The 65,168-nt window shown below is 38.3% G+C and overlaps 1 protein-coding gene across 1 annotated transcript; it reads right to left on the bottom strand.

The window, feature by feature from the left end:
- Window positions 1–17,666: 17,666 nt before the first annotated feature.
- Window positions 17,667–54,371, bottom strand: LOC113478723 (E3 ubiquitin-protein ligase Midline-1). Its single transcript, XM_026846146.1, has 8 exons — window positions 54,339–54,371; window positions 52,002–52,109; window positions 48,797–48,945; window positions 44,318–44,445; window positions 35,707–35,850; window positions 26,869–27,030; window positions 24,437–24,644; window positions 17,667–22,923 (listed from the first exon to the last, which is right to left on the bottom strand). Exons 1-8 carry the CDS (start codon window positions 54,369–54,371, stop codon window positions 22,575–22,577), a joined length of 1,281 nt encoding a protein of 426 aa, XP_026701947.1. The 3' UTR covers window positions 17,667–22,574.
- Between the last annotated feature and the right edge of the window lie 10,797 nt (window positions 54,372–65,168).

The raw sequence follows: 65,168 nt of genomic DNA on the forward strand, positions 1-65,168 counted from the left end.
TCCATCTGACTCTGCTTTGACCAGAATAGTTGGATGAGATGATCTCCAGAGATCCCTTTCAAACTTCACTACTCTATGATATGCCTATTTAAGTCAAAAGATGCTATTTTTTTAGAAATGTGGTCATTCAGAAAATGTTTGTATTAAACCTTTATGCCACATGATATTAATTTTGCACTAGAGAGATGTGAGTAGAGTGGAAACTAACAAAAAGAATTATTTTCACCTGTATTTCATCCAGTACTGAAAAGGTCTGTGATATACTCTTAGGCATGTTGTCAGATGCAAAGTAACTCAGAAGGGAAAATGATGACATTTACAACATAGTTATTAGAATTCCCAGGTAAAGCTGTGAAGAGCCATTGGGGTAACAATGAAAGGTAGCCATTGCTGACAGTAGATAGATTTAGATTTGATACCCTGTAGAGAAAAATGCCTCTTGGTCCTGAGCACAAGGCGGAATTCTTACTTCTGTGTGCCCTGTGGCATGTCTCACTGGAAGAATGCATGGTTGCTTCACAGTCGTTTCAATCAAGGTCTCGAACTTGCTGAAAATGTCCTTTCAAAATAGCAAAAAGGTGTAAAAGTTCAAGGAAATCTTAACAAAGCTTTGGAGCTAAATGGGTAGTTTTAAATCCTCATGATGTCAACAATTTACTCTGTAATTACAACTGATATGATAATAAAGATAAATGATAGTCAGTTAAAATTATCTAGAAGGATAATTGTCTCCTTAAATCAAAGACAACCATTTGAATATGGCAAAATCCTAGCATGTTCTTTAGCAGTCCTGTCATTTGTGCTGATTTCCCAACAATGTACCAGCCTAATTTGGTTTTGGTTTGTTTTTAGGTGTGAGTATAAAAAGGATTGATCCAGACTCTGACCATTCATGCTGAGGCTGAATGATTTTATACCGCTTTCCGTGGGACACCCAGGGAAGCTGAGCAGACACCAGCCCTTTTCTTTTTCAGTGGGTTAATACTTCTAGGCCAAGGTGCCCACGTGAACAGGCATAAGGTTCACCCTGCTAGAAAGGCTCTTCTCCCTCCCAGCAGTGCCTGTCTCACAATCAGCTCTGCATCACCCTGGGAAACATGGATTTGTAGGCCAACTCTTTAGCATCTCTCCAGCTCTTTAGCCTCACACCGGCTGCAAGACCCCACGCAGGGATGCTGCAGTCTTGCCACTCTTGGTACTGCCTTGCGATATAAACCATCACAAAATAGGGATTCCTTGGGGTTACATTCTTTCCTGAATGTGACTCTAGCTTTCCTGGAACACTGATGTCTTTCTGTGCACATTCAGTGTCTGGCTGCTTAGTTAAGGGACTAGCTAAGTAATTTTTCTCTTCAGAAAAGCTGATTTTGGTGAAGAGTGCAGTCACTAGGGATACCATGTAGAAGATGAGGAAGCTCTGTGCATGACTCATCTGTGTGAAGGCTGGCTGTCTTTGTGTGTGTGAAAGTGTCTGTCTATTTGTATATCTTTGTCTGCCTGTATCTATTATCTGTATTTTCATTTCTGCTCAGATATAGTGTGATCAGTAACCAGTAAAGGCCAGTTAGAGTTGACATTCAAAGACTGGAAGTCTTTGATTTAAACCTGAGACCAGCTCCTTGCAAAGAACTCGCATCTTACTTCACAGAAGAAATAAACTAAATGAGACAGGAACTCACAGGGGCAGAAAACTTTCAGTTGGTCTGGTAGGTATTAACCACCTCACTACTCCAGCATAATGAAACTCCATCAAACACAATGAAACTCTAGAAGCCCCTAGGATTATGTGAGTTGCCTCCTATAAAGCAGATTTTTACTCTCCCTGGTTGCTGAAAGCCAGTGGAAAAACTGCTGTCTACTGCTAATGGAAATTATCAACACCTTCTTCAAAGGAGCTAGCTTGTCAAGCTCCCTGAAAACAGCCATCATTTGAAAAAGAATAAGGAAGTTAGAAAAGCCACATCACCCATTTCCCTATCTCCAGCCTGGGAAAACTTCTGAGAGGAAGAGAATGAAAAGCATGTAACATCTGCCATCATGTTTTGCAATTGGGGTGAACTGGTCCTCAGGGTACTATAATATTACTTAAGACAATGAATACCAATCAAATCCTAAAGTTCCTATTTTTTTTTGTCTCTCTGCAGCTCCAGAACTGCAGAGCATGAGTTACAGTCACCACTGGAGTAACCATTACTGTGGTTTTAATTATTCCTCCTTAACAAAAGTCAGTGACATATGGTAGGCAATAGTCTTTCTAGCCCAAATGTTTTGGGTTTTTTTTTTTTTTTGTTTGGTTTTCTTTTATATATTTTCAAAATATAAATATTTGGGATTGTGATGGGATTTTACGTGATGTCAGGCCCACAGAAGGCTGATAATTCTCTGGCACAGCAACCTATCTTATAAGATTGATTTTCTCCTAGGAGGAATCAACACCGGGAGGAAAACTCGCTGACTCAGACTATCCATGCCAGATTTAAATAATGCTACTTCAGTATAGTATACTTCACATTTGCTAGTAGCCATGGTTGTGATTATGCTCATAGCCATAGTTACCACACATATGGGAACAATTACAAAGTTTTGAAGCGTGGTCAAGATGACCTTGATTAGCGATAAGAGATTCATCAAGAATAGATCTTGATCTCCAAACCCTAGAAAATAAGTAGAAGACCCTGGACCTTAAAAAGAATATCTGGAGTTGTGTTGAGGATGAATTATTTGGCAACCTGGCAAAATGACTAATTGATTAACTTGGCAATGAAACTAACTTTTGAGTGTCCTGAAAGTGAACTACCTTCATTATAATATTAAAACCACACACATGGGTCAAAAAGACCCCTGCCCAGGTTAAGACCCTTCCCCTGAGCATGCATAGTAGTAGAAGCATTATGTAAACCATACTATAATTGTATGTTAATCACCAATCAATCAGCATCTAAGAGGTGTGTTTGGAAAAGTACTAACCTCAGATTTTTGTGTATAAAAGAAGCACAAAACCCTGCTTTTGGTGAGTTTGATTTGTGGAAAAGACCACTGAGCACCCAGGCCTGAATAAATACAATATCTCACCTGAGTTTGTTAAGATTGGTTTATTACACGCTGGGCATGAATCTACTTTTCAGATAATACTACCTGGAAGAAAATAATGAACCAGCTGAAATACCATACTCTATTTCCATATTTTCTTCTATTTACCAGACTGGGTTGAAGTGGATGCATCTGACTATTGTCCAGACTATTAATGCTAGCAGTGAAAAATGCCTTATTTTATTCACCAGCAGTGAAATTAATCTTATCGAGTTTAAGATGATTCAAAATAAAGTTGTGATTTTAGATAATCATCTAGATTCCTTCTGTATTCTGTGGAGATTTCTAGACACTTATGAAAGGCAATTCATCCCACCCTAGGTATTCAGTAGTGGGTGGAATAATCACTCTTTGGAGGTGTCTGTCCTTCTCCCTTGGCTATAGCAGGAAGCTAAGTGCTAGTTTAAGCTAAATGATTAGCATTTAATTGGTAGTCAAGATTAATCCCAATTAATTTTAAAACTTCCCTGGCTATAACATGCTTAATGCCTTCCTGTGAATTCTGTAACATACATTACTGTTGCCTAGAGGTGGAAATGAGGCTTGTTTCAAGCTCTGGAACACAGAGGAAGACTTCTGCCTGGTGCAAAGCTGCTGGAGCCACATTAACCCTTTATCTCAACTTTCTCCTGGGTTCCGGTTTGTGGCCAGAGCTGGTTCGAAACTTGTATTCTACTTTTCAGTGGTAACAATGAGCTGGGTCTTACAGAAAGACAAAGATATCCTAAGCAAAGGCCCTAAGAGACATGAGAATTATTTTCTTTTTGCTGGGGTTCTGTTACTTAGAGCGTTCATATTGAGACAGGTGGTGATTTTCCTGCTTTTTTCAGGGCATAAGACTGAACCACTGTCTTTGTGTGTGTGAATGTGTCCACCTGTCTGTCATTTAATGCCATGACCTATGCTGCAGGATAAAGATTAAAAATGATGCTAGATTGAGACAGAATTTTTGAAATGATGAACAAGTTAGATGTCTGATGAAGAATGTCATGAGAATGGGTGCAAATCACTCTAGCTTCTGCCTCTAGCTTTTTTCTTCCTCCCACTCTTGCATTTTCAGCTCATGCAGAATTCTCAGTGTATTTTAATAATTTTTGCCTCTCAAATTCTGCTTTCAGTGAGAATCTGCTTTGATCATGATAATCAAATTAATTTTTCAGTAGAGGAACATTAAATTGCACTTGTGTCTGGATCACAATTCTTCCTAGTTTTTTTTGTGTAAATCTGGTGCTTCTTACCATCATTGTGCAGCACTGAGAGAAGTGAATCACTGACCCTTCTTAGGGGAGAGTCATATAACACAGCTTCGGGTTTCTGTTACTGAGTTTTATAACAGTAGTAATGTAAGAATTTATTGCTGACCTGATAAGCAGGAACAAAATCTTGATGCTTAATAAAGCTATTAAACACTCTGGATTTTTCCCACATAAAAGATCAAACTTACAACATTACCCACATTTCGCTGGCACTACTAGTCAGTATTTAATGCCATTGTACAGAATCATATGGTTTGTCTATAGATTTTATATCCCTGAAAGATAATGTGTCTGGAAAGGTTTTTTATTGCAATTCAATACATCCTAGGTATTACTACCATCAAAGATTAAACATCACTCTATCAACAGCGCTTGTTAGGGAAAAATACCTGGTGTATACACAGCAAAGGTTATTATATTTCTCTTTCACCGTAGAGGTTTTTAAGTCTTTAACAATGGACTGGCTTTTTATAGCTGAGATTAAAGCTTAGAATATGACAAAAAGAGGTGCACTTCTGTTTATTGAATTATCTGATGATTCAAATAGGAGGGGAAAAAGATAATTTTTCCCCCAAAGGTTTATTTTTTTTTCCCCAAAAATCATATGTATAATGCCAACTTTTAAAAACATTGTTATTCTAAGAAATTTTCCACCTCCATTGTTTCATGTATACTTATTTCTCAAAAAGGGATTTTGGGTTTGTTTGTTCAAATCTTGAATTGTGTGTTTTCATGTGCAGCTGAAAATAGATCAATTAAAAGTGGAATTAAGCTAAGAGTTATTTTTAAATTTTATTACAAGCCCTGGCACACTCACACACATGCCTAGTGTCTTCCAAAGGGCTTGTTCTTACTTCCTCTTATTCACTGCGGGCTTGTGTGTGATGGGTGAGCCCCCAGCCCAGGGGCTGGCCTCCAAGGCCACCCTCCACAGAAAACAGAGAAGCAGCCAGTCTTACTCTCTGGGCTTCAAGCTAGCAATCCAGCTATGTAAATATCTGTCTGCATGAATCATTCTTTTATTTAGACAAACTATTTAGGGTATGTAATATATAGTGTGAATATATACACATTTATTTACTGAATCTATGCCCTGATTTACAAGTAGACTGGGATAAAAATGTTCCTTAAATGGCTTAAGACCCTCCTGCTCCTGCAAGCACCTTCTCTTCCTACTAGACATAACTCATCCTGCTTGACTCTTCCCCTGGAAGCTAAACATGAGGCTTGCTAATGAGCACTTTGCAGGGTACAAAGTGCTGACCTGACACGGAAAAAAAGAAGAGAAGCCTTCTATAATTTAAACAGCTTCATAATGAAAATGACGAGATTTTTAGTAAGCGGAACACATTTAAGACTGCTTGTCATATTATAGCTGTTCAATGATCAGGAATCAAAGCATTCACATGCCTTGTCAGTTTTTAACATTAAATTAAAATTGATCCTGAAACAAACATTGAATTGTTTTTTTAACTTTTTAAATGCTTTTTTTTTTTTTTTAAGCGCAAAAGACATCTCCAAAACAGATGGGAGGATGGATTATATTCACCGATATAATTCTGGAAAAAATGTGGGGCTACAGTTTTGTGGCTTTTTAAAAAGAAACGTATTTGGGAAAAGGTTATTAAGTTTTGTTGCCAGGACACCTAAAAAATGTTTTTGTTTCAAATCCATTTTATGGAGACTTAGCTTGCATTTCCCTTACATCAACGGATGAGATGTTAATTGGTCGAAGTATGGATGCACATATGGATAGAGAAGACCCACACTCTGGGAACACATCTGTAAGCCTGCCTCAGTTGGAAAGTATATGGCTCTGCTAGCATGGGAGTTATGTTGCAACAAAGCAATTAGCTTCTTACACTGCCTCCTAACATTATATGTTAACTTGGGAAAGTCCAATGTTATCACAGCTCTACAGCTTCCAGACCACAACTGTCTTGTATACGGTCAGCTTAAAAACTGGGCATTTGCCAAAGTGGACGTACCTAAAAGAGAACATAATTATATGTATAATGGGTCCTTGCCACACAGATGGTCTCCCTGCTAATGCTGAAGGAAATATTCTGCCATCATTAATTTTGATCCCCACACGTGTATGGCCCCGAACTGTGAGATCCATCAGAGTGCACAAGGGTCAACAGGAACCCTGGGGCTGGGCCTGACACCCTGGCAGTGGAACTGCTGCAGAGCCAAGGGGGATGCTGCAGAAGATGAGTCTCCCCCCAGGGTTCTCCAGGCTGTAAATCCTGTCCCCAGACAGACAGGGATCTGGCAGCTGCATTCTGAGCGCACATGTGGCCTATGTTAGGGGTGCAGAAAGGACACTTTGCTTTTCTCAGGCAGAGCTCCTGGTCCCCCAGCAAACACAAATCCATCTACCCCTCCGCATCATGCTCAGAGGAGAGCAGCATGGAGGCAGCACCAAACTTCTGTGCAACTCCAGTTGTTGCAGTAAGAGAGATCTGGCCTTAAATGAATAAATCACATGACATAGATGGAGGAATTCGTGCCTTCTGCTGTATACTTCTGTAAGTATAATAAAGGGTTCCTGTTAGCTACTTCTCTGCATGTAAAAAAAACTTCAACGGACTTTATCTTTTTCCTTATGCATATTCTTTTCTGATACTAAGATTTTCCATTTGCACCACAGTGCTATACTGATTCCCACGATATGAGGGGTTTTTTTTCATATGTTCTCTTTTCTTCCTGGATTAAGCTAGTGATTTATTGTATCCACTAAGAACTTTTCTAACTCAGACCAGTATGTGAATCCCCTTTCTTTGTTTCCTGACATTTTTCAAAACTTGAGAGAACACCAGTAATTCACATGCAAGTAGCGGTGCTAGGAATGATTTCTGACTCACTGTAATTACTGGTGCAAGGGCAGTTAAATAGAGCTACTGATAAGTCTACTATGAGGAGGCTATAGTAAAGAGAAAATATTTTCCTCCTCCTTCTCATTATACATAAAAATAACTGTATTCTAGAAGGGAAGGAAATAAAAAAATATTGTTTTGTTTTGGTTTTTTTTTTCCCTTTCAGCCTGAGCCTCAAGATGATACACTCAAGAGGGCCTACCAAAACCAGGGGATCAAAGTTCAGCAGTAACATAAAACTGAATGAGATGAGATTCCACTAGAGAGTAAAATGACAAAATTCAGGCCAATTAATTTAGGTCAACCAAGGAATGACCCAGTTGTTAACTATGGGCCATTTTATGTGTCTAGAGTATCTTGCCTGGTGCTCTAGAAGAGCCATGTCTCCTATATATCCTGTGGCACATCTGCCAGCCCCCATAGATATCTCCCATGACCTCTGAGTTTTCTCAAATGGCACTAGATGCCTATGCTTAGGCACCAGTTACTTACAGTTTGGCATTTAGGTGCCTTAGTTTTGGACCAACCATCTCATAGAATATCTGTTTCCTCTTTCATCTGCTCTGAAATTATTATTTTGTTTGTTTGGTTTATATTACATATAAAGCTGGAGAAAACGTTCAGTAGTGTTTGGAAAAAATCACATAATTTTTTTTCAGAATAATAGTCATCATTGTCGGCTCTTTATGGGCCTGATCATGTAAAATAAATTGGTAAGCACGTAGAAAATAGCTTCAAAATGAGTAGAAGTTAACATGCATTTATTTGTCAAGAACAAATATATCTGACAAATCTTATTTTCTTCTACAGTAGGGTAACCAGATCAGGGATGAGACAAGAGGCAGTACTTGTCACATAGTTAGTACTCAGTGAAGCTTCTGGCACTGCCTCCTGTGACAATCTTGGAAACAAACAAGGGAAATGTTATCAGTCTGAAATTACCACAGGTAAGTATAAGAGTCGTTAGAAAAACTCTGTTCATAGAGTAGCTATCATTAAAGTATTCATTGTCACAAGAGTGGCACTGATGGGTATTCCTCAGAGGAAGTGAGGGTCTGTCACAGGCTGAACACTTCTTGGTTATGTCCCAGACACCACAAAGAGGTGGAACAGAGGATATATTTATTACATTTGCAGCTGATGCAAAGCCAGACTGTAAATTCATTGCAGCACAGAACTAAAACCAAACACGATCCTGACAAGGTGAAGACAGACTGGAGGTAGCTCTCCTGAAGAGCCTACAGTGATTGCAATGACTCTGACAGGTATGTTACCCAACACTGCCATAGTGTCATGAGAAAGGCAAACACTGTATTGGGGTTTGAAGACTTGAAAGATGATTGTTCTTATACTTCTGCTCTGAACAGCTGCTAAAGTCTTGCACTGAATTTTGTCTCCAGTTTTGGGCACTGCCTTTGTGGTAAAAGCAATGTAGATCAATTGAAAAGAATCCACAAGGAAGCAATGCAAATGATGACAAATCTCAAAAAACATGATTTATGGGGAAAGACTCAATCAACTAGGGACTTCAAACCTAAAACAAGAGAAAAAAAAAATAGGGTATGTGGTATCAGTTTTCAAGCACAGCAAGCAAAATGTTGCCTAACTGCCATATTTAGATGTTTAGGGCTCTTGGTGTCAGAATTAGCTTCAGTTGAGCTTATTCAGTAGACCCATGTGTGCTCCAGTTAGACCTCTTTGCTGGTGTTCATATGCCACAACCCCATAATGGGGTTCAACACTTAGGCCTGGCCTAGCCCTGCTTGGGAAAGCTGATAGGACACTAGTACGGGACTGCGATAGTTGCAGGCACACTGAAGTCACAGAGAGTTTCCATTAACTAAAGTGATTATAAAGCATGCTAATTCAAGGAACAATTAACCATGTCATGCCTTTTCCAGAAGAAATGTGTAGAGTTTATAAATCTTGTATCTTAGTTGGCTCATGTACTTTATATTTTTTGCATTTTTTGGTAAAAAAAGGTGACTAAATAGGTGTGATTCTCCTAGCATGAGCTCGATGAGCCGTTCTGAGAAAATTTAGATATGGTATCTCTGAGGCAAGGCTGCAGGAATGTGATGGAAAGCTGTCCTTCAGCCAAAAGTTTAAATTAAACATTTTTTCATGCTGCTGACTGGAATTTGTGACTCAGAGATAATCCCCAAACTATGTTGATTCAGAGAGAGAGGGAAAAAAATCCTCTGAACTTTGTTTTATTCATCTTGCCCACAGCTCATTAATCCCAGTAAAACCCCTCTTTGTTCTCTCCGTTACCTGTGCATCTCTCCAAATTTAGCTTTGCTGTTATTACCCTTGACTTCAATAGTTCTACATCACACAATAATTTTGCTCCAGAACTGTATCGGTTCCTATGAAATTACGTGGATGAGAAATCTTGTGTGAGCAGGGATGAGTGACTTGGTTTCAGGGAGTCACCTTGATCTAATGTGAAGTTGTGAGTCTGGGAGCCCTTCTTTTCCCCTTGCCATGAAGGCTGCTATCCTTGGTCATAAGAAGTCAGGCAAATGCACCCATGTGTTGACCTGATGTTTTTCCTCACTACAGCTTTCACTCTTTCCCTCAAAGCTATCACTAGGATAAATTTCTGGAAAGCTGCCTCCAGCTGCATATGCCCTGTGATCTCCCTTCAATGGAAATTCTTTAGCAAGGCAGTGATTCATGAACAAATTACTAGTCTGTTGACCATTATCTTAAATTGAGATTAGATAAGGTTTAACTGTCACTCTTACTTTGGTTAAGCTCGATTCTCCCCAAACTAAAATCATTACTGAAAGTCACAGGTTTACTTTAGCAGAAATTAAGAGGTAGAGTTAACATTCTTTATTACAAAAATCAAGACACATTCATACAATCCAAAACTTGCTAATAAATTGTTATTTCTTTTCATATCCACAGTTTCCTTAGCCTGGTAAAAGAAAATCACTGACAGATGGCCAAAGCACCATCTTTTATAACTCAAATCATCTAGATTACACATTCAATTATATATATTCCACAATACATCTGCAGTATCTTACTCCAATAACTAAACATCAGTTCATTTACATTTACATAAATTCCATATTTTAACACCATTCAGAGCACAATAACCTTACAAAGATTTTATCAAAATCCTTTTGGGTTACAGTGACTGTAGTTACATTTCATTAACATCCTTGATAGTGAGACCTCACCAATGCCTTGGCAAAACTTCCTCATCATCCAGCATCAAACGTCCTTACCACCCTTCAGACACATTCTATTCCAGCAATTCAGCACAAAACCATCCATCATTGCTTTTAACTGAGTAATCACTGCCTGCTTCTGTGTAAAAGACAAACCAGCCCTACTTCTGCCACATCAGCCCAACAAGCTGCCAAACCTAGAGGCCTCAAAGGGACACGGTAGCCTCCTAGTTACATCATTTACCAAAAACCTTGGTAGGGTCAACTAGAGCTAGAAAAAAGTGACTCCACATTCCCACCATCCTATTGGCAGGGGTCAGGGTTTATAAAGACATTAATGCCATGCTTATATTAATTGGGAAATACCTAAGGACATAAGGCCCTGCTTGCATGTGAATCAGGATTGTAGGCTGACCAAGTTTTAGGCAGCAGAAATGAAGGAACATTGTGTTCAAACAGGGAAAATTAACAGCAGTAATGAAGTTTCCACAACCAGTGAAAATGTTACAGTTTAAACGCTGTCTCCATTTCAATAATCACTGATGTTACAAATTACAGAAGTAAGGAAAAAGACTCTGGTTTTACAAAAGTTTTTCAAGCTGTGTTGTTTCCTGCTGTTGGATATTTCAGTTATCTTTTTCTTTTTAATTCATAGAAAAGGAAATGTTCCCAGTACCTCCTTTCTTGACTTGTATTTCAGTTCCTTTATTTTCTGTTGCTGCTTCTGACTCCGAGACCCTTAAACAGGATGCGCCACTGTAGTTTCACAAGCTATTCTCATACTCTCTGCAAACAGATATCCTCAGACTGGTCCCTCCAAAGAACACCAAACTATCTCAGTACTTCCATATTCCACTTTTCACGGGGACTTGAACTCCATTAAATCCCTTCTTGCCAAGCCTTTTTTTCCAAAATATTTGCCTAGTTTGGACGATTTTCTGTCAGTATTCCTTAGTTATCCTTCCTGGAGTGCTAATCCTTTTCCCATCAGAAAGTGCTTCCTGCAGAAACTCTCACCTTTTTATTTGAGCAATTCTTGTTCTATCAGCCTGAATAGTGCCAACAATCTTCACTGTAACATTTCTCCAGCTTGAGTAATTTCCTTCCCTTTTAAGAAGAACAAGCAGTTAACAATACTTTGCATGTGAAAGGTTTTTTCAACTGTGCACTCTATTAACCTGAAGGATGAATCATACCTCACCACAGCATCATTAGATAAATACTCATGTTATTAGAAAAAGATAAAAAGAAACCTCTGAAAGTAACCTATACAGTATAGAGGTGAGTCTAAAATAAAACCCTGAAAAAAGGAATATTTACATCCATCCACAAAATATATTTCTCTCTCCATTAAGATTTTCTGGACAGTAGCCATCCAAAACAATCTGCCATGAATATCAAAAGGACTCTCATTCTTCAGAGAACCAGCCCTATTTGCTTTGCAGAAGATGCAAGTAAATTACATGGTAAAATAAATACTTTTGACCTCAGCATCTGACTTAAAGAGACAGCATTTCTCAGATATCTCTTATGCATCCTTTTAACTAATAATTGATGGCTACTTTTCCATTAGAAGAGAATTATGCTGAGGAGCTCTTCATTCCATAATCAAGACCTGCTTGGCAGAGGCACTGTGAGTTTAATACTTGTGCTCAGTCTATCATACAGACATATGCTTACTATTGTGAGGAATTAATGATGCAGCCATGTCAACTGTTATCTAGCTGTTCTAGCTTTGATACAATCTTATGGTTATATGTCGAATTCAGGAAATGCCAGAGGAGATCTGACTGTGATATCTATTAAAAAAAAAACCTTTAAGAATAATGCTAGGACAATGCTAACTATTAATGCACAGCATTTTGCAGTGTTGGATAAACAACCCTGTTTGGTGTCTAAAATACTTCTGCACACGATCACTGCAATAGAATGCATACAAGCACGTATAATCTCCAGTGCGGTTTGTTCTGGGGTAAAATAGATGCATTTTCATTCACTGACTTTGCCTGGATGCCATTTTACTGAAGCATTGCTACAAAAAACTTCCTTTGAAAAAGCAAGGGCTCAGTGGCTACAATAGTCTTTCTTTGGATAAGATGTCTACATTTAATATGACTTTGACTTAGAATATTTCACCTTGATCATATTTAAGAGATGAAATCTGTGCTTAACCAAGGCCAGTGAAAAATTGCCTGCTTATTTCAGCACAGCAAGGATTTTAAGTCAGAAGTTGTCTATACATTTCTGTATTATATCCAAAGAAATGGATTTACTCTTTACTTACCACTATAAAAATGTTGATATCTTATTTGCTAAATATATAGAGTGAGAGTGGATTGATCTGCCTTTAGGTACCTAAAGTCAGGTATCAAGCACACCCTAGCTGCCTGTGATTCCTCATATGACCAATGGTGAAAGATCAGTCATGAGTGGATTCTTCCTGTTCCAAGTTAGGTTGCTAGAATACCTGGGATGATTATCTGGAGATGCTATTTGCTTCCTGTTCATTATAGAGGATGCTTAGAATATATGCTTAAACCTAGTCAACTAATATTTGGGCATTTAGATTGAAGTGTGATTAATCTCACCCACAAAGCTTTATCTCAGAAACAGCAAGGTTCCTTTTTTCCTCTTGCTGGTCCCTGAAATAACCTTCTTGATTTCTATAGACTTAACTGTCCATAAACAGATTGACTGCATTTATTCTCGAACCAATATTGACTTTTATTTAAAACTGTTACTTTCTTGGTGCTACCCACCCTAGTCATATGTTTACAGACACAACAATCTTATCTCCATTCAGCCATCAATTGCTAGACTTAATAAACCGCATATATGTTTCCCCTTCTAACCTAGGATCTCCCTTGGCTTTCCCTTCTGATCATCCTTTTTCTGACCCTGTGTTACTCACTCAGTATCACCTTTCTTGACTATAGTACACCAAAATTTTGCAGTCTTCCAGATGAGCTTCTACTAGCCTCATTGAACTGTGGAAGCAACACTATAGTTTTGCCAGAGGTGCATTCCCCAGTTACTTTATTTCTTTCTTCAACTTCTATCTTTCATTATCAGAGTTCCAGTCATGATAGCTCTTCCACTTTGCTTCTGTTACTACTATAATATCTGATTAACAATACATCAGATATGTCAGTTGTAACAAATAGCAATTTGGCACACGCAAGTTTTGTTGCCTCTTTTTGCATTGTTTTCATTTTGACAATGAAGATCAGTGGTATGAGCTTTCATGCAGTGAAATTTTACGATTTTTTCTTCCCATTTGTCAAACTTATAGGGAGAGTGGGGAGAAAAACATGGGACAATGATTTTCTGCTCTTGAAAATGAACTGTGAGGCCTGTCTGCCCACAAGCATTGCCAAACCTGAGGCATAAGGAGGCAGCTTTCCATGCCTTCATGGAAACATGGAAAAATGCATCCCAGCCTTCTTATACAGACCTTTTTATGAGGATGAATGCCACTTAACATTTTCCCTTTCAGCCTTTTGGACATGCCTTTAGAAGATGTGTAATCTTCACACCCTGTGCTATAGCTGATTTCCCTTGCATTTCCCCAGCAGAAGCTGGGGAAACTACTGGAGAAATGTCTAAACCTTGCTAGTGGAGCTAGTTTAAACTCTCTTTCTGTGGTGTCAGGTTGCTGCCTAAAGCTCCATAGCATAATTCTGTTGCCACACAAAATGTGGTGGCAAGGGCCAGACTGTAGCCTCACTGTTCCTGCCATGAGAAAAGTCAGAGAAGGATTGGAGCTGAAGACCTTTGGGAGCTGGCTTGCCTCTCCTACTTCTGGGGAAGCAGGAAAAATTGAGACAGTAAGAGCGCTTTTAGTGAAAGTTGTACTCACACACAACAACCCACCCCACAGCATGATTTGCAGAGCTTTTGAATTCCACAGACAGCTAAAAGGTTGTCAGGACCTAGGGCTACAAGCACTTCTGTGTGCATGAGAACCAGCAAAAGTGCAGGTGCTTTATATCAAGTCCATTAAAATATTTTCCTGTCCCTGTACTAAATAGCAGCTTTGTAGCTGGACAGAATGATAACTGTTCCCACATCTACATAAAACCGATCACTTTTTTTTTTTTTTTTTCCCAGTGTTACATGTTTCTTCTTGCACAGTTAAAAATACATGAAAGCATTCATAACTTGATGGTAATTCAGCCTTGAAACTGGCTAATAGCTTATTCAGGCTCCAAGGCTGGTGAGAACTCTGTACTTGTTCCCACTAAATTTATTCATCCTGAGAGATTTCCAAGGAACACTAATACAAAGCACTGACTTCATAAGAACAGAAAGACAAAGTGTTCCTATTTCATCTTCTCCATGGAGGGATGCAGGAAGGCATCATCAAGATTCTAATAAGAAAAGATGGTTTGGGTACAATTGTTTGAATTATTAATTGTGAATAAATAACTTCCTTTTCCTGTTGTTCTTTTTGTGTGTATCATTTCAAGATTTATCCTAATTTCCTCTACTGGACTTGCCTTTGTAAGAATGGGGCACTTCCTTAATAACACCTCTTGTTTGTCTAAATATATGCAATGCAAGAATGCTATGACTCAACTGTTACAAAAAAAACTAGTATCAACTATTAATTTAACAGTAAAGAATATTGGTTTTCAATTGTTTCAGCACCTGTGCTACATTCTACTGACAATTACTCATGCACATGCCAATGCTGAATTCAGTTGTGTTTTTCTCTCTTCATCTACATTAATAATTTCAATTAGGATTGGTGGAAGCTATGTTTATGAGCAGCATTATGCTGTTCTGAACTCAATTTGCAACTGTATTTATTCTCTAGATCCTACATTGTGCCTCACCTCTACCCTCTGCCATAAGCTACATACATAGTATCAGCAATGGTTTTGAAGTAGTTTGACAAAACCTGTCAGTTAAAAAACCCCCTAACAGATGTTCAGTGAGCATGTGGATGTTAAACGGGTGGACTAAAAGGATATGTTCTGTATTATGCAACAAATCTCCATTTGTTAATTTCCAGTTCTGGGTTGAGTATACCACTGGTTGTAATCACTAGTTGAGATTCACCAGAGAGGTCTTCCACCTCTGCCCACACCCACAAATCTGGTTAAACCTATTTCATCCTGTTTGGCCATCACTACTACTTGCACAGACCAGATGACAGAAATATAGATCAAATTGCCCCTGCCAGTGGGAGGTGTTCTCACTGTGCTAGCAACACCATCACACCTGCCATAGGGAGGACTTCTTCCAAATTCCATAAGGAATTAGACCCTATGCTTCTCAAAAGAGAAACATACTTCTAGGCTGGGAACTACTGCTAGAGAGGACACACAATATTTTAAAATGAAAAAAAACCCAAAACAATGAGCTGACATTAATGAGGTTGAATATATATATATATCTATATATATATATATATCTCGCTATTAAAGGGAACTTGTTTCAGGGTTATCCTAAAATAACTACTATTCCTCTACTTGTGCTCCTTAATCAGATCTCATAACACTGTTTTAAATAGAGAGCAATACTATTAAGCCCAGAAGGATGAAACCAAATAATTCAGCAATTGTAGGAGTGACAGGCTTATCTGCATTCCTTCTTTAATTTCTATTTCAAAAATATTCTCAACTTTCAAGCTGCCATACTGCATTAGTATTTTGACTTCTCATTCTGTGTTCTGTGAGCCTCCTGAAAATGGTAATTTTTCAAGTAAATAAAAAATAAATCCAACTTTTAAAAGCACACATTTCTTGCTACTCTAATATTTAAAATCTGAACATGAGACTGAAAGCAGAAAAGAAAGGTGAGGAAATGGAAGAATAACAGAGAAATAAAGAAAATGAGGGAGAAATAAAAAATTGTTAATGAAAACTTTCCCATCCTCTTGTGTGGCAGCTGGCTGTCATCTTTTAAATGTTTCAGTAATCTAAACAGCTATAGCTCTTTTTCCTTGCTCAATGACTAACATTATGTAAAACACAAAGCCTCCATTTGCTGTCTTTCAAAGGCATGACTATAAGCTATTCTATAAAATCATGGATTTTCAGGTAAACACCTAACTACTATGTGTCTGTGTATGAAAAAGAAATGAAGTGATATTCCTTGAGAGGAAATATCTCCATACATTCAAATAATTGTATCAGTTAGGACAAACAATTGGAGGAAGTAGACTTTTCAGCTTCTTTAGTTGTTACTTAATTTTAAATGGAAGTCCAAGAACAATAGTCTTATGTTGCAGCATTATATCATAATTTATGTATCTGCTGTTCTCATGATTTTTATAAAAGTAATACAGCACCTGCTAAGAGAATTGTTCCCACCCTGCTTGGAGGAAACAGTAAAGCATTGCCTGAACAATTCACCCAAGAAGAATGTTATTGAATCATACATTTTAAAAGAACTCTACATTTTAAAACACACCTGTGCTGGCTTTGGGAAACAGCTCATGAGAAACTGCATTTGCTAGCAGCAAATGTGCTTTCTCCAAAGACATGATTTAATAGGAACGCTGAGCTCCTGGTTCACTTGGGTTTGACCCTTCGGAAACTGAAGATTCATGGGCTTGCACCTACCTCTATGTAAATCAGGACTATATTCTTTGAAGTCAACAGATGTAAAAATCTGGGTGAATAAGGATAATCAAGGCCCAGGGCTTTCATCCCTGCCCCTCCGCTTTTATTCAGGTTAGGATTTCAAACATATAATTGCAATATTTCTTTCCTGTCATTTGGGAATGTGGATTGGGGCTGAGCTGTCACAAAAGGAAGAATATGTGCAAACTTGCTTTGCAAAGCTACAGCATGGCACCAGGGCAGGTAGTGGTGGCAGATTTCCAGATGTCCTGTCATTCTCCATGATCTCACAGCACTGCTCCAGAACTCCCTCTTTTGCTAACTCCAACCCTCTCTCAGGTACCAGTAATCATGACAATGTTGATCACATTGTAGCAGAAGACTTCGTGCCTTCCTAATACATTGTCATGCTTCTAAATGAGAACTGCCCCAATATTGATGGTATTTAAGCCCCTATCTTTCATATATCATCTCTGTGAAACATATGAACCTCTCACCTTGAACTGGTGGCACCATTTGTGCTCGAGTTCCTTACTCAAAGCAGGATGAATCCCAAGTGGGAAAGTTATATACTTGGTCAATGTCTTAAACATCAGTCCACGCATTGGAGGTGATGTTGCAAAGGTTATGGTTGCAGCTGATGTGTTCAGCCACCTGCCAGAGGCACATGACACAGTAGTGTTTGTTGAAATAAATAACATGATGAAAGACGAATTACTTGCATTCTTACTAGCAGGGTCTGCACTTGAATCAGAAAACCAATTTTTAAAAATTAAAGAAACAGAATATTTCACTCCAAGAGTGGAGTTAATGCAGAAGTCTACCTCAGAATAAAACACTTGCACTTGTACTGCTCAACTCTCAAGACAAATGACAAATCAGTCTATCCTGGCACAGAGATTTATGTACACAGATACCTTATGCCTCACAGTCCAAACCAAGAGTCTCATCCACATTGAAGCATTATTAAAATCATTGCTCTTTAGTCTCTTCATTTTTTAATATGAAAATCAAGTGTTAAATCACAGGTTAAAATGTAAAGAGAGTTTCTTTCACTTCAGAAAGCTCAATTAAAACAAACAGCTAGCATAATCTAGAACACTCACCATCAGTACTTGGGAGTGGGCTTTCCTCCATGTGCAGAATTAAGGCTGAAGTTCAGAACACTGAACTAATTTCTAAACAAGCAACCAAACCAGTAACACAGAAAAATACTGCATATTACATTCCTATATCTTAATACACACTTCCACTACTAGAACGATCAGTATGTGAAAAGACATTAGAGATAGTGTTACAAGAACATGGCCAGTACATTACTACATAAGCAACCTGTGCGTGTTTTTAATTTATCACTGGCTTCCCAAAGCTGCCCCACCGATGGCCTTCAGGCCAGGTGTGCCCTGGCCAGCTCCTGAAATGGCATAGTGTGTACTTTCTGTGTGGGTCCAACACTTCTTTACTCCTAACCCAGAAATGAAGACAGTGTTTCCAATTAAAACGAACAGCCTCAGTTTTGGTGATACAGATAAAGAGCCACTAGCAATTCTCACCTTGTTTGTTGCATCAGTTTATCTGGAATTTGTGCTGCTGTAACTAAAAGGAGAATCTGGGAACTAATAGACATTTGCTTTATCAGAAAAATTAAGAAAAATATTTATACAGTGTTTGATGTCAAATAATAGTTTAATGAAATCTCCCACAGTAAACAGTTCTTCATAGCATTATAAATGCTGTCCATCTCAAAATGAACTGGCTAAAGAGCTGACACTTTAATTTGTGCTGTCAATAGCATCCTGTTGCATTTTCCAAAATGGAAAGAATATAGTCTTTGCAATTAAGATGCAGGATTAAAACTGATGATGCACACTGCTCTTTAGTGACTTACTATTGCTAATATCATGAAGAACATACATGTGTTTTCACCTGTACTTGCACAGATTGCCATCTTTTCACAGTGTACACACATCTGAGGATTTTTATGCTTCCTACCCTTGGGACCCACTGCTCAGTGGGGGTCTCTTTGCTGAGCCATTGAGAAATGGGATACCCAAACCAGACAAAGAATAAACTCATGGCAGAAAATGCAGCAAAGTTTTTGCTCTCTGAAAGCCAACAGTGGGAAACTACAATGGGCCCGAGACAGTCTACCAAATGATTTATGACATACATGCCATTCTTGAATTATTTTTCCCCCATTAAACATGTATTAATATATGCGAGCCTAACACATGGAAAAACTTATCTGTTCTCAGGGAGAAAAAAGTCTCCCACTGTTCCATTACCTCAAGTTTAACTACTCTGAGCTGATGCTACTGTCTTCTAAAGATATTGTGCTATAGTTTGCTCTAACTCTGCTGAATCCCACCTTGGGTTTTAAGTACACCTTTGAAACAATCATTATATCAACACAGACTTTATCTACTACATTCATTGCTTGCATCACAGCAAATTCCTCAAAAATCTGCCTTTGTTAAACACAGCATTATACAATGCTACCTCATTCCTAGTCACAAAACTTTCAAACGTCAGGGAAAATCCCTCACCTAAGACTGCACGCTACATTAAAGTACCATGTTTTATTTTTACATGAGGATTACCCTTCCCCCAGATTTCAACTGATTACTATGGACCATGCAAAATGCCACAGACCACAGAAGCTACATTTTCAAATCGATGTTTTTATTGGTTAATGAGGCATTGAATCAAGTTCTGTAAAATAAACAGATTTTGTTTGTTAAAAAATGTCCAGAAGACGACCATTCATAGCAAACTTGTTTCCTCACAGTCATACAGAATATGAAATTGTTCAAGAAACAAGCAAAAAAGGAACACCTGACTAATTACTGTCAGTTTGTGTATGTATATATGTATGTATGCTTATACACAAATTACACACTATGTTTGTGCATATACTGTTGTGTGTGTACTCATACATATGTGTACATAGATACACAAACATATATGCATAAAGAGTACAGACTGAATTAATAGTCCACTGGAGAAATGTGACTTGGCTCCAAATGAAGTATTCTGAGTTAAAATAAAAATGATACAGCAAGATCTGTAGATAACAACCATTCTTTTTCCATTGGCCAAAACCATGATCTGTCTTTAGACTCACGGTCTACCTTTACAATGAAAATATGTGAGATCATTTGGGATCTTTCCAAATTCATGGTATTACTTCCATCCAGTTCAATCTCTGCCAACATTGTATGGCCAAACACTGAACAGTGTTTTCAACTTGTCCACTACTGAAATCAGCTTCTAGATTTAATATTTCTGGCAAAAGAGAAGATACACAGCCTTGCTACGTGTACTTTGGTAGTACACCCCTTTTGTTTTAGGCAGAAACTTGGCAATAATCCTAGATTAAAACTACTTTCCTCCTGCATCTCTTTATCACTGCTTTACATCAGTCATCTCCTGTCAACTCATTATAATAATTCTTGTGCCATCGTGGCTACCTCCCCAACATCCCAGGCCAGATTGTCTGGGCAGTGTAGATCAGACTGTATCAGTAACATTGTGCTCAATTATGAAATGTAATGTTTGGGAATTTATATATTTTCTCATTTTTGAGGGTATACATTTCTTGATTATTAAAGACACTATGATAAACACTGCAGTTCACTATATGTACACATTTTCCCTTATTTGTGTCAACTCTGGAAAGATCAGTGGCTCCTGCCTATGAACCATGGGATGCTACCACAGCTGAAAGCCATGGTTACCAGCAACCTACTGCCAGACGTTTCTCTGTTTAATTCAGCAGTTAGCAGAGCATGTAAAGAGAAATCAAAGGAACATGGATAGACATTTATCTTCTATTAAAAAATGGAAGAAACCAAACAGGCATGTATGTATTCCTCATCTCGATCATAAGGCAAACTGTAGGACAGATTTGTATCTAGACAACCAGTATTTAAAAAATCTGAAACTGAGCTTGGGACTATTTTATTTTGGACCCATTAGTGAACAAAGTGCATTAAGGCATCATTTTCAAAAGACACCTAAAGCAGAGTTGTAAATTACTGAGCAAATCTTTTCATAAAGCTGAATATTCAATTTACCCTTTTTCTACACAAGCAGATTTTCACCACTTGCATAGTAACAACTAAACACTGTAGGAAAACCATTCTTTTAAAGATGTCATATGCCTCATCATCTCCCAAAATGATCCGTTATACAAAAGCACTGTAGTAATTACAAAGGGCTTCTATTTTGTAGAAGGAAAAGAGAAAAAAAAAATGCACCCGATTCAGCTTTGAGATAAAGTAGGTACAACCTCTATTGCCTTCACTGAAGCTCATCCACCAACACCAGGATGAATGTAGGGCCTGCACATACAGATTCCTACTGCTGCTGTAAACTTACTATTTCCTCCTCATTCACAAAGAGAACTGTGCCTTCCCAAATAATCCAGGACAATGATAGCTCTGAGCAAACTCCAGCTGCAGTGTTTCTCTATACAGCACATGTAAAACAGATTTCCTTGTTTTGTTATAGAGACCACATAGTGTATAACAATGAAACATTTGTATTTAATTTAAAATCAATGGTAAAGTGGCACATGTCTCACTTCTAAGTTGTTGGCTGGGCTTGCTATGTTGAACCTTGTAAAATCAGCAATAAGCATTCACATATCTAGCATCAGAACCATGACATCTTCTATTACAATCAATCCTTAAATGATGTCGTGCTTTATCAAATTAGTCTACAGTCAGACCTTGGATTGGCTGCTCTCCTCCAGTGTTGCTGATCCTCAGAGATGGTATCAGTCTTTCACATCCTCGGTGATTCTACAGTGTTTCCCAAAGATGAAGGTGACGCACTTGTAGATGGGAATGTTGCCATCAGTAAAATAAAGCACCAGATGATTTATCCACTCACATTTCTAGGAGATATTCCACATGTTTTTTATGAACAGAGAGAGCACTGCCCTGTGAATAGAAGTAAATGAAACTTTCTTCTTTTGCTGTGTTGGCTAGCTCCACTTCCTCACTTGTTTATTTTTGTTCTTTTTGGTCTGCACACTCCCATGTACAAAGAAGAAACTAGGAGATCTCGCACTCAATAAGACTGGTAATGAGAGCGCTGATATTGACACGAGTAAAACCTGCAGTATACTGACTTGTCCACTCCGCAGTTTTCATCCTTCCAATTTCCTGCTTTTATCCACTATAAAATAAAACGATGCAAAGGGCTGATGAAACTTTAATTAATAGGACCATCAATGTGCAAAACAAGTAAGTCATTTTCCAGGTGTCCAAACCAGGCTTTCCCTTCCTTTTTTTTTTTTTTTTTTTTGTTTTATAAATAATTTATAAATCTTCCTGTAAGAGACTAAATACAAAACCAACCAAACAAAACCAACTGCAAAAGAAAGTTCTAAGATATTATTAAAGCCACTTCTTGTCATTCCATACAAAGTACACAGGAAAGAGATATTCTCCCCTTTTCAGTTCTGGCTGGATTCAGCAGAGATGGCTGGGAGGCCACACAGTCCACCAGCTCTGGGCAAGCTCCTACAGGCAGCTGCCTGGCCACCTTGGAAGACACGTCATCCTACCTTTTGGCTTTTAGCAGTCATGCAAGCTGCTCGGAGGAGTCTAGGTGGTCAGGGATAGGCAAGCCAGTTATAATGGTCAAACACTTATTCCACACAGTGAACGTGGGGCACACAGGCTGCCCAAATGTAATGTCAAAAGTGTAAAGGTGTAGGGAGTTCAAAGCATCGTAAAAAGCAAGGGAACCGTTGTCATAGTCCAGCAAAATCCCGACCCGCCGGAGGTGAGGTGCGGGCTCGATGGGGATTTCTTTGCTGTTGTGCCGCACCACCCACGTGTTATTGCAGCGGCAAAGCACCCAGGAGGCAGAATTCTTCCCGATCCACTCGTGCTTTGGTGCCGACTTGTAGGAAATACCAATGGCATACCTGCAAAACAAAAAACAACTCAAGGAAACAAACGTTTCCTGCCATGCTTGGCTCTCAGTAAAGTCAAATGTTAGCCCAGAGGACTCACTGGAACGCCTCAGACTCTTCTTCTGGTTAAATTCTACTTGAGCAACGTTTCACCACAACATTTGCACAGGCTTAATTAATGTTTTTTCCCATCTCTCTTTTGGGTCTGAGAGCTCAGGGAGACTTTATTGTCCCTTGTATTGTTTGTAGTTTGGCTGCTAGGGTAATTTTTTGGAGCACTTGCCTCTGGTATTCAAAAGGAAGATTGTTGAGTAATCAGCAACTCAAGAGTTTAAATCACTTCCAAACAGACAAATACAGAGGAATTAATTGATTTTAAAATACACTGATATCTGTCAGCTAATCTGATCTTTCCTTGCTCCTTTAATATATGGCCCAGAAGAAAGAATACAAGAGTAAACATCAAAGTACACATTAAAAAAAATAATTCTGCCATTCCCAAATATGTTTTGCCAGAGGTTGGTGTGGTTTTTAGATTCAAATGTGCATTTCTGGGACTGTGTTTTGAGTCAAGTGAAGCAGTGTAGATGAAGACATTGCTCTCCAAACCATAATTTATAGCAAGATGTGCAGGGTAAAAGGATTGTGGAAATGTTATCATTAATGGACACTGAGGGCAAATACCTGATTTCTCATATATAACAGAAATGTAAAAGTTCCTCATGTTCTAGAGACACTGCAGTATTTGTTGGGCTTTTAACCAACAGAGATTAATGTGCCATAAATTACTCTATTTCCATTCCCTAGTGTTGGCACAGGCAAACAGCATTTTTCTTGTCTGAGACAGTGGGCATACCTGAAGACCTTACTGATTTTTCCACTCCGTTAAATTCCATCATCATTGTTGCCTTTGAATCCCAAAGGAAGGCATCTCTTCCACTGACTAAAGGGCCCCTGAAATCCACCCCTGTATGACACAGAGGATCATTCAGGATCATCCTCCACTTCCTGCCCCTTGCTTCATACTCTGGGGCACAGACCTACAGCTCTGCTGCTCCGTACCCCCACCCCAGAAGCAAATCTGACTTCCACCCCTGTGAAACTGGATCATCAAACTGTCCTCATGTTTATTTTTTTTTCTTACTGAAGGATGCTAACGTCTTTCATGTTTAGTAAAGAAATGATCACACTTACAAAGTTTGCTCCGTTGTGTAAACAAGATGAAAATTTCTTACCTCTCAAAAATCTTAAAACATACTGTATGTGGATTCAAAAAACAACCATCCCAAGTCATGGGGCAAAAGGCCTGTGAAGGTTGCTAGATGTAAATCTGGCAGATTTAGCTCCAGAGTCCGAAAGTGCTGGAGACTGAGAAAATAATCTGACAAACTGTGTGAAAGTATACGATTGTCCTGCTCTTCTACTGTTCCACATGCCTCTGCAACTGGTCTCTACCAGATAAATTGTGCCAGGATCTGAACAGTGTGAATTACTGTTGTTTTCACATATATTTTTATATACATACCACGTACTCCCGCTTATAACCACTTCCCAGTAATGCCGCCCGCTGTCAATAAACACGTTGCCAGCTACTCCATAGCTCCCTTGGCTTGTGAATCGCTCTGGTGTGTGACTCTTTTTGGAGGATGTTTCATCACGTTCGACTGTCAGGTTATCATGAGACACTTTCAATTTTCTGTGAGCAGATTTGGGGTCCAGTTTAAATGGCTGACCTAGAGATGCACAGACAAAGATGGCAGAAGAATGGTTTGGCTTTGATTTTGAAAAGGAGAGTGGATTACCGAGCTTCTAAGAAGCCCACAAGATTGCATAACCATATTAATCTCCTCCTCTGAAGTGCTCTTCAGATAGATGAACCTATTCTGCTCCCTGCAATAGCTAATTTGCATTGTCAGTTTACTGTCAATCTCATTGTGCACTAACTTCCCCGTGTCAATAATCCCTGAAAAGAGCGCTGCATAATCATCACGCCCATTATCTCTGAACTAGAGGTAACCTGAATACTCTAATTCTTGCATGTAATTGAAACCAATATACATGCTAATAAAGGTCTGGGGGTTGCTTTTTTCACAGCATATTAGATTTAGAATAAATTGCATTCTATTAATTCTCTAGGGATAAAGCTCCATAATAACATCTTCATCGTTACTAAAAAAAAAGTATGATTTCAAATTCCACAAAATTAGTTTGAAAATAAGAAGCACTAGCCTTGTCTGTTTTTCACTCACAGCTTTATTTATAACAAGCACAGTCAACAATTCAAGATCACTGTTGAAGGATGCCCATGTCGTGCTGGACACTGTGCATTAAAAAGAAGGAAGTGAAATGTAACTCGGTCCAAATAATGTGGTGTAAAAACATTACTCAGTCTGTTGCTCTTGGCAAGTATCTTCGGCTGTAGCATGAGGTTTGAAGACAATAACAGGAAGCTTTTTGGTAAACTGAACCTTGTAGATAGAAAAATCCCACCACAATTCTGACAGGCTTGCTCATTGTGTCACAAAGCAAAATGATCATTTACCTCCAACAGGAGTCAACTAGGAAAGTATGACTCCACAAGTCATCTAGCAAAGCTCCTTCCCCTTCTTACTGTCTTTCATATCAAGAGTAAAAAATTGTAAGCAGAAGATTTGATGACATGCACAGAAAATAGAAATGAGTGCTTCCATGAGGTCTGTGTGAGGCACTCACACCTGTACTTCAAATAAGATGTAAATCGGTCAGTTATCTACTTTTGCAACATGTATTTAGTTATGTATTATGACCAAGTATAAATCAAACCTGTCGGAAACTATTTTGGGGCACATTTTATCTGCTTTTTCCTACCTCTTGATGGCATTAAAATACCAATGGCCTGCCTCTCTAACTAGTTAGCAGCTTTTGTGCTGCTGAAGCAGTATCTGAAGGATGTCTTTCTCTGTACTGAATTGTATCTGGTCACGTTATTTCTCACAGTCAGCCGAGAGATTGCTTTTGTGCCACACTGGATCACAAACAGACAAAAGGATAAAGGATTGCCATTTCCAGGTGGGGCCCTCTGGTTACATATTTGCTTGTAGGTTACCAGATTTAACAATACGCAGATTCTTGGTAGCAGATGTGGATTATATGAGAAGCTTTTACATGGAAGTGCAAGCTAGGTTAATAGCAGAAAGGAGAAGATCAGAAACATGCATGTGCCACTCTCTGCACCCTCCTTCTTAAAACATTCAGTATTGCCCCTCTTCAAGCACCCTCTCCTACAATAAGCAAGTTTCAGAGGGTGCACAAATCCCAGTGTTCCCTTTCCTGTACTCAGAGCTGCTCGTGATGACTACACGACTGAGGGATTGGCTGGGATGCAAGAGGAAAAAGGCTGAAAACCAGTCCTAAAATTGCTATACTACATCTGTTAATAATTTGCGTAACCATTGGGGTTTTTTTGAAGTGGGATCTCTGACTACTCTACCACCTCATCGAACTCCATAGAAAATTGAGGGAGATGGAGCTAAGAAGTTTTCTAGTGTCCTGAGAAAGAGATCATTTTGGAAAATAAAATTAATCTAGCTTAAATTAAATTTATGAATACTACACAAAATTAAAGTGGGTTTTTCTGAAACATAAGAAAAGCTTTTGCTTTGTAGAGGAAAAAGAATAGAAGGGACATTGAAACAAACACCCAAAATAATATTTCAAATCATTTCACATGTGATGGCTCTGTTCCTAAATGGTATTTCCAGTGACTAAACTACAGATGCATCTCTCTCAAAAAAGCGATTTCTTCACTACTGAAGACTCTGGCAATCCTGAATCAAGTTAAATAAGTGACTTTCATTGTGGGAACCACTTTAAACAAGTTAAACTGCTCTGTGCTCTTGTATCTTCCAAAGATAAAAACTAAATAGGAAGACAAAAAAAGGAGAATAATGCATGTGTGCTGGATCTCACGTTACTCACTGTTTGTCTTGAGCTTGCCGGGCTCGCTGCTTCTGCTGCCTGCCTGATTAATGGCCTTAACAATGAAGATGTACTTAGTGCCACTCTGTAAACCGTGCACTGTGTAGTGGTTTTGTTTGATATTGGGAACAATCATCCAGCTGTCGGCTGAGTTGCATAAACCTGCAATTTCAAAGAGAGCACATCAGTCATAACATACTGAACACTTTGTAAGAGAGGAACATTTAGAACACTCCCAAGCACCCAAAGACCAATATAAATTTTGCTTCTGTACCTTTTAATGTGTTGGTACATTTACTGAGTCACTACTTAATGCCACTAACTCATTTCATCAGCTCTCAGTCAAGGTACCATTTAAGTTATTGCTAAGTGAAGTCAACCATAAAAAATGGGCATTTAAGAAAAGATTCAGACACAAGCACTCAGATTTTTCATATCCCAGCACAAGGAATTCTTTATTGCTTAAGAACTAAAGGATTATGGAGATCCCATCAATCTACTGTTTGGATTAATTAACTCAGTTTAAGCCTCAGAAAACTAACATAAGTGGTAAAGCCAGGAGGAATGGGGAGGCACCTTTGCTGACAGTCCCCAAATATGCATTCTTCAGGACCTGAGGCCAAAGAGGGCAGAGCATGGGCTTCACAGCAAGCTTTGTCTCTTACACTCTAGACTTTGCCAGGATGTAATCTAAGCCAGTAAATGGAATGGATGAAATTTTTTGATTTATATTCTCATGGTTATATGTCAGCTGGGGAAGAGCTGGATAATTTTCCAGTTACAAACTTTTTTGTGTACATTTGATGCCTACCACAGAAGTATAATATGTAGAAAGTAAGTAAAATAAGGGAGGGGCAATATCATCTTCAAAACAGGAAAATACTCCACTAAAAGGAAGGTATTCATCTACATAAATTTTTCCTACTGTGATGTAACTGCAGTGGCAGTCAATCACCCATATTACTGTACATTTTGAACAGCTCTTGGACTAACGGATCCCCAGTCTGATAGCTCTCTTATTATAAATGTTTACATAAATAATAAATTTAGCATTCATGAAGTTTATATATATTCACAATATTTTTATATATTATACAGTTAGAAAAATATACATGCAGATGGAAGTGTATATATGTGTGTGCATATGTAAGGCTGGAAAATTTAAAAGAAACATGCTTGAGTGGATTAGGAATCTGATAGACTTCTTGGTCTCTGCGTTACTGGGCACAGAACATGTTATGAAAGCTATTGTGTTATTGAAAAAACAGCTTTTAGCTCTTAACTCATGTTTTACCAGCAAACCAGTAAGTACTAGTAAAGAGAATCTTTTAGAAAGTAGTAATTTCAGCTCTGCATATTAGACAATATAAAAACCTTTATGTAAGGCAAAAACTAATAGGCTACTGGTCACAAAATTTGAAAGAAAAAGACCTGTGATGCAGGTTTACAGACTCGGAGACAATTCATAACCATACTGGGAGATTCCTTGATAATTTGGGACAGATTTTTTATAACAAAAGATCACTAGAAATAGAACTTAAACCCCAAATTTTCACCTAAGATTTATGTAGCTTTTTTTCTGAAAGTTCTCTTATATTACATAATATCCTTGAGAGGCAGGCAGCTATTCATCATGCTGTGAAAATGGGCAACTGAGGCACAGTTTCAGGTGGGACTCACATCATCTCATCATATCATGAAGAGCTGCAAGGATTAACCCATTTTTCTGGACTCTGAGGAGAGGCAGAAATCAGTGAATAATTTCTTTCACTTCTCCAGGTATGAACATCCTACCACAAGTGCCTATCTTTTCTTGGCCACAGAGGAAGCCTAGGTGACCTAGCGCAGGTGAGTAATAACTTCACGTATCTAAAATGAGGTGAGATTAACCCCCCAACACTCTGATTTGAAGTGTGCAAGTCTAAGTCTGTGGCTGAACTCACACGTGGGTTGTGGCCTTTGGACCATAATTTACCAGAATAAGAACATTTCTCTGTTGCAGTTCCTGGTGTGAAGTGGGGAAAAAAGAATTGTAGTATGTTCCTTATGCTCCAACCAGCAAGCATCCTGGCCACATGTAGCCTCCCTAAACATCAGCTTCAAGGGATTAAACAATTTGCTATATGTGAATAGAAGCAGCAAAGAAAAGCAACATTGCAGCACTGTTTTTCTCAAGACTATTGAAAAACTAGATCACATAATCATCTGTCTACCTCCTGAAAAAAAAGAACCCAGTGTTATATCCCATGAAAATCTCAGTTGTGCCTAGCACTTGTAGTAAACTGCTTATAACAACATCAGTCCACCTCTTCTTTCACTGAACCATACATACTGAAAGATATTTATTTTTTTAGGCTGAGTGTGAATGGGTTTCCTAAGAGGAAGAAAGGAAATAAAAGCAGCAGTTTCCTGGCATAAAATATTTCACTGACTGCTCTGAAGAATCCTCATCTTTTCCCGGTAAAAATTTGCCACATCTACTAGAGTAAAGGCACACTTGTTCTGTAGCTGAACTACCATGCTGGTTTTGCATTGAGACCATGACTTATCCTGACTTATAGGTGCGATTGCTAAATAAGTGCTAAGTTAAAACAAAACAAAATGAAGCACTGGATTTAGAGGGAGTCCAGGATGACCAAGGAATCCTTAACTCAGATGCCTCTGATGGGGTATCCAAATAATATAAGACAGTAAGTGGGATGGATCCAGATAATGGTCCTGGAAGTGTCTTCTCCTTCCATAACCCTAATTTAAAAGCAAAGCTCTATGGTATACATAGGCCATATATAAACAAACCCTTACACAGACACAGAAATGCCCAGATTTTTGCCAAACGTTGTTGAAACTAGATTTGCATTAGTCACTACAACTCTCTAAAGGGCACATATTTCAGGCTTGCATTACACTTTTTTATGATACCCTCCAGAAGCTGATTGCTTCTTAATGAAGTATAAAATTTGGATCTAAATAGGTATATGAAGGACTGCAAAGGTAAAGTTGCATTGCTACGAGTCCCCTCTCCAGTCTATCCTCTCCTCCCGTGTATGTGGATTTATATATACCCAATACTCACTAGTCTGCAAATAGCTACACAGAGAAAATAATTAATTATATTATTAAATAAACCAGTTAATGGTTAATTTAGATTTCTATATAGAAGGCAGAGCCACAGTAATTTTAGGTATTGCTGCATCTTGGCTTCTGCTACTGGGGTTAATGTCAAAACACTCACAGGTAGGTGTACATTCATCCCACCTGACCTTGAACAAAGAGCAGAGTTCCTGTGTTAGGACGTTACCTAACCTAAACTCTGATGAGTCAACAGAGAGAGTTGGGAATCATCCTTTTGTCCTGACTCATGTTCTAGGCAAAGGCTCTATCCTCTTTGATGATGTAAGACACCTTGGTTTGGTATTTTTTGTCCTTCCAATCTTAGGCATCCAAACTACCAGTGTACAATAAATGCTGGATGTGCAGTGACTGACTTAAGTTACTTTGCTCAACAAAGCTTGCTGTCCCAACAATCACAGCTCTTGCCTATGCACCAAGGGGCTCAGTGTCCATGTGCTTTCTGACTGTGAGCTATTTGATAACAGGCTTTAAATTGAACTTTGATTCAAAAATCTTGTGAATGAAGTTTTGATGGTTTCAAAGTCCAAGTCCAAAATCCTTCAAAACACAGAATAGTAACTAGTGGCAGCCAAGTTAAGCTTTTAGGTGTGAAAGAATATTTTTTTACTGCATCAAAAGTATTTGTCTCCAGTTATGCCCTGTCAGGACAGCCCTTCTTCTCTGAATACACATGATTTAAAATGCTCAGGGAAATGAGCAAGCAGCCTGGTAACTGGACATCCAGAGGTAGCGTTTGTCCTCTCAGATCCCTGCCAGTGGCAGCAGATAAAATGAAAAAGCACACATCTTCTCCTCACTGGTGCAGCAGCAGGAGCTAAAGGGTTTCCTATTGTACCCACTCCTAATCCACTCCTACATTCAGGTTTCTTGTTTCAAAAACCCAGGGCTTTTTACAGGGTTATGCAGGTGGTAAAACAATGTATTTTAAAACTGTGGCCTACAAAAATGTAGAGAATTTAAATTACATCCTGGAATGGTGCAGTGAGCACAGTGATGTCCGTACAGGATGTGTGACTTTTCAAAGTAAGTTTCTCATAGTCTGGAGGTAATAATTTGTAAAGCTGTTTCCCTGGTGTTGATGCACTTTAAAAAACAGATGGGAAAAATCCCAAGGTGTAAATCCTCTTTAAATTTACACTGGTAGATTTTAATGAAATATATCTTCTTGAAAACTGGAAGAGGAGCACAAAAGTAATGGGAAAGTTATTTAATCTCTTGAGTGTTTTAATTATTTTAAAATGCTTTATTTAAATAGACTATTACCTATTCAACTTGGTAGAACAAATACAGTAGGCAAAGGTAACAGATAGCTCTCTACCCCCACTCTGCATTCTCACATCAAAGAAAATAATATATGCAGGATTTCTGCAAAACCCATCACTTTTTTTTTTAAGAAATACACTCTTTTCATCCTTTTCAAGAGGCAGAAGTTTTCTTGGTTTTATCCCAGATTTTCTTTCGTGCCATTAAAAGATACTCACTAAAATCCTCAGTAGCAATCTGAAGATTGTAGGGAATTGGTTTTAAATAAATTAAAATTTCCAGAAACAGACAAAAGCTAGACTATTCAAAAAATAACTGGTGAATCATAAATTCACTGTTTTTTCATGGAAGCTGGGGCTCCTAATTGGTTTAGATCCTTCAATATAATTTTATCCTATCTCATAGGAAGAGTAACTATGTAACACTGAAATGGTTCTTACAGTATTCTGTATCCTTAATACAGTGATTTTTAGTATTTAGCTGATGAGACTAACTAACCTAAATTTCATTTACCAGGAAAGAGATAATTATTTACTGCTTTTTGTCTTGAAGATGTGTTTTTCTTGAAGACATCTTAGATCACAGCTCATAAAAAACTGTGTGTTTAAATTTTAACCTTCCTGAGCATACTAAAGGAAATCCATGATGTTAAAAAATGCATACTCAATAGATACTTGAAAATTTATTGAAATGGCATAATGAAATTATAATGCATGTTAGCTAGCTAGTGACAAAGTAATTTTAAAAGCCTTTACAATATTCAGATTGCAGGTGATTAGCTGCCTCTCAGAAATGCAAATGTGCGAATGGTATAACTCTGAGAGCAACTGCTTTAGTAAAAGCCTGCTTAATTTAAAGTTCTCTATTGCTCTTATGCACAGAATAGGGCTGCCAAGCATTTAATAGCCAAGCGGTTTGGCCACATTTGGAAATAATCTTTCCTGTATGAAATAGGATTCAAAATGAAATACTCTATTTGGACCTTTTCCATCAAATGTTAACTCCCCAATTTTTCAGTTAATAAAAAAGAATATAGTTGATTATGTTGGATACAAAATACACTAGAAAAACATAGCACTGCTTGTTTTTGTTACTGAATTCTTAGCAATGTCTGAATGATATATGCCTCTGGTGGGGGAAATGTACTGGGGAGTGGAAAGTACAGTCAGTCTGGCTATGCGGTTTTAAGAAATGGATTCCAAAATAACAGCCTCCATTAGCATGGTAGGTGGGTATGTATGCAAAGTGATTCCTATTGTCTCAGGGGAAAAAAGCATGTTGGTTTAATGCAGTACTCTAGCTACTCCCTCATGACTAATTCATAGCTACAAAAACACAGAACTGTAGACAATCTATGAACCTGTTTACATTATCTGCTAGAGGCAACACACAATACCAATGGCAACTTTTTGGCATGTGACAGAGAAATAAATTTAAAAATAGTTATGTGCAACAGCATGCAAATGTCATAAATAGAAAAAAAATCATACTAATCCAAAATCTGTTCCATTAAAATGGGGTTTAAAAAAACCCCAATCACCTAGCTTCAGTTCATCAAAACATGAAAGCTGCAGTGCAGTGTCTGCTAATACATTTACAGTGAAAATAGCACTCTGTGTTCAACCACAGTACTAAGGTACACTCCAATATTCTAGGGACAATCTTGGAAAGTAATTTATAGAAGTTGGGATATTAGACCCTTCTGCAGGACAAAGCATATAATCCAACAAAGTGAAGAAACATCCAAGTAGTGTTCTAAGTAAAATCAGGAGGTTCATGGACAAATCTCCATTACCAGTGGAAGTTGGAATGAACTGGGAGAGCCTCACGTGTTAGAAACCTGGGCAGATTTGTAGCAGTTAGATTTGGTGGGAACATCTCCATTGGAGGTGTTCAAGTCTACATTAAATAATGAGATTTTAAAAAAGCTTTACAACATTTAGAAAACCCTTCCACATGTATATACATGTGTATATATATAGATGCATGTGATGGGTTAACACAGCTTTCAATAAAATTTAAATTAATAACCAGGATATTTGTGTAAGAGCTATCTGAAGAAAAAGAAAAAGAAAAAGAAAAAGAAAAAGAAAAAGAAAAAGAAAAAGAAAAAGAAAAAGAAAAAGAAAAAGAAAAAGAAAAAGAAAAAGAAAAAGAAAAAGAAAAAGAAAAAGAAAAAGAAAAAGAAAAAGAAAAAGATTCAGTTTTACATTTCTTTCTACTGTCATTTCAGTTCTTCAGAGCATTTTGTAAACACAGTTTCTTAGTGTTGATTTGTTTTATCTTCAAACTTTTAATGATAGCATTTTTGCAAAGGGATACCATGACAGTTCAGACTGCACACTGAGCACTTCATGATATACCCCAAAATTATCATTACCGCATCTCTGAAAGCAGACTAATTGATACATGTTTCACAGATCAAAGCTTTCACCTCCACATTGGAAACCTACAATACAGTCTAAAAATTAAATAACTTGTTATTTATTCCCTAGTCAGCAAAGAATAAAACCCCACATCACAAAGATGTGGAAACGATACACCTTTCTGCTGCCCTCTTCACACATAGTGCTAATAGCTGACTTGCATAAAGTCTTCTAGCATAAAGCCACAGACAAAAATGGGTGAGTAAGCAAGCAATGTACTGTGTTATCATTAAGTCCTGTCTGCTTAGTAATATTAATCAGGGAATCTTTTCCTTCCTTATCTACTTTGCTCCAGATTACTATTAGACATTTTTGTTATCCAGCTTGCTCAGATGTAGGAGCATGTGTTGAAGTTTACTTGGTCTTTCCAGCAGTCTCAAATTTTACACTGCATTGTCCAAAATTAGGCTGTTAAGTGAAATGCTAAATGGAGGTTTTGGCAAAACACTCATCAAATTTTCAGTACTCCACCTTATTTTTTAGTCAGTCTTGAATACCATAATATATTCACAGTATGCTACTTAAAAATGATCTTAAAAAGCCAGCACTTGAATCTTCAGATATCCTTTCAGATGGCTTGGAAAACTAACACCAGTTTAGTGATGGAGAAAATGATGTGCACTCAGCAACAAAAGTGTCAGTACAAGCATTTGGCTCAGTACTGAAATTTGGCATAGACCGTACCATTTTTCCACTGACATAAAGCTTGTAAACATGTCCACAGCTCTGACTTTCATCAAAGTATCTCAACAAATTTTGTAAGAAGAAATACACTTCTGCACTGGATCAAAACTAAGCCTACCTAGCTCATTGTGTGGCTGGGGTATCTGATGGTTGACAAAAGCAAGAGCACAGGAGGGTGTTAAGGAACAGGGAAAGCACAATCATTTCTCACCACACTCTCCCAGGCCTCAACATCTTACAGCTCTGGGACTTCCTGAGACAGAAAGAAGTCTCTGCACTTCATTCTTCTCAGTGGATTCTTTTAGCATGATCTGTCCAGTCATCTCTTGAATTCAAAAACACAACAATGCTCTGTGGCAATGAGTTCCCAATTTAAATTCATGTTGACTCAACAAACTCTACCTTTTGATTGATTTGGTTCATTTCAGAATCCTTGTTTCATAAAGCAAATACGTGTCAGCTAGTGGTATTCCCATTAAACATATGGGGAAGGAAGAAGTTAAATGACTTCTCCAATTTCATAGTCAGTGATCATTATGCACTGAACCCAGAAGTGTTGACTTCCTGGCCAAAGATTAGAAAATAATTTTTTCTCAGAGGAATAGTTATTTAACAAGAAAACAATCGAAGAAATAATCAGTAAGTTTGTTCATTAAAGAAAATCACAGATTCAAAACAGAGGGTGTATTTAATGAAAAATGTGCTATAATACAATATAAACCAATTATTGTTAACGTAATCATAAGTTCAACAAAATTATCATATTAATTGTTTTTGCGCTGCTGCTTGCTGCCTTAACCTTCAGTATACTGACACCTATACTTTGTAGCCTTGAAGACAGTAAAAATCAGAGGGAAGGACTTAATCCGTATTTCTGACAAAGGTCCAGTTGTCAAGGTTATCTAAATGACAACAGGACTTCAGTTCTAAATAATGACCAGTTCAACACAGGCTCCCAAGTGCCTGACTACCTCAGACAATGGAACTGAGGTCTTTGTCCCTGCTACATCTGCAATAAAGGATTCATGACACAAGAAACAAGACCTGTTAACAGGGACAATACTTGTGCCTTTGGGGATATGTGCTGGTTTTAGTCTTGAAAAGCCCTCACTACATGGCACTCCCAGAAAAGACACAAGAAATTTTAATTGAATTAATTATAAATTTTAGATCATTTTGAAATCATTATTGGATTGGATTTTAGCTTTAAATCTTCCTAGAAAATATTTTTGCTTTCTGTTCTTGACATATGAGTACATATATATTTAAAGGCACTTGGTTTACAAAGAAATCTTAAGGAAAGAGAAATAGTAAAGAGAAGGTTTATACTTACTAACAACATTAGCTTGTCCGGTGAAGATGGTGTACTGCAGCTCATAAGAGACGACACTGAATTCATCATCTGATGTCCAGTGGACAGTAATGGTATCATAAGAAGCTGTACAGAGCTCTTCTCGAATGGTGGGTGGGTTGGGAGCTGTGAGATACAGCAGAGGAGGCTTACTGACACAATCAGTAAAATATTTCCCCTCTCACCTGAGATTAGGGGTTGCATCTGATGTATGAGTTTGTAGCCATATCATCCAACAGACCTTTTAACAACTTTTTGCTAATTCGAGTAGTAACTCTGATTATCAATGAATTGTTGTAAAGGAATTATTACTATCAATACAACCACCTAGAAACTCCAGATTTTGAAAGTATTTTATATTAGAGTAGCTTTGATTTCAGTTGCCCTAGCACAAGTGATGAGTAGGTGGTCACATTAAACTGTGATTAAATGGGCACAGTTGACATGCTGCTTTTTTTAGGACTGTTCTGACCATCAGAGTAAAATTATCAAAGTTTCATTGATGCATATATCAAGAGGGAGAGTCAACACTTTTCACTGTTGACTTGAAAGTAGTATTTGCCTAGCCTATCTTACCAGAGACTGGCATAAGTGGTATTGAAAAAATGTAATTTTGGGGAAGCTTCCAAACACTCATGCTTTCATGCTCAATCTACTCTCTCCAAGTTAATGTTTGTTTATTTGCTAGCTATCCTTTCTAATACAGATGCATATAATTTAACTTTTCTTCAGTCTTACATAAAGAGTTCTAATCATAACATCATGACTGCATGACTATTACAGCCTAATCTTCAATGTCATTGCTAATTAAATAATTCTAGAAAACAATCTAAACATTTTAATAAAAAGTTGTCCCTCTTTTTTTTTTTTTTTATCAACAAGCAAGATCTCTGTGTAGCAAGCTATATATTCTCATATTAACACAAAGGTTTGTTTTGAAGACCTATTTGAAGAAGTGAAACTTGAAACAAAATTCTTAGGCCTAAATTTTCTTTGTTTACATTCTTTACAAACCCAAACACCTAAATAAGAAACAAATTAATCTTTCTTTGAAAGACTGGTGGGCCTTCCTGCATGCTTGTCTCAGTGGGAGCTTCATTCCTAATCATCTTCCCTTCATGCTACCATCCTGAAAAAAAAATAAATCCTTGTGCTTAATAGTGTTCCTCCCAGCTGTCACAGTGAGGAAGAAGGGCACTCAGGCTGAAACAACCAAAATATGCCTGCATTAAAGGAAAAGGAAGGCAAATCTGAATGACATTTTTGCTGTCAGCTCTTTTAACTTCTGTTAGCTACGAATAATGGCCTCAAAAAAGTCCCTCTGAGGGAATTCCACCTTTACTTTTATGAAACATCTATTTTACTTCCCATTAAGAATTTTTCTAGTTCATGTACTTGGTTTACTGATGTATGTGCCCAAGGATCAAAGTGCAGACACATTTCGAAGCAAGAGGCGTAAGAAAACAGTCAAATGTGTTTCATGATATGACCATCATTTGTGATGCTCTGAATATTGTAGCATGGAAGCTTATCAATGCCTTTTTTTGTTAACTCAGCAGAGGAATCACTGGGATAGACAGGGAATCATAGAGAGAACTGAACTAAAATAAGAACAGTCATCCAGGAGGGAAATATAAACAAAAGGAGAAGAAAAAATCCCTGCAAATTCTTGGAAAGATTAGTGCTGCAGTTTAGAGGTTGTGTACTAACTGAGGCCAACTAACCGTTGTGAGGACTATGCAGTACTGCATTGGTCCTATGAGCTATGTTTCAAAAATATATCCAGCAGAACAATTGCTGGAGATTTTTTCTTCCCCCTAGCTGAGGCTTCATCTTCGGATTTTGCCTGTCCTTCAAAAGCAAAAAAAGAAAAACTTGAAAAAAAATTAATTACAAGTTGATCCATTTTTTTGTGTGTGTATTCAACTAAAGTATTCTTCAGCCATCTCCTGCACCTAACAGAGTAAAACCTTTTACTTGAGAAAGGTACTTGTTATTACAACATGGATAATAAATATTAATTTATGAAAAGCAAGAATTACTGAAGGTTGAATGAACTGTAAACTGCATTTCAATAGCATAGCAGTCTTCAACTCCTTTGAAAATGACAGCCGAAGTTCTCTTTTGATATGCACACCTGGCTGGCCTTATGGCTGGAGATTTACGGGCCTTCATGTAATGAGAATGACAGAAAAAAGAGTTTTGACCTAAGCAGGACATCTTTTCCCTTGCGTTTGTGATTAACTCGCATCCACTTGAGACTATACTGCATGAAACTCAGTTCCTCAGCAACACTTATTTCATAACCACTCAGAATAAAACATAATATATCTGCTTCTCCTGCAGATAGGCAGCGAAGTCTATATGCAAGTTCTTTGTTATGACTTTCAAAATAATGTATAAGTCTGACTGCCAAATTCATCAATACACTGCACATACTCCTTTGGAGAGTATAAGTCCATAATGCAATTAAAGAGATTGACCTTAATGAGTTATCTTCATTATTACATTTGATAGTGTGTGATTTGCTTATCAAATTTACTAGTACTGCTACAGAGCTCAGGTGCCACAGGGAAAGCTCTACAGACTCCAGAGTGATCTCAAAGCTGCACTAGGTGTGTTCCACCACTGCCTAGGAAGTGGAAGCCCAGCATGCTTGCAGCCCAGCAGTGCAAGATATAAAGCTTCATAATACACCCTTTGGTCCCATTTCCCAGTGGAGAAGCAGTGATTGCCCGTGAGCTTTTCCAGTCTGTTTCAGGGTGAGGAGAGAGCACTGGCTCACAACCAAACAAACTGAAGTTTGACAAGTGATGCAGCTAATACTCTCAGTTTACTGGCAGCCTCCTGTATACAAACTGCTACCCAGTGTCAGGGAGAGCTGAAAAAAATGTGAAGCAGCTCTTGAAAACCCCAAATTTACAGCCTTGAGCAGTGAGGGAACCTGGAATCATTGACAGCAGATTTAGCAAGGCACAATGAAAGCTATAGTGGTTTAAGGAATTGCTTCCTAACATCTGTGGCTCTCCTTGGTCTTGGGGTGGCAATCTCCATAGAGGACACAGGGGCAAATATCTGGGAGTGGTAACTGTTTCAGTCACTCTGACTTTCATCCACCTGTATTCATGAATCAACACTCTCTGACAAGTGAGAAAATAATTGCTGAAGGCTGTTTTAATTCATTTGTATGACTTCAACTCAAAACTGGGCAGACATACTTAACAAGTCAGGAACCACATCTGAAGGCAGTAGAAAATATTAGAAAAGCAGTTTCTTAAATTTGCTCCCAGAAATAACTGGCCTTGTGAGAATACTTACTACCTTTCATCCAGGTTAGTCTAACTCACCTCCTTGTCAGTGTCATCTGCATGGCTTTTGCTCTGAAGCAGTCTGAAAGCACTCACACGGTCCATACACTTGAGAGGCAGTTTAAGAAAACTGCCACCTCTCATTGGTTAATCCCACCATGAATGCAGTGGCTCCTGGGTGATCATTGAGACTATATCTAAATCTTCTGAGCACAAGGTCACCGAGACTGACTAAAACCACCTCAACTTCCTTTTGGTTGCTCGGTCTCCACTTCCCTGCTGTCATGGGGTGACTAACTTTGTAAGGGTTCCTTACTGATTTTGATACTGAGTAAAAAAGGAATATCTAAGCCATCTCCTTGATTTAATGATGCGAGGAATACTCTTATTGCTGGTATGAACATGAGGGATTTGAAGAAGCTTCTCTGAACCTCTCTCATCTGTTCATTACTGGCTCCATGGTGTATCATGACCCTGGACTGAACCAGCATGCAAGAATTTGAAAGACACAGTTATATCAGATGTGGGTGCAAATCTGATGTGTTAGTAACGTGTCATGTGTGAGTTGGCATCAAGAACTCAGTCATACAACCATCTAGACATAGACTTTGGGTAGACCAGAACTGCTCAAAAACAACAGAATGAGGAGAGATTACATCTAAAATATGAGACTGAGCTGGCTGGAGGTGGGTTTTGATCTTTTAATACTAAAAGAGTTAAGAGGAAAGACAGGTTGTGAAGGGTTTCCAGAATGAAGTTGGTTTTGTGTGAAAAAACTGCTGGCATATGCTCGGCAATATGCCTGTCTTTGTGCAGTCAGCTGAAGTGATGGATGACGAAAACTTATCATTGTTTCAGATGGGATTTCTGAAGCAGAGCTAATTTCAAGGTCATAGAATAGATGTTCCTGCAATTGGTTTCAAAGTATTAAGACACATAACAAGTATTTTTGATTCACAGTGGATAAAGATTCCTTATGTCAGTAATAATGTGCAGAGAGTTGCAAGTCACGTGCATTGCCTGGATCTAGCTAGATACATATTTAGAAAAAGATGGGTTCCAGATGAAGAGCTCGAGCAACTGGCAAGATAAGAAAGCTTTCAAAAGACATCAAGGTTGAGAACAATCAGAAGAAGATTAAGGGTATTGTTTTAATATACTAAGCTTGACATCTCAATGTCTGGCTGGCAACTTTCAGAGAGATATCAGAGATTTCCATTTGGATAGCAGAAGCTTTGAACTGACAGTTGCGTAAATGTTAAGAACAAATTAGTTAAATTTCTATTTGGGAACGAAATAGCATAGGAAGAAAGAAAGATGCAAACTTCAATGTGCCACATAGAAAACTGGGGTTGAGAAGATGAAGGATGAAGAAGATCTGACAACTATGAAGAACTAAAGGAGAAGAAAATCTCCAGAAGACAATCAAGGTCAATTGCTTTGAAGGCAACTGACAGCAGAGAGAATGAAGCCGGAATTTAGGTTTTGACATTTTGTTCAAAAGCAGTACATGTGATAGATATAAGATAGGCTTCTTCACTTAATTCACAATATAGATGTATCACTAGGACTCACAAATGGTCCTCACTTTACGTAACTGTGAAATATGATAAAAGTAAAGCGCAATTCACTCTGTCACACAGTTTTCAGTTTAATACCTATGAAGATTCCATGCACCAACCTGAAAGGGGTAAAATAAAATAAATCTTCCTCCAGAGTTTCTGAACAATAAGGAATAATTAGGTACATTTGACTCTTGGGACTATACATATACACAGATACATTACATATATACATATATTTACATAAATGTATTTTAACTGTCTGCATAAGTTGTATTTTATGCTCAGATAATTTGGACATGTGTTTTGGATTTTGCCATTGCAACCATACGCAATTTATTAATGTGAACAAAAATAGTACAAAGACAGAGCCAGCTAAAACTGTTCTTCACTGGGTATCAATGGCAAGGATAAAAATAGTAGATTAGGAAAAAGCAGTTAAACTGCTCGATACATTTGCAAGGTCCCTTAGACTGCATTGTAAGCAATTTTTTCAAGACTGCGGATGAGGTAGGAAGAAGGCAAAGAAGGAACGGTGTAAATGACATAGCCAGCATGATGGACCATGGAAAGTATCTTTGTAGCAAAACCAACTTTCATTTTGGTGCAGATACAGCCTTCATTTTCTGCAGCTTACAGCAATTAGGCTGGTAATACTGACATTGATATACAAAAGGAAGAAGACCTGGAGGGTACAGGTACAGACTGCTAGATAGAATTCACCTTGTATGACTTTAAAGATCTAAACCACACTTATCTGTATTTGAATGAGTCTCTCTGCTTGCAGCCAACTGTGAGAAATAGGCACCTCCAGAATGGAGTCAACTGACCTCATATACGTGCCTTAAAACGAGGTGGTTATTCCTCTTCTTCGACTATAAAGCAAGCTGATGCTGATTATTTCACAAGTAGATTCCTAGGTTAGGGCAAATGAGTCTGGCTTTTTTCTTAATCCTTCCTTTAATTTCCTTGGCCTTTTTATAATTCTGGGGTGAATACTCAATACGGTGGTGAAATTCCAGCAGACTTTGGGGAGAGGCAGATGCTGTAGCATTTCACTGGTACTGTATAAAAAGTTCAAATGACTCTCACCATATTATTATTGTGTATTATCTACTCAAGTATGTATTAAACACTGATTGTATTCATCAGTCACACAGCGATACAGAGATTTCTTGCAAATAAAATCTTTCTTTCACATATGGCAAGAACTCCACAGCTCTATAAGGCAAGAGTGGTGCTGCCCTGTGCATGCAGACAGCCTTGCTCTTCCCAGTATCAATCTGTTCACTTATTCATAGAATCACAGAATAGTTTGGGGTGGAAAGGATTTTTAAAGGTCATCTAGTCCAACTCCCCCTGCAATAAGCAGGAACATCTTCAACTAGATCAGGTTGCTCAGAGCCCAGTCTAATCTGGCCTTGAATGTTTCCAGGGATGAGGCATCTATCCCCTCTCTGGGAAACCTGTTCCAGTGTTTCACTACCCTCATTGTAAAAAATGTCTTCCTTACATCTAGTCTGAACCTACCATCCTTTAGTTTAAAACCATTACCCCTTGCCCTATTGCAACAGGCCCTACTGAAAAGTCTGTCCCCATCTTTGTTATAAGCCCCATTTAAGTGTTGAAAAGCCACAATAAGGTCTCCTCGGAGACTTCTCTTCTGAGGCTGAACAACCTCAATTCCCTCAGCCTTTCCTCTGAAGAACAGCCAGAAGCTAGCCTTCTGCATGGAAAAGATCCAGTGGTTGGCAATGAGGAGACTCTGCGTTCGCACATTCTTATGAAATAACATGCGTATATCTCCTGCAAACTGGGCTAAGAGAATGGCTCAGGAAGTGTTTTCAAGTGCTTTTCTAACAGTGCTTTGTGCCTTTCATTGCAAATTCTCCCTGTTAACAGCGGATGCTTAAAGACCCTGAAAAATGAAAACCTACCCCATGTCTCTTCTGTTTTCAATTCAACTGGAATGAATTGTTCTAATTCTGGCATTGAAATCAAAACACCCTAAATTACAGTAATTTGTTTCTCTTTGTGAGTCATTATATACTCTGAGATTGTACATTACTCAGGCCTTCAGTAAGGGTCTAATCCTGCGGGCTTCTTCAGGCCAACGATCTCAGCTAAGCAAGCTGGGGCTTTGCTCTGTGGAGAACCCACCCCGTGTCCTGGCACAGGGCACACTCTGTGCTCTCTAGTCCCAGGCACAGTGAGGTTCTCCAGTTCTGTGATGAGGGAAATACACAGTGTCCCCAGCATGAGAAAACATCTTTCACTGCTGAGCTCTTGATGTTGATTGCTTGAACAGTTTCTGGTTGCTCATGGGAAATCCACCAGGCTGCAATCTGCCCGAAGAAGGCAGCCCCAAGGGAGCGGGAAACACACAGAGCATCCATCCCCTGGGAAATGAGATTTTGTCTCCCTCCTCTGGCTGCTCCAGGCTAAGCTCCAGCTGTTCTTACATTTCACTCTCCTGCAGTGGCTTTTAACCATTTCTGACTCCCACCTGCCCACACCCTGGTGGGGAGGAATGCAAGGAGAGGAGGTAGGAAATGCATCCCAGTTGTGTTCTTTAGCACCTAATGCTTTCTGGGATATACTGGGGTTGGTAGGGGGTAATATATTCAGGATTAAGAGGGAGAGTGTATTGGGTTTATGTGGCAAGGGTTTAGTAGCAACTGGGCTGTATGGGTGACTTCTGTGAGAAAAGACCAGGAGCTGACCCCATGTCAGACACAGCCAGTTCTAAGACAAAACCGCTGCTGCCCAAAACTGAGTCCATCACTGACGCTGGTAAGGCCTCTGTGATAACATATTTAAGAAAGGGTAAAAAAAGGCTGTGCAGAATCTGAGAGAGGGCAGAGTGAGAAAATGTGAGAGAAACAGTCCTGCAGACACCAAGATCAGTGAAGAAGGAAGGGGAGGAGGTGCTCCGTGCACCACAGCAGAGATTCCCCTGCAGTCTGTGGAGAAGACCATGGTGACATAGGTTGTCCCCCTGCAGCCCATGGAGGACAGCAGTGGAGTAGATACCCACACTTCAGCCTGTAGAGGACCTACACCAGAGCAGGTGAATATGCCCTGAAGGAAGATCAAGCCTGTGGAGAGGAACCTATGTAGGAGCAAGTTTTCTGGCAGGAACCATGGCCCACAGGGACCCACAATGGAACAGTCCATTCCTGAAGGATTGCACCCTGTGGAAAGAATCCACACTGGAGCATTCTTGGAGAACTGCAGCCTGTGGGAAAGACCCATGTTGGAGAAGTTCATGAAGAACTGCATCTCATGAGAGGAAGCCCATGCTGGAGCAGGAGAGGAGCATGAGGAGGAGGGAGGTGGAGCCTGAGGAAGAGTCTGAGGAGGAGGTAGAAGAGCTGGGAGTGAAGTTGAGACCGAGAGAAGAATGGGGTTGGGGGAAAGTGTTTTTAATATTGTTTTTATTCTTCAGTATCTTACTCTTACAATTAACTGTCGATAAATTACTTTAATCTTTCCCAAGTTGAGTCTGTTTTGCCTTTTGAGTGATCTCCCTGTCCTTATCTCAACTCATGAGTTTTTAATCTTATTTTCTCCCTGTCTCCTGAGGAGGTACAGTAAAAGGGCAGCTTGGTGGGCACCTGGCAGTCAGCCAAAGTTAACTGACCACAGAGAGGAATGACGAAAATCCTATCACTACTATTTTATGAGGGACATATAATAGTAGCACCTTGAGAAAAAAATTACCTGTAAGATAATCAAGGCATTCCAACAATTTCTTCTCCCTGGTAAAATCAAGTGCGAAAGTATCGAAAGTATCGTTGAGATTAATTTCAGGAATTAGAACCTGGGAGGATGCAGTTGCCATGGAAACCCTATAATGAATAGAAAGTCTTTTAGCATGCAAGACAATAACTTTCACATCAAGGTAGGATCTGAATATTATTGTTGTTGTCAATTCTCAAAAAGCTTGACAAAACTTTTACATGTATTTTATCTATATGGTATAAGTTAGGAGCTTCTCCTGTCACACTTATTTTTATGACTAAAGTCTCCAGTAAAAATCTATTACTTAGAGTTGCCTAACATGCAGTGTCAGGTAAGTTTTAAACAAAATATTAATTAAGCAACAATACACTTTGAATTGTTCCTTCTAGTCACCCACTGAACCAAAGTGGCAATAGCACCATATTTATCTATTTTAAGCAATCCTGACAGATGCTGCATCTCTCCCAACCCTTGTCTTCCCAAGCAGTTTTTTGCCCCAGGCATTCCTTGGCACTGCTGTCCTAAGGGCTTGGTGCAGATCCCCACACCTCCTCAGCTGTTCAGCACAACACACTGCTGCTAACTTCAAAAAGCACGGGGAGGGGGGAGATAAAACAAATAGATGTCAGCACAGTTTATTTTGAAAGGCTTTTCCCTGCAAAGCATGTGTGCATATTGACATTTCCTCCAAAATTGAAGTTTCGTTGCCTACCTCATTTCAGGAGCTACATCTACTTTTTGTCTGTCCAGCCTCACTAACATAGAACATGAGCTTTCCCAAGAAAATTGCCATCATGATGGATTTTTCAGCCTGGTACCTCAAAATATATGTTGTTGGAGAGCTGGACACTGGATATGTTTATAGAAAGTTTGGTCTGTTTAAGCAAAGAGATTGTTAAACCTTGTGTTATACAACAGAAATTTGTTAATTCTTTCAGTTTGGAGGTAAACACACAACCATGCACACAATGTATGTCAGTTATCTGTCATTCATGGCATGTCAGATCAAAATATTTTGATTGCTTCAATTAACAGTTTCCCAAATTGGAGTATGTCTCTGTAGACAGATCTCAAATGGCTCCAGGCCAAATGCTTACTAAGAACTTTAGTTTCATATATTTCTTGCATAGTATTTTAGGAAAATCCCATTAGGAAAGTAAAAACTGAGCTGCCCATCTCATTGTCTTCAGCACAGTTTTCAAAAACTGAGCTGAGGAGGCTTCTTAGTGAATAATTATTGCTATACAGTTTTCAGTGCTGTTTCTTTTGTAGTTGTAGAACTTAGTTTAAAGTAGATCCTAGTACAGATGGGTTCTTTTTAGAGAGGATAATTGAAGTGCCTTTTGCCCCATGTACTTGGAAAAATTCCTTGAACTCTATCACTTCTTTTTTTTTTCTCCCCCACATCTCCCACTCCCAGTAGTTCATCTGCAGTTTCACTAACATGTTTTTTATCTGGTAGGAAAAAAAGACATGCATTTCTTGTAGGGCCTGTGTTAGGGCAAACTCAGAGTGATACACACCTCTACAAAATTAACAAAGCCCTTGCTAGTAAACCAGCAAGCAGGTATCTGAGTTTCTCTGAATACCTCCATAAAGTACATATTTATTGTGAAGACCATATCACCAGGCCTTTTTGGACTGTTGTTTGGGACTATATAAAGGGTGTATTGTGAATAAGTATTTAAAGTCAGTTTTCAGTGAGCTCAGCAGTTCACAGTTTCAGACACCATGTCATCATATTAGGTTCAGAGGACCGAATTTCCTCTTGTACTTCTGTCTGCTCTATCTGACACTGTACTTGGTTGGAAAAGGTTTCTCCAGGATAAATGCATTTCACTCACTATAAATACTGCATGACCTAAATCACTGTAGTGTGCATAATGTGTTTGCTATACATAGTTACCTGTTGTGCTTACAACAGCGAATATTATTTTGCAATTACTTTGAAATATGTACATGAAGAAATTCAATGAGCATAATTTCAGGAGACTGTTTTAGCTGCTGGAGCTCAGGACCCTGGTGAGACTGTTACATGAGCAGTCTAGGAGCAAACAAAATATTGCTCATCACATGAGAACTAGGAGATTTACTTGTGTGGAATAATTTATTAATCAGATTTAGTCTCTTTTTCCACTTGGAATTTGTCTGCAAGCACTTGGTGTTTTTTTCCCCTCAGTTCACTGCTTGAAATGATTCTCTGATTTTAAGGGCGTTCACAACCATCTCATTACAGATAGCAATCTGTGACAGCCAAGAATTAGATTTGATTGGGCACATATGTCAGCTGGTCTCATTTCTGCTCTCTGAGTATTTCTTCTGTAACTGTATTTATGATGCAACTGTTCATGTTTACAAGGTGAAAACGGAACTTCTCTGAATTTTCTCTGGTAGTCATTTAAAAAGCTTTGTGTCTTCACAGGTTTCTGCCCTACTGCTTGTTCCAATGAATACTGAAAAAAGGCCAGACCTTCAGCTTTTCATAGAATCTTAGAATGGTTTGGGTTGCAAGAGACCTTAAAGATAATTTAGTTCCAACCCCCCTGCCACGGGCAGGGACACTTTCCACCAGACCAGGTTGCTCAAAGCCCCGTCCAGCCTGGCCTGGAACACTGCCAGGGAGGGGACAGCTACAGCTTCTCTGTGCAACCTGTGCCAGTGTCTCATCACCCTCACAGTATATAATTTTGTTCTTATACCTAATCTAAATCTACCCTCTTTCAGTTTAAAATCATTACTTGTCCTATCACTACATTCTCTGATAAAGAGTCCCTCCCCATCTCTCCTGCAGGCCCCCTTTAAGTACTGGAAGGCCGCTGTAAGGTCTCTCTGGAGCCTTCTCTTCTCCAGGCTGAACAACCCCAACTCTCCAGCCTGTCCTCATAAGGGAGGTGCTCCAGTCCCTCGCTCATCTTTGTGGCCTCCTCTGGACTCACTCAAGTAGGTCCATGTCCTTCTTATGCTGGGGAACCCAGAGCTGGACACAGTACTCCAGGTGAGGTCCCATGAGAGTGGAGTAGAGGAGGAGAATCACCTCCCTCAACCTGCTGGCCACACTTCTCTTGATGCAGCCCACGACACAGTTGGCTTTCTGGTCTGCGAGTTCACATTGCTGGCTCATAGTCAGTTTTCCATCCACTAATACCCTCAAGTCCTTCTCCACAGGGCTGCTCTCAATCCAGGTTTGTGGGTTTTTTTTTGTTTTTTGTTTTTTTTTGTGTGTGTGTTTTGTTTTGTTTTTGTTTTTGTTTTTCATGATACTCATGTGTGGTTTTAGTATCAGCTTCAGCTGGGAAAAGAAGTGCCACTGTATCTTGGTGACAGAATACAAACCAGGGTCTGAGGCTGACAGATCAAATGTAACTCATTACCCTGCCTTGCCTCACTTTCCTTTGCCTTGCCCCTTGCCTTGCTCAACAGATTTTCAATTCTCTGAGCCTGTAACAAGTGTTTCTGGCTTATGTATAAATAATTAAATAGCTTTAATGAAGCCTGATATTCAGAGAATATGTGTTCAGCACTCCAGAGTAAGTGACAGACTTTAAAAAATAAATAATAAGAGCAAGGAATTTCATGCTTTGGATTATGTAAAAATTGGCCAGACAATGTGAAGATACAGTGTGAACCCAGAGCTAAATATATAGCTGAATAAATGAGTATACTTTTAAATAGTTTTCTTCTTCATTGTCCAGATACATTCTCCTTCTTTTTTTTTTTTTCTCTGACTGATGGTTAAACAGCTGAAAATTCCAACAGAACATATTTTCATCACAAAAATTCAGTGGGAAAGTTTCAGCATTCAGGATGTTACACTGAAAACCAGGCCAAATTTTCTTACAGCACAATTTCCTAGAAAGACTGCTCCCTTGTCTTTGGGTCCTTGATATATCTGGCATGCTGAGATCAGCTAGAATCCTAGAAACGGTAGAAGTTCTCTGCACCCAGGGACCCAACACAGAAGTTGCCATAACTTCCAGACACCCAGGCTGTTGAATTGTTATACATTTCATTATCTTGCTGCTTGCTATTTTGTGAAGAATATGAATCCATTAAGATCACTCCAAATTTCTTCCAAGGTATGTACTTGTTACCTGATTTCTTTCTTAATATTAGATTTTTTCAAGGAGTAGGAATTAAGCCTCCAGAAAACTTCTTTTAGCATGTTTAACACCAGATATCTGTTTGGCATCCATGGTACCTCCTTCATTTGTGCGTGCTATTACTGTTATAACTCTTATTTTGCACCCTTTTTCAACTGCTCCTCTTTCTAAAGAGATGTTTTGGTTTAGCATTACAGTAGGGTCCTTCCCACTCTGGTATAGCACAAAGTAGTGTTCTGGGGAAATGTGTCGATTAACCCTCCCCACTTTGACACCCCTTGTGGGACAAGACATTATGGCAACTATGACAACCCATTTGCCTTAAGTTGGGTTTCTGCAAGAGGAATGTCTTCTTTACCTTTCAGTGATATTTTTAGCAGTTTGCAGGAAGCGAGCATGATCGTTCTCCTTCAGTGACTGTTCAGCCTGAGAGATGAGGGATGTTGAGCGCTCAATGCACTGTTTGCAGTTCGCAATCTGCTGGGCCAGTTTTCTCAACCTCACCACCTTGAGTGGAAACAGAAGAAAGTAGTCACATCTCTAAGGTCACAAATCATGACTGCATTTGCACTTTTGACGCAAAGCTGGAATGCAAAGGGGGAGTTAAAATGAATGGCTTCGTTGACAAGAGCTTCTTTCACACTAGCTTGATGGTGAGCCCCATCTAGCCACATAACATTTTAATAAGAGGACAGGCACAGCCTTTCTGCTTCAGTATTTTCCACGTGGAAAACAACAGGGGAGAGCCAAAACAAGCACAGCTGGCCTATTTTCCAAGAGAAGAAACATCATTTCCTGGTACTTTCTGCTTACATGATAACTAAGAGCTGTTTAGATAACAGTTTCCCTGAAGTGATGAGATCTGTATTAAAGACAGTTTAGAGATTAACTACTTTTTTTCTATTACTGAGGCGAGTTTCATAAAAGTAATTTGAAAAGAAAACTTGACAGAAGCTCAGTCTACTAAGAATAAATGTCTGCCCTTTTCATTACATGCTTTTAGTCAAACAGGGTGTTTTCTTCTTAGATATTTTTAACTGGACAAAAGCACAGTAGTGCTGGAGAGCTGATTATTACTACTGCAAATATGTGTTGGAGATAAACACAGTAGATGTGACTGTAAGCACTAGCTCAAAGGTTAGGGAGGGGCACAGTCAATCCTCCATTTAAAGACAATGTTGGCTAACAAAACTAGATCCTGAAAGGTCTGGAAGTCCTTCCCATTGTTATCACATCGGGATCATAGTTTGAACAGAAGTTAGAAATAGGAAGGAAATGAAACAATTCTGGAGTTTATAAAGGCATTAAGACCCATTCTCATGCAAAATGAGGAAACTAACAACCAAGTGGATTGGCAGAAATATCCAAATTTACAATCAAGATAACATTCTAAATCTCAGCAATAAGGGCACAAGCTATGAAGCTGCTGAGTTGAATTTCAGATAAAATTGCCTCCTAAGCAAAGAGAAGGGTATCTCAGTGCACCTACCCAGCAACAGAAACCAGTAGGAAAAGAAACCTTTTGGAAAAATTTCAAAAAGGAAATACTGACCAAATGATTAGTGTCCTGTAACACTAGTACTTTTTCTAAAGATAGAAACAATAAAGGGAGAAAAACGCTAGGAAAACATAAAGATTTTGATAATATTGATGATCTGATCAGCTTCTAGGATGAATTAAAGCCATAATGTTTACTCTAACTGTGCATTTGCAGAGATTACAATTTGGTCTACACCAATCTAACCGGGGAAAGATTCACAGAATCAGAGAATTGAAATATTAAGTACCTCATCTCTTTATTTACTTATTAAAAAAACAAACAACTGAAATAAATGTTACTCTGTAAGCTTTTAGCAATCAGAAGGCATGCCATGATTTGTGAGGTCTACATATGAACTAGGTGTTTGTTTTCTTGATTCTATTTTATATCTTCTTGAAGAAGGCAAGTGATCATAAATGTTAAATGGAGAGTCTTGTCTCACCCACTCCCCACCCCACCCCCCCAATGGCAGGAACGATGTCTGCACTAAAATTATCTATTTGATAGTTAAGGTTTTTTTTCCAGTTACATGCTCTGTGGAATTTTATAGGTTTCAGTGATAGGTTAGATAAAGGATGGAGCTGCACCACATTGTTAGATTCATGTGTCTGAAACTGCAGCCTTGCAGACATAGCTAGGATTTTATATCCCAGTGTTTTCTGCTCTGTAGCCCTAACTATAGTCCTATAGACAAACTTGCCGTGCCCTACCTTCCAGAAAGAATTTTAGGCACAGGCCCTCTTAAAAGAAGTTACCTTTGGCAGAATTTTTCTGTGGCTTTTCACATGGGTCTCTTGAACATCTTTCAACATATACAACATTTGGGGCAAACCATTCCAGATCCACTTTTGGTTGAACAAAGTACAGAAAAAAAAATGGGGATAGATTCTGATATCAGCTATACTCAAATAAATTTGGAGTCAATTGTATTATAAAACTTTCATGCTCTATTGGATGTTAGAATACATCTTTGCAAGCAATAGATTTTTTAAAAGCAACTCATGTACATAGCACAAATCCAAATGAATGGAAAGTTTTCTACTTCATTGGAAGCATAGCTGATCTCACTCCATAGAGAAATAGAGCTGAAACAATAATGCAGAAGGCCATCTTGTCCATCTGAAGGGAATTATATTTTGTCAACAGCATGAGAAAATTCAGGTTCTGTCACAGAATGTACAGGACCTGCGGTTTCAAACATGTTTAAGTCAAACCTTGCCTACAGGCTTTTTATTTCAAGTTAATTGAAATATCTTGACAAGCCCATGAACCATTTAACCTGCTCTTGACTTTATTCTTTTCCTGAGTTTTTCCCACACAAGAAGAGTTTATATTTGACTTACTTAGTTTAGCAGTTAAAGAGTAAACACCATGTACCTAGACAATAAGAACATTAATTCAACTCTAATGTGTTTCTGAGTTAACAGGCAGCTAGCGAAATGCATTGACACCTGAATATCAGCAATTTTTCCTGCTCAATGTTTTTGTCGCTAATAAACATTATACCTCAGTTATTAGAAATGCACACTTCAATTAATTTCATACGTGTTTTTGAATATTTTTTTGTAAATAAGTTACGACTTCCTATTCTTGAGAATGACAATGATTGAAACAAATTCTTTCTGTGATAGTATTTTAATACATAATTAAAGTACCTACACTAAAATATTCATGTAGATAATTGCCAACCACAATACCAAATGTTGTGGCACTTTGCAAAAGTGAAAACTTTCGGAGAAATGCTGTCAGACATATAACAGAGTAAAGGAATCATTAATTAATCATCATTTTATTATAATTTACTGATGGCAACATCATTTCTGTGTTTATGCTTAAAAATCGTAATCACTTGTAGTAAGAGAAATGCCAAACTGTTGAGGTCTAACATACTAATATTGGTATATTTCATTCCACTATATCAGGATTTTTACAAATTTGCATTAATAGTACCTGATATCAAAAAGCTGTAAGCATAAGGAAACAGTGTTGACCTACTTGTGATCTAAAGAAGAAACGTTTTTACCTTCCCTTCCTTGATTTTGGTTCCAATTATTTGTCGTCTTTGCTGGATTATTTCAATGAGCTGGTCACATTCTTCCATCAGCTTGCTTTCTTGGCGGGATGCATTTACCTACAAAGCAAACCATTATGATTAGCAAAACCTTTTTTTGACATTTTCCTTTTCCATTTTCTAATTCAAAAATTGTAATTTCTAAAATGCTGGGTTTGACATTTATTTATTCATTCCTTTCTATATATAATCTATCAGTTATTCTCTTTTCCCTGACTGATTTTGTGAAATACTGAAATGAGTCTGAATGTCTTGTTTGTAGGAGGTAAGACTCGCAAATAATAGATACTCATCAGATATTTCCAACTCATGTGAGAGAAGCCTGGTGGTGTGAGTACTGAGTGATGTCAGTTATAGCAGACATCAGTGAGAAGTGAAGGCTTTTCAGGAAATGCTTAACACATCACAGTTTCAAGCTGTATATACGACTGCAGTGAATACTAATGCATGTAAGAGCGTAAGTACTGGATCAGACACAGTCCATCTAGTGCAGTATCCTGTCTCTCACTGCTGCTAATGCCAGCATCTGCTAGCAAAGCATTTTCGGATGAAGTCCTGACATGTATGAAGATTCCCATGAGTATTTTCTCATCCTCCAACCGTTTGCAGCTCAGTGTCTTCTTGAACCAGACATAATTTCTACATCATTACCAATCCTCTGAAGAGTTATTTCTTGTGGATTTATTTAGTCTCTCCTTCAACCCCTGCAAACTCTGAGTATCCCCACCATCTTACAGCACCACAGCTTAATTCACAGTCAAGTGAACAACTGCCTCCTTTAGAGGGATCTGAACCTGTTTCCTTCCAGCTGCATTTAATGATCCCAAGTTCTTTTACTGGAAAGGACAGTGAACTACTGATATCCATCCACAATCTCTGTGCTGCTTGTGCTTTTATAGATCACTGGTTTGTCCTCTAGCAGGAAATCTTTCCTACATTGAAGAGTCTTAAGTGATTCAGTTTTACTTGTATGAAAGCCGTACCATACCTTCAATTATCCTTTGTTTTTCTTCTCTGAAACTTTGCCAGATTTATCATCTCCTTATTGATATGGGGAACAGAACTGTACTAAGTACTCAAGTGTAAACAAACTACAGAGTCATACAGTGGCACGATATGTTCTCTACTACATCTTGACTACCTTCATAATGATTCCTAATGTTTAATTTGCTGAATTTAACATATGAAAATATTGTTTACTATTTTCAGTGTCCACACAGTGGTTCCTGAAAGATCCAAGATACCAAAGATCCAAGTGACGTTTCCAAGTCCTGTGTATTAACTGTATTATTACCACTTTGCCTCAGCAATGACTCAGACAGATATAATAGCTGTGCTCCTGTAGTTTTCTACAGTATAAATATATGGCCAGTGAAACTATTTTTAATGCAAAAAAAAAAAAAAAATCCTCACAAAGAATATTAGCTTCTATAGAAAATATTGCATTGTGTCAAAAAATAAGAAAACTTAAACTAGTTTTGGTTCTCAGCTGAAAATGTTTTGTTTCTGGAGGAGACTGATTTTTTCAGTGAAAAGTCAACATTCTGTACAACAAGAAAAATGTTCTTCCCCACTAGCTGTAGTGTGTATAGCTTACATGTATGTGTAAAGAGTCAAGAGAAAAAGGCAAAAAGTTCTAATCATATCTAGAATAAAGAAAAAGTGAAATGAGTGATTTCGGAATTGTGTTTCCTTACATACTTTGTAAGAGCATAAAGCAGCCTTCAGCCCTGGCCAATTGCTCATAAAGCCACGCCACCTTTTCCATTGGACTAGTAAGAGCTAGTGGGAACAGTTCCAGGTGACAAGTAACTATATTTCACCCCTTGGTTATTTTTCAGCGTGATGAGCCCCTTGATCTGCCTCAGCCTTCTTTTTTTTTCTTCCAACAATGTGTTTAAACATGCATTTACCTGTAAGCACACTGTGGAGCTCATTAAGATTAAACAAATGCTTATATATCTAAATTTGGACCACGGCCAATTTTACAAATAACTCTGTGATGTGAAATACATTGTGTCCTCCAGGCAAAGAGGGGACTTGTTTACAAAGTCTTGCTTTCATTAACATTTTGGATTATCCTTCTCAAACTTTCATAAAATTAAAGTTTGATTGAATATTTTACAGGCTTAATTACTGATTAAGATTTCAGGATTATGAAAAGAAAATATATTTGTTTCTGGAAGGGGTCAGATGGTATTAAAAGTGCTGGGGAGATCTGCACATGGTAGGTGAAAATGTAGTTCCACCCAGTAGTTTTAGGTGCCTATTTATCATTTATCTTCTTACATTAGCTGTTGGTTGTGTCTGGTGTCCCACCATGCGCCATAAGGAGAGACAAACCATGGAGCAGCTCACCCAAAGCCTCTGGCAGCACCAGTGTCTCTTCACTGACTGCTCAGGGAGCCCAGAAGAACTAGTCAATCAACACCGTCCCTCATATTCCCTCCCTTTTCATCATCCCACCACCCTGGCTGCATCACACTCTCCCATCATGCACCACATTTTGGCACGAAACTCTGTAGAGCTGTTTCCAATGAGCTGTCCAAGGCACCAGTTTCCCCAGCCCTGACTCCAGTTTCACAAGTGGACTAAAATTCCACCAAAGAGTGGGGAATCCCAAATGGGCTCAGTCAGAGGCAATGATCACATCCACTGCACATGGACGCAACTCCTTCTGTGTTGATACTGAGGTCTGCTCATGCCAGAGCTGACTTTGGCACTTAATTACAGTAACACTTCACAGGATTTTTGAGTAGCTTCCACTCAATGTGTTACTTCTATCACCACTTACATCATGAATTCATTTTGTTGAGCAGATCTAATTAATCTTTGGGGTAACTGTCATGAAACATAGTTACAAGAAGGTTAAGTCAACATTGTTTCATTTAATGCTCTGGTTGGTTTGAATAATGATGTATTAATTAAATCTTAACTTAAAAACCTCTAGACTAAGAGAAACAAAATGCTTGGAAAAAACCTTTGGATTTCTTACACACTGACTGCAGACTTCTCTTTTTCTTTGAAACGTGAAAAGTATACTCTCTTATAAACTTCATTTGAAGACATTTCCAACTTTATAGCTTGCACAAGTTCATTAAAACTGAAAATAATATTCCAAAATTATTTGATATGTCTGAGCTTTGTATGAAAAAAAAAAAAAATTAATCTGGGGGCTTTCTCAAATTGAAGTACCCCTTAATCAAATGTTCAGCCTACAAGGCCTCTGATCATAAAGTAATAACTTTATAATTGAGCACATGCCTAACTTTAAGTGCACCATATTAGCTGTGGCCCTAAAGGGAGTATTTGTGAGATTACCATTGAATATTATTTACTTGTACGTTTCTGAAGAGTCACGTGTCAGACCAAAGAGCCACAGGCCTGGAGCAGAGCTCAGCCGTACAGGTGCTACAGAAATACCAGAATAAGGTTCTGCCTTCTTACTGAGTCTTTTGATGAATAGCAACCTTGACAATAACTTTCAGCTGGGGCTGGCCAAGGAATGCAAGTTCTGTCTGGTGAAAATATTTGAGGTTTTACATTCTACATTTTTCTGCATTAAAAACAAGCCATCTTTCCAAGGAGTTCATTAAAAGAGACTGAGAACAGCATTAGAAAAGTCTGGAGACTGCACTGCTCGCTTTGGTTGTGGGAAGCTCTGAATCATGCAGAGAGCAGACTTAAATCTGGGTTTCCTCCATCCCAGATGAATGTTGACTCCTTAATCTGAGATATCTATTGCCTGAGAGTTTATGCTGGACTTGGGGACAACTTTCTGTAGAAAATTTCACTTACAGTTAATTTTGCCATCAACAAATTTCTTTAAAATCCATGTCCAGAACTACTTTGAACCTAAAGCTTTGTGTTTTGTTGGTATGATTTTTATAAACTGCTCTTCCACGCCACAAAACAGTTCTAAAACTGAGTAGGAGGCCTTGTTACAATTTAGCAAAAATGTTGACATTTTCTACTATGAAGAAGGAACCAAGAACTGATTATAGTCCTGCTGCTTTTGTGGGGAATTTATTCTTATTTCTGTAATTTCTGAAGACCTCAAACAGAGTTTACTGAAAACAAAAATATTTTGGGGTTCTTTCCAGGTTTTCCAGATAGATGGATACAGACTGCTGCCCTTTGCCTCAGAGACTGGGTGTAGAAAAAAAAAGAAAAATGGGGGTTCCTCAGATGTCTGACAGGGAGCTGGAAACAACAAGCCCTCCTAACCCAAAGGGGAGAGCAGGCCAGCTGCTCCCACCTCCACAAGCAGAGAACTGCTTTGTAAAGTGTTCTGCTCTCTGCAGAGCGTTCCTTGGCTTTCATCTTCAGAGACTTGTGTTAAATTGCAGCTTAGGTCATAAGAAAATGAATGTGGTGGTTTCAAAGTCCCCAGCAGATGTTTGGGAAATCACAGAACTACAACATGGCTAGAGGTTCAAGGTTACAGGGGAGCTTCTATGGTTAATTCAAAGGCAGAGCGTCGGAGGGCTAGATTCATACCCATGAAAATTTCCTCAACTAACATACTGGAGTCAAAGGATTTTTTTAGTGTCTCATCAGAAATTTCCTTGCAGGAGCAAAATTCTCCCTCTAAGATTCCTTATGGGTGAGGCAATTTTGCCTGCAAGTGGAAATGCATGTGTATCTTTTTGGTAAATAATCTCTAAATGACAAGCAAAATAAGACACCATAAATTAGAAGTGGCCTGTTTTTTAAAGACTATCTGGAATAAATTAATCAAAACCAGAGTAATTTTAATTCACTAGTCCTCCACTGATTATGCAAAATGTAAGAAAGTAGGTTGTAGAAAGAGTCAGATCTTTGGGAAGTGAGGTATGAATTTGAGTTTGAGCTTCACTATTTAAAAAATGTTCTCAATGACTCAAAAAAAATTTTTTTGCAGTTGTGGCCATACAGGTACAGAAGAGGTATCAGCTTTTCTTTATGGGTTTGAGTTGATGGTTATAGAATTACTACATACTCACAAATAAATAAAAACATCAGAAAAGCAAATTGCAAGTTAAGTGATACCACTTAACAACTGTAACATCTTTGCCACATATTTCTCTCTAGGTTTTAAGCCTGAATTCCTTCTTATACCAAACCCAGTAATTAACGAAAAAAAATTCAAAAATGATGACATGTAATGGCCAGTATTTGTTTACTCTAGGGAAACTTTCTTCATTGTCATGTAGATGTGGAACACATTTTCTTGGATTAGAGTCTCTAGATGAATTAAAGTATTATACTCACCTAAAGAAAGAGGCTTATTTATTTTTTAATTACTGCATGTTGTAAAGAGAATACCTTTTCTTCAAAGAGACACAATATGTTAAAGTCATATTTTAACATCATCCATGTTTCATTTATTTATTTAATGGAAATACAAAGGATAATTATTAATGTGTATTTATGAAAATATTTATTCCCTTTCTTTTTATGGATGGCTAGACTGAATGAGAGTCATGGATTCAAATTTCTTCCATTTTATATTCCTGTTTGGTATTACAGGTTATTCAATTTAGTCTTCTGTAGAGCAAAAGCAACTCTGGGAATAATGCTTTTTCAGACTTTACCTAGTCTAAGCATAAAACTGATTTTATCTATTATGACGAACTATGCCTTTGGAAATACGTGGTATTAATCAGCTTGCCATCTGAATGGATCATCTACAACCCCTTTATTCTGAATTGGTGCAAGAGAAAAAGGAATGGTCATCTCTCATTTCAAGTGTGCCAGAGGCTTTGTTTTTGTTTGCATTCCACATCTATCTCTAACCAGGAGACCTGTGTTTAGAGGCAGTCTCAGAGCAGGTTAAACAAAGGTCAGTGCAAAAATACGGCAACTTACTCTGGCTACCTAGGAATTTTGTGAATGAAGAATCGATTAGGCCAGGATAGCTAAACCACTTTGTGTCAGGCTGATAAGACTATCTGCCCCAATCTTGACTAAAAGTAAACCTTTTGAGAAGTTTGAAATACTCATGTTACTAATTCAAATATTATTTTAACATTTTTTTGTCCCACTGTGCTTTGAAACACTTTGTTGAGAAACTAACCAGCAAGATGCCTAGCAGTCCTCTAGTGACATTTACAACCTAATCACAAAACAAAACCAGAAGTTTCATGGAAAACAAACAAATTGTTTTTATAAGAATTCCATTAAAAACATTAAAAAAATCTCAAATGATCTGGAAAGTTCTCATAATGAGCTACTCCAGAGATGTTTTTGCTGACAGCTGTAAAGCCCGCCGACTAGACTTGCTTCAATGAACCAAGTATTGTTTTTACGAAACACAAAATGCAGCATCATGTTGGAACTATAGCTGACATTTCTCAGGATAAGAAAGCACACTGGAGAAAAGACTTACTGAGAGACAAACTACAGTTTCAGAAGTGGGTTAAACTGCTTGGGATCATACTGCCAAAAAGAAAAAAGGTATTCCCTGTTTTTCCTCCATCTGCAGAAGCTGGTGCGGCCACCTGGGGAAATGGCTGGGCTGAGCTCACCTGGCTGGTGTGCCTGTTGCACAAACACATGGGAAGCAGGTAGACAAACACAATAGGGCAGAAGCAGAGGTGGGGAGACCTTTGGCATCAGTGAGTTTTAAGATCAGATTAAGCTGTTTGTGAAACTAAGCTATGAGGAATATTTTTTAAGATGCAATAAAAGTGTCACATGAATCATTTAATACCAGTCATTATTTTTGTTATGTGAGTCCTTTCTTTGAACCTAAATATTGAAAACATATTTTGAATTGAACAATATTTACTTATTTATTATTTCTATTTTGTTTTTCCTGCTGACATTAAGCCTTTGTTTCATGTTGAGCAAAATATTCCACTTGGTGTCTTTCATTTAGGGTAGAAAACCAAAACCAATTAAATAATCACTGAAGTTCAAAGGACTGACCATCCTTTGATGAAGGTGAAGCCAGTGCCCTTGTAACCAACAGTTCAGTACTTAAAACTCTCATCCAGGATCTGAGGTCTTCAGCCTAGTGTTTAACATACACACTAGAGGACCAGTGCCTTTGGTCTCCTTGCAGCTCTAATTGCTGTTTAGTTATTTATGCTAGGCAGAAAAAGGAGGAACTCAGGAGTATTTTGTTCTCATAATGGTAAGTGTCTCAAAGACAGAGGGTTCCAGAAAGTAACATTTAGACTGACAGTTGTATTCTCTGACGGCAGGCACAAAATATTACCTGCCTCATTATTAATCAGTTATATTAATATTATAAATCATTATTAATCAGTGATTAACAGTGAACTAACCCCCATTTTCTAATCTAAGGATAGTTTTGCAGGAATATCAGTCTAACAAGAATGTGAACACATACACATGCATGGATGTGAGACAGAGGGAGAGATGGAGTGAATGGGAACTGGCTGCCTTAACAGGCAGTGGAAAGCACTGCTGTTAGTTTATACACAATATCCTTGTGATGTGTTACCGTAATTATGACTCCAGTTTCCAGAAGTTACAAACCAGTTGTAGATGCAGTAACATATTCCAGCACATGCCTAATCTGTACATAAAATGCTGTAGTTCTCTCTCTAGATGGGACCAATTATACATTTAATTAGTAATTTAATCAGCAATTTGTGAAAGCAATTAAATAATTCTTTAAGCAAATAATATTTGATTACTAGGCTAAGGCTTACCGGGCATGCAATTTAGGACATCTTTGACTGAATATTCCGTATTGCATATGCCATGAAGCATGTTTTGTCAGATTTTATTTCTGAAGTTTCTCTTTTCTCTAATGCTATATAAAATTAAGACTCTGGCTAAAGCTTACCTGAGTTTTTCATTGCATGAAATCAATTTTTTTGACAGTGGAATTAAATATAGAACTGAAGTAATTAGAAATCAAAAGTAGATCATGCCATATATTTAATCTAAATAATGTTAATAGAGATAAGTATCTCTTGTACCCTCTCTCATTAGAAACTGTCCTAGGAAAAAAATGCTGTAAACTCCTCCTTAGGGTTTTATGCACATCATAAAGTTTGCTAATTAGTCTCTTATTGAGAGCAAGAACGCCTGATTTCCTTCAAGTCATATTTACCTGTCTATTTCACAAATCAAAAAATGTCAGATACTTCTAGCACTTAAACAAAGCAAATGAAAGTAGCTGCTGAACAAGTATCTTCACAAAAATGGAAAATACCGGGGCAGAGGAAAAAGTAACTTTCAGTGAAGCTAGTTTGCAAATTATCTGCCCCACAGATTTCACAGTGATGGTAATCACTTATTTAATCCATTGCCCCTTGGCTACTATCCTCATTCCAAACTACTAGTGGTCACCCCTGTATGACTACAATGGCCATTTGCTGCAGTTCAGATACCAGGATTTACATATAGGACTTCCACCTAAATTTTCCTAATGAGAACTTCTCAATTTACTTGGGCTTTGACTGAAATTGCCCCAAATCTCAAGAAGTGAGTACCATGAAACTTAGTGAAAACAGAATACTCACTTTTTACTGTCACAGACAAAGTCTCTTTATTGTTTAAGTGTCCTCGGGGAATGACACTGATAGATGATGTTTGATTTTGCTGTCCCTCAAGTAACAGAAATGCCATATGTATATTATATAAAAACTGGTTGGAGACATTTTGTCACAAAGTTTGAAGAAGCTGTCTTGTAGCTGAAGTCTTAGCAGAAACTCAAATTTTCATTATTTGTAATTTTCCCATTTGGCTCATATCTTTTTGATCACACACACATACACACGCACACAAAAAGGCAACACCACGACTTTCCAGGTGCTGTCAACTTCTCCTTATCACTTTTGCACTACTGTTGTTACACTGATTTAAAATGTGTCTCATATGTGTGTGTTCAGTATCTGTGCCAGTGAAATAAAGGGTCTTTCAATATACTACTCTTTTTGCGGGTGATTATATAACTTGGCTGTAAAAAACACCCTTTGACACACATAAAAACAATTTTTGACTGGGATCTTTGTGCTGAGATTTAGCCTGCAGCAGACCTTTAGAAGTGAGCTAGAAACGGAGCATTTCCATTACAAACAGAAAGGAAAGGATGCAGCAGTTTGAGGGTTACACAGTTAGAGAAAAATGTCTTCCCTTCTTTATACAGATTTTGCAGCAGTGTCCAGAATTTGCTTCCTATGACGTTTAGTGAATTGAAAACAAAACAAAACAAACAGAAGGACTGGGATACAGATGTTATAAAGCTGTCTACAAGCAAAACCTATTTCCTTTCCCCTCCCCCCTAGATAATTGCTCCAATTTTTCCTCCAGCTGAGTTCAGATTATGTTTCTGCCTAAGAGATGAGAGAAGCTTCATGGTATTGACTACATAACAGACGTTTAATCATATATTTCCTAGAAGAGATGAGAAAAAACTCCAGAGACAAACCCCAAATTGCTTAGAAAAAAGCAACGGGTAGAAGAGGCTCATACTTAAATTTGTGTTTTATGCCAATAAATGTTATCATCTGAAAGATGTTTGAAGAAGCCTCATACATTCATAGAAGCAATGTGCCTTGGAAACTATGACAAAGAAGAAAATTTGCTGTGACATAGCACTTTGTCAGGCAGAGAAACCTGTGACACTAAAACCAAGGGGAGAACCTAAGTGCTTACAGCCTTAAATCCTTCCCTGATTCAATGGAGAAGTGGCTAAATCCGGAGCTGCGTACAGTTGGAAAAGGCACAGGCCAGAAGAGCAGGCTGTGGCCCCCATCGCCTTGCAGGCGGCAGGCATGCAGGGGAGGGTGACTGTGGTGTGGCACATTAGTGGCGCAGGTAGAGGAGCTGTGCCCAAGGCCAGCCGGGGGCACTGCCATGCTGACACCCCCCCAGAGCATGCTGGGGGGAAGGGAGATCTGGCAGTGGGCTGGTATGGCCACAGGGATGCTATCACACAGGGATTAACATATATTGCCTTACCCTAGGCCCATCAATCTCAATCTTACAACAATATTTTTGGAACATTTGTCCAAGGCTTCTACAGGAATTTTCAGATATACACATAAGCAATTTGCATAGCTCATTTTTTACAAGTGAATTACTGCAGCCTTGTTTCACCCAGTGGGACTGGATACAGTTAGAGCCTCTTCTCCCTCAGCTGAGGTAGACGGTTTGTACCTAGACTGTCAAATTATGCCAAAGCATAAGTATTTACATCCCTTCCTTTGCCCTCAAACATGTTCCCCTTATAGTATCTCCAGAACTAAGCTGCTCTCCTGAGGCATATGGGCATTTTTACAGACTTTTAAGAGCCACATGCTGATTTAACCACATGCTAGAGGGCTCTCTCATTGGGGGAATGTCCACAGAATTTGAAGATAAAATCCTCCAGGACAATTTTTGATGCTTTCTAAAAAGTCTTCTACAGATACTACGAGATGCATGCGTTCTGTGAACTAGGACTACAAATGAACATATTTCAGATTAGCGGCCTTTTCTGTTTCATTTTCTCAGTTTGTGGAGAAAACTATATTTTATCCAACGAATCAGTTCACTATTTTATGCAGTCAAGCCTGCTGTCCCTGGGGAGGCGGGCACAGCTGCCTTCCCCAGAGTGAGGAGCAGAGCTGGCTCACCAGGGCCAACTCAGCAAGCTGCCCCAAGCCAGGGGATGCTCTGCATAAAGCAGCCTGGCCAAACATAGGAGGTTGTACACCTGCCATCATCTCCAGGGAAGGAAAACAAAACTTTCCTGATTAACAGCCTTTGGGTTTTCTGCAAAACCAAGAAATGAAAGACAGGATTACAGCGGCAGAGTGGAAAGATGTAAAAATGAGTGTAAAACAAAAAAAAATATGTCAGGGATATGTCTGAAAAATGAGTAAAATTAGTGTATTAGGGTGCTCCTAATGAAACAGAAAGATTTGGGACAGAAAGAAATGTTATAGTCTCAAGTATTCACTTCTCTGGGTGCGGTTCCCTTCGAGAAAATAGAATTTTTTAAATTAGTGTTACCATAAACTACGTATTAGCACAGACTATACTTTCACATTAGGTATGAAATCAGACATTCAGATATTAAAATTATTATTATTATTATGAAATGCTTAATAATATCTCTGCTATACTTAAAGCAGTAAAGACTACAAATTTGGCTTGATTTATTCACAGAAGTTTTCCTGCTGATATGCCCAGAACCACCCACAGGAATGCAAGACTGGAAATGGATTTCTTGAGTCATCTAAGATCAGGATAAATCCCATCACAAATTGATAAACTCCATCTAAAAATAGGCAAGATTTTTGCCTCTGTTGCTGTGATGAAAGGCAGCCGCAGATCCTCCCTCCCTGGTGACTGCAAGGCATCCAGCTTCCAGATAATGAACATCCCTGACCACTCCTTGCTGCTCATGGGAACGAAAAGTGAAAATAACTCTCTTTCAGAAGGGAACAAACATTACTTTTAAAACACAGAGAGATTGGGATTTGACCTTTGCTATTGATGAAGTTACAATTGCCTGATGGGAAGGATGTATGGGTAGGTAATTAGTCTGCAGTGAAGCTGGTTGCTGGGAAGCCATTAACAGCTCACTTGGTTGATGAGAAAGTTCTGCAACAATGCTTGGTTTAGCTGGTGAGGATTCATTTATGCAAAAGACACAGAGGCTGTTTGTTGTTCATTTTTGGAAACATCAGCTTCTGCTCCATATCAAAAGCCAAAAAAGGCATTCCTTTTTCATTTTTCATGTAATATTGATTTTTTTTGGTTTATGACATGACAAAGGCTTTTAAAAAGTGTTTATTTCTACAAATAAATTTTAATTAACTTTTTAAAAAATTTATATATCACTTAATGAAAACTTTAACACAAGGAACAATAATCTCCTTCCCTATCTTTTAAAGTTCAAATTATGTGTGAAACCCAAAGCTTATTTTCTTTCTTTTTTTAACCGGTTTTAAACTCCCCAAAATCTAAATAAACTTTAAAATAACATTACTAAACTTATTTAAAATTAGGCAAGGAAAATCAAAGTATGTACCAGCAGTTTTTAAAGTGCACTACCTATGTTGTTACATGTTGACAAATTGTATACAATATATTTTATATCATTATCTGTAATATACTGTATCAAAAAATGAAAAAGAAAACATTTCCTATGAAATTAACAACCTGCTCATTTTCAACCTCTGAGTGAGTTCATATGGCAACACTGATACAGTCATTGGAAACTTCAGCTTCTCTTTTCCTAATATTTTGTAAATTTAAATTTGTAACATTAATATTACAAACAATATACTGTTTGCTTCATTCAGGTTCCTGGTTTGGGATGACATGAAGAGCACAAAGAAAGACAGCATACTGACTTTTAAAATAAATCTATCTAAGCCTCAGCTTCTCTAACACTGGAGATATTCACATCATATCTGAAGTTTTCACAGAGCTCTGAGAAACCGAGATAGCTTTAAAGTTTACTTCCACATCCCCACTTGTCCCATTTCCAGCGTGGCCTAGGTCCAGGGTTCTGACTGAAGCTCATTTCTTAATATTTAGCTAATTTAAATGCTAATTAGACTAATTTGATGAATAAAACGTGGTAGGAATTAATTAACAACTTTGTTGCTATTGCTTTATGTCTACAGAGAAATTTTCTAAAACAGGACTCCAGGGACAGTAGAGCATCTGTTACCAGTGGAACAAGTTTGATTTTTTGTAATACTAAACCTCAGAGTTGGTAATGTATTGCAGAATTGCAGAAGGGATAGAGAAGTGATTTTAAATTTTCCAGATCTAGCCCATCTTGGACACAGGCCACCAATGAAGAAGAGTCCTGAGCCCATCTGCTTCGTGGATTTTGCTCTGAGTTTTATATATAGAGGAAGAAAATGTGCCTTGTCTCTGTCTCTCATTACCTACTAGAGTTGTTCCAGATGACATTACAGTTGTTCTGCCTGACGTTATTGCTGCCTATACAAAGTACTCAAAATGCTCAACTCATGTCTGATACTGTGGATAGACTTTCATGGTTTTGTTGAGCGCCATGAAGTCAGTGAGGGTCCACAGGGGTGGAGCAGGTAGAAAAATCCATAAGATGACCTTTGAAAGAACAGTCTTGGGGGTTTGGTTGTTGTTTTTTTTTTTGGTTTTTTTTTTTTTTTTTTTTTTTTTTTTTTTTTT

This window comes from Athene cunicularia (genome assembly GCF_003259725.1).
Source record: "Athene cunicularia isolate RWA chromosome 1 unlocalized genomic scaffold, athCun1 chr1_part1, whole genome shotgun sequence".
In the NCBI taxonomy this organism is placed as follows: domain Eukaryota; kingdom Metazoa; phylum Chordata; class Aves; order Strigiformes; family Strigidae; genus Athene; species Athene cunicularia.

What these genes read in the sequence shown, in the direction of transcription:
- LOC113478723 (XM_026846146.1), bottom strand. Translation starts at nt 54,371, where the DNA reads ATGGTGGGACACCAGACACAACCAACAGCTAAT. An exon ending in GCTAAAAATATCACTGAAAG is followed by an intron (nt 44,446 to 48,796) that starts GTAAAGAAGACA and finishes TATTCATTATAG; the next exon opens with GGTTTCCATGGCAACTGCAT. An exon ending in CGGACAAGCTAATGTTGTTA is followed by an intron (nt 27,031 to 35,706) that starts GTAAGTATAAAC and finishes TTGAAATTGCAG; the next exon opens with GTTTATGCAACTCAGCCGAC.